Source organism: Triticum dicoccoides, chromosome 1A (assembly GCF_002162155.2).
Source record: "Triticum dicoccoides isolate Atlit2015 ecotype Zavitan chromosome 1A, WEW_v2.0, whole genome shotgun sequence".
NCBI classification, from domain to species: domain Eukaryota; kingdom Viridiplantae; phylum Streptophyta; class Magnoliopsida; order Poales; family Poaceae; genus Triticum; species Triticum dicoccoides.
The window spans coordinates 259,153,744-259,225,832 of NC_041380.1; the positions used below are offsets into that span (position 1 = coordinate 259,153,744).

A 72,089-nucleotide genomic window follows, 5' to 3' on the forward strand; every position below is an offset into this window, starting at 1 on the left:
AGCTAGTTCTGTGTCACCCTATGTTATAACTATTGCATGAGGAATCGCATCCGACATAATTTTCCATCACTGATCCATTGCCTACAATCTTTTCATATATTGTTCTTCGCTCATTTACTTTTCCGTTGCTACTGTTACCATCACTATAAAACCAAAAATATTACTTTTGCCACCGTTACCACTATTATCATATTACTTTGCTACTAAATACTTTGCTGCAGATATTAAGTTTCTGACTATATTCGGAATACATGCCTACATTTACATTGATGAACTGGAGCTAGTTCTGTGTCACCCTATGTTATAACTATTGCATGAGGAATCGCATCCGACATAATTTTCCATCACTGATCCATTGCCTACAATCTTTTCATATATTGTTCTTCGCTCATTTACTTTTCCGTTGCTACTGTTACCATCACTATAAAACCAAAAATATTACTATTGCCACCGTTACCACTATTATCATATTACTTTGCTACTAAATACTTTGCTGCAGATATTAAGTTTCTAGGTGTGGTTGAATTGACAACTCAGCTGCTAATACTTGAGAATATTCTTTGGCTCCCCTTGTGTTGAATCAATAAATTTGGGTTCAATACTCTACCCTCGAAAACTGTTGCAATCCCCTATACTTGTGGGTTATCAAAACTATTTTCTGGCGCCGTTGCCGAGGAGCATAGCTCTATTCTTTGAGTCACTTGGGATTTAAATCTGCTGGTCACTATGAAGAACTTGAAAGATCAAAGAACCAAGATTTTTCCCTCAACTACGAGGGGAGGTAAGGAACTGCCATCTAGCTCTACACTTGATTCACCTTCTATTTTGAGTAAACTTGCGACACCTACACCTGTTATTCATTCTTTTATGTCGCATGTTATTGATGATGCCAGTTCTGCTTTGCATGATACTTATGATGAAACTACTTCTATGCTTGATAATATTGTGCCACTAGGTGAATTTCTTGATGAACAACTGGCTAGGGTTAGAGAGAATGAAATTATTGAAACTGATAATATTGATGAAAGTGATGATGAAGATTCTCCCCCTAGATATGAATTGCCTGTTGTGCCTGAGGGTTATGTTATGGATTAAGAAACTGCTAGAGACTTTCTTGCTTGCAATGATAGATCTGATCTTAAGAAATTATTAGCTAAGCTTAAAGAAAAGTCTTTGAATGCTTGAATGAAATATGACCCTGCTTTTGCTACTTCACCTATCTTTATTACTGATAAGGATTATGATTTCTTTGTCAATCCTGAGTTAATTACTTTGGTTGAATCTGATCCTTTTTATGGCTATGAATCTGAAATTGTTGTGGCACATCTTACTAAATTAAATGATATAGCCACCCTGTTTACTCATGATGAGAAAACTCGCTATTAGTTTATCCTTAAGTTGTTTACGTTCTCATTAAAGGGTGATGCTAAAACATGGTTTAATTCTCTTGATCATGGTTGTGTGCATAGTCCCCAAGATATGATTTATTACTTCTCTGCTAAATATTTCCTCGCTCACAAGAAACAAGCTGCCTTAAGGGAAATATATAATTTTATGCAAATTGAAGAAGAGAGTGTCCCACAAGCTTGGGGGAGGCTTCTCCAATTACTTAATGCTTTGCCAAATCATCCTCTCAAGAAAAATGGAATACTTGATATCTTTTATAATGGACTAACTAATGCTTCCACAGACTACCTGGATAGTTGTGTTGGTTGTGTTTTCAGGGAAAGAACTATTGATCAAGCTGAATTGCTATTGAATAATATGTTGAGTAATGAAAATGTTTGGACACATCCTGAACCAACTCCTAAGCCTACTCCGAAGAAAAGGGGTATTCTATTTCTCAGTCCTGAAGATATGCAAGAGGCAAAGAAATCTATGAAAGAAAAAAGTATTAAAGATGAAGATGTTAAGAATTACCACCTATTGAAGAAATACATGGTCTTGATAACCCGACACAGGTAGTAAAGGTAAATTCTCTCTATAGATTTGATGAAGGTGATATTCCTTGTTATAAGTCTGCTAGCCAATGCTTAGATGAGTTTGATAATTTTATTGTTAAACAAGAAAACTTCAATGCTTATGTTGGTAGACATTGAAACGCAATGCTGATATGCTTGAACACTTGAGTGATTATATGTCTAGGGTTAAAGGTGAACTTAAACTTATTAGTAAACATGCTTCTATGGTTACCACTCAAGTAGAACAAGTACTTAAGGCTCAGAATGATTTTCTCAATGAATTAAATAATAAGAAAAATGATAATGTGGTTAGAGTTATGACTAGAGGGGGTAAAATGACTTAGGAACCTTTGTATCCTGAGGGCCACCCTAAGAGAATTGAGCAAGATTCTCAAAGAACTACTGTTGATGCACCCAGTTCTTCTAAGAAGAAGAAGAAGAATGATAGGACTTTGCATGCTTCTAGTGAACCTGTTGTTGACACACCTGAGAATCCCAATGATATTTCTATTTCTGATGCTGAAACACAATCTGGTAATGAACATGAACCTAGTGATAATGTTAATGATGATGTTCATGTTGATCCTCAACCTAGCAATGACAATGATGTAGAGATTGAACCTGATGTTGATCTTGATAATCCACAATCAAAGAATCAACGTTATGATAAGAGAGACTTTGTTGCTAGGAAGCACGGTAAGGAAAGAGAACCATGGGTTCAGAAACCCATGCATTTTCCTCCTAAACCACCAAGAAAAAGGATGATGAGGATTTTGAGCGCTTTGCTGAAATGATTAGACCTATCTTTTTGCGTATGCGTTTGACTGATATGCTTAAAATGAATCTTTATGCTAGATACATGAAGGATATTGTTACTAATAAAAGAGAGATACCAGAAGCTGAAATTTCCACCATGCTTGCTAATTACACTTTTAAGGGTGGAATACCAAAGAAACTTGGAGATCTAGGAGTACCAATTATACCATGCTCCATTAAAAGAAACTATGTTAAAACTGCTTTATGTGATCTTGGAGCCGGTGTTAGTGTTATGCCTCTCTCTTTATATCGTAGACTTGATTTGAATAAGTTGAGACCTACTGAAATATCTTTGCAAATGGCTGATAAATTAACTGCTATACCTGTTGGTATTTGTGAGGATGTGCCTGTTGTGGTTGCAAACATTAATATTTTAACAGACTTTGCTATTCTTGATATTCCCGAGGACGATAGTATGTCGATTATCCTTGGTAGACCCTTTTTGAATACTGCAGGGGATGTTATTGATTGCAACAAAGGCAATGACACTTTTCATGTTAATGTTAGTGAGCATACGGTACACTTTCCGAGGAAACAACCTCAAGTCCACAGTATCAATTCTATTGGAAAATTTTCAACAATCACTATTGGAGGTTTTGAATTTCCTCTTCCTACTGTCAAGAAGAAATATGATATTCTTATTATTGGGGATGTGCATATCCCAATTGAGGTAACCTAGTGTTATTCGAAATTTCTCCGGTTTCATGCAATTCGGAATGAGTTTGTTAACAAGACTTGATCATCCTTGTTAGTGGATTCCTTTTGATGAGCATGAGATGGATGAAGTTAGAAAGCACAACCTTCTGTACCATCCTTTTACTTTCTGTTATTTATATTAAATAAAGAAAAAAAATAGTATTTTCTGTCTGTTTTCTAAATTATCCTTGCAATAAAAAATACCCCAAAAATAAAAGTTCTCCAAATGCCCTGAAAATGAAATATGATTTTTTTTCCAGAATATTTAAGAATTATTGATACTTAGAACACATCAGGGGGACCCACCATGTGCCCATGAGGGTGAAGGACGCGCCCACCCCTCGGGCGTGCCCCCTGCCTCGTGGACCCCACGTGGGTCCCCTCCACTTATTCTTGCACCCACACACTTCGTCTTCCTCCAGAAAAATCATCCACTAGCTCAAACCCGAGTTCTTGCTGATCTTGTTGCCATTTTCGATCTCCTTGCTCAAAGCTCCATTCACAAAACTGCTTTGGGGGATTGTTCTTCGGTATGTGATTCCTCCTATGGTCCAATTAGTTTTTGTTCTAGTGCTTTATTTATTGCAAATTTTTTCTGCTTAGGTGACCCTGTTCTTGAGCTTGCATGTCAAATTTATGTGGTCAAGAGTAGTTCTAATGCATGATATAGCCTCTAGGCACTTGTAGGAGTAGTTGCTATCAATTTTGTTTAGTTTGGTTCACTTTTATTTTGAGTCACTAAAAATTCAGAAATTTTTCAGAGGAAGAAATATGTTTAGGAAAATGTACCAAGGTGGTTCCTTAAGGAAGCAAGGTCCAAGGCCCGCAATATGCGAGCCGGAAAATGAATTACCAAGGGAGGCTCAAGTGCGGCCTTGTGAATGGCCGTCAACGGATTTCATGGTTCGGGCAGGCATCAAGGAAGAATTTGACGCATATGTGTGTAATGCTGATCTAGAGAGCTTCAAGGCAGATAAGTGCCGGCAATACCTCTACTTAACTGATTCATTTGTGATAAGGTTTAAATTTACATCCTCGCGCAATTCTCACACTGTCCTATTTGATCTTTATGATAAATATTATACTATGGACTTAGAAGATTTTAATACTGCTTGTAAACTCCCGCAGTGGGGTAGTGCTAGTGAACCTTGCAAATCTGAATTTAAAGAATTTCTTACTAGTATCACTGTGGGGGAATCTAGAGAAATAACACAAGCTACCATAGGGAGCATTCATTTTCTTGCCATACATTATTTTGCTCTCTTTATAGGTAGATGCATTAATGGTAAGGATGAGGCTTGTCACATGTGCGTTCCAGATCTTATTGTCCTCAAGAGTGTTATATTAGGTGATAAACAATATAACTTGGGGGATATTGTTGCACGTAGGTTATATCTTAATGGTTTAACTGGAGATTTGTTTGGTGGAATTTATGCAACTCGTGTAGCTAACTTTCTTGGTATACCCATACGTGGGGATGATATTGAGTTGCCTCCTGCTTATCTTGATTATAATGCTATGGTTCATCATCAGTTTGTTGAGAGGAACGATTAGTTCCTCCAGTACCGACTAATCTTTGACAGACAGCGCACCTTCCACGTTGCTCTCCCTGCTCCTGCTTTCTTTGACTTTCGGACAAAAGGGAGATATGTTATAACCAGGGAAGAGGCGAGCGAGTACGAGAGGAGGACGGAGGCAACTCACCTCCAAGCTGCAGCTCATGAGGCAATTGCCGCTGCCTCTTAGTATGACCCCAACTACAACTTTGATCCTTGGGCATAGACCAACTTAGGCCAAAAGCCTAAGCTTGGGGGGTATTTATTTCTCACCGACATTACATTTATGTTCAGACACTCATGCCAGTTGTCGGTGCTCATACTTTCTCATTGTATCATCCATGCTAGTTTATTTTCTTTTTAAGCTTTCTTCTTGTGTGTTTGAAAAAACCTTAAGAAAAACAAAAAAATTAGTTGTAGCTTTTAGCTAGTTTACTTTTCATGCCTGTAGTAGTAGTAATTAAAAATAAAACCCAAAAAGATTTCTCGTTCTTCTTCTGCTTTTTGGGAGCTTTCCCGTGTAAATAGTTTTGTTCCTTTCTTTTCTTTGGGGGTCGAGAGAAGAAGACCTTAATGAAAATGTTGAGTGGCTCTCATATGCATTATTGTTGATCTAACAAAGAGCCCATATTCCTTTGTCTTCTCACTGAGTTGAATGCTTGCAGATTCCAGCTTAGTCCAATGCACGTGCACTATTATTATTATCCACACTATTCGGTCGTGCAAGTGAAAGGCAATGATGACGATATATGATGAACTGATTTAGATGAGAAAAGCTTATGAACTCGACCTCTCTTGTTTTTGTAAATATGATTAGTTCATTGTTCCTGATTCAGCCTATTATGAATGAAACCTGTTTGCAATGACAATTAGAGATTATAGTTGCTCATGCCATGCTTAATTTGCTAGGAGTTTATAATGGTTTACCTTGCGTGCCAACATGCTATTAAAATGGTTGTGATGTGGTATGATAGGGTGGTATCCTCCTTTGAACAATTCAAGTGGCTTGACTTGGCACATGTTCATGCATGTAGTTGAAACAAATTCAACATAGCCTCCACGATATTTATGTTCATGGTGAATTATATCCTACTCATGCTTGCATTCAGTGTTGATTAATTTTAATGCATGTTCATGACTATTGTCGCTCTCTAGCTGGTCGCTTCTCAGTCTCTTTCTAGCCTTCACTTGTACTAAGCGGGAATACTGCTTGTGCATCCAACTCCATAAACCCCAAAGTTATTCCATATGAGTCCATCATACCTTCCTATATATGGTATCTACCTGCCGTTCCAAGTAAATTTGTATGTGCCAAACTCTAAAACTTCAAATAAACATTATGTTTTGTATGCTCGAGTAGCTCATGTATCAACTAGGGTTGTTTGTATCTTCCATGCTAGGCGGGTTATTCTCAAGAGGAGTGGACTTCGCTCCTCACTCACGAGAAAATGGATGGTCACCGGGATGCCCAGTCCCATGCTCAAATCAAATCAAAATAATTGCAAACAAAAATCCCCCGGGATTGTTGTTAGTTGGAGGCACCCGTTGTTTCGGGCAAGCCATGGATTGATGCTAGTTGGTGGTGGGGGAGTATAAACTTTACCATTCTGCTTGGGAACCGCCTATAATGTGTGTAGCATCGAAGATATCGAGATCTCTTGGTTGTTATGTTGACAATGAAAGTATACCGCTCAAAATATTATTCATCTCTATTTCAAAATCGAGCTCTTGCACCTCTACAAATCCCTGCTTCCCTCTGCAAAGGGCCTATCCATTTACTTTTATGTTGAGTCATCATCCTCTTATTAAAAAGCACCAGTTGGAGAGCACCGCTGTCATTTGCATGTATTACTATTAGTTTACACTGAGTATGACTTGATTGGATCTCTTTTACCATGAATTACAATGTCTAGTCAGTCCTTGATCTTTAAAGGTGCTCTGCATTTATGTTTTATGGTCTCAGAAAGGGCTAGCGAGATACCATCTTGTTATATCATATTATGATTGTCTTGAGAAAGTGTTGTCATCCGAGATTTATTATTATTGCTCGCTAGTTGATTATGCCGTTGATATGAGTAAACATGAGACCTAAATGTTATTATAAATATGGTTAGTTCATAATCTTTGCTGAAAACTTGAATGCTGGCTTTACATATTTACAACAACAAGAGCAAACAGAGTTTGTAAAAGTTTTTCTTTATCACTTTCAGTTTATCAACTAAATTGCTTGAAGACAAGCAAAGGTTTAAGCTTGGGGGAGTTGATACGTCTCGAACGTGTCTACTTTTCCAAACACTTTTGCCCTTGCTTTGGACTCTAACTTGCATGATTTGAATGGAACTAACCCGGACTGACGCAGTTTTCAGCAGAATTGCCATGGTGTTATTTTTGTGCAGAAATAGAAGTTCTCAGAATGACCTGAAAATGAACGGAGAATATTTTTGGAATATATAAAAAATACTGACGAAAGAATCCACGTCAGGGGGCCCACACCCTGTCCACGAGGGTGCGGGTGTGCCTACCCCCCTGGGCGTGCCCCCTGCCTCGTAGGCCCCCTGAGGCTCCACCGACCTCAACTCCAACTCCATATATTCACTTTCGGGGAGAAAAAATCAGAGAGAAGGATTCATCGCGTTTTACGATACGGAGCCGCCACCAAGTCATAAACTCTCTCGGGAGGGCTGATCTGGAGTCCGTTCGGGGCTCCGGAGAGGGGAATCTATCGCCATCGTCATCATCAACCTTCCTCCATCACCAATTTCATGATGCTCACTGCCGTGCGTGAGTAATTCCATTGTAGGCTTGCTGCACGGTGATGGGTTGGATGAGGTTTATCATGTAATCGAGTTAATTTTGTTAGGGTTTGATCCCTAGTATCCACTATGTTCTGAGATTGATGTTGCTATGACTTTGCTATGCTTAATGCTTGTCACTAGGGCCCGAGTGCCATGATTTCAGATCTGAACCTATTATGTTTTCATGAATATATGTGAGTTCTTGATCCTATCTTGCAAGTCTATAGTCACCTATTATGTGTTATGATCCGTCAACCCCGAAGTGACAATAATCAGGATACTTACCGATGATGACCGTAGTTTGAGGAGTTCATGTATTCACTATGTGTTAATGCTTTGGTCTGGTACTCTATTAAAAGGAGGCCTTAATATCCCTTAGTTTCCAATAGGACCCCGCTGCCATGGGAGGGTAGGACAAAAGATGTCATGCAAGTTCTTTTCCATAAGCACGTATGACTATATTCGGAATACATGCCTACATTACATTGATGAACTGGAGCTAGTTCTGTGTCTCCTTATGTTGTAACTATTGAATGAGGAATCGCATCCAAAATAATTATCCATCACTAATCCATTGCCTATGAGCTTTTCATATATTGTTCTTCGCTCATTTACTTTTCCGTTGCTACTATTACAATCACTATAAAACCAAAAGTATTACTTTTGCCACCATTACCACTATTATCATATTACTTTGCTACTAAATACTTTGCTGCAGATGTTAAGTTTCCAGGTGTGGTTGAGTTGACAACTCAGCTGCTAATACTTGAGAATATTCTTTGGCTCCCCTTGTGTCCAATCAATAAATTTGGGTTGAATACTCTACCCTCGAAAACTGTTGCGATCCCCTATACTTATGGGTTATCACTTTGCTACTAAATACTTTGCTACAAATATTAAATCTTTCAGGTGCGGTTGAATTGACAATTCAACTGTTAATACTTGAGAATATTCTTTGGCTCCCCTTGTGTCGAATCAATAAATTTGGATTGAATACTCTACCCTAAAAAACTGTTGCGATCTCCTATACTTGTGGGTTATCACCTCCTCCTTGGCTTGGGCAAGGGCGCTCTTGAGGGTCTCGACCTCGGCCGCGCCAACTGCACTCATAATCACAGCAGTACATGAATTCAACTCTGAGTTAGCATATTACTACAGATATATGATCAAAACTCTTTAAAAGTACGTGCATACCTTGCGTCTCATCGAACCGCTTATTAATGCGGTCGATTTCATCATCGACCAACTTCAGTTTCCGATTAAGCTCGGAAACCTCCGCGGCCTGGGCGGTCGCCGCCAACAGGGAAGCCTGTCATAAATAAAGAAGTATGTCACCTCTTCCGAATATTATGTGATCCTTTTTCCCGCTTTTTCAGCACCAGACAGAGTCTCAGGGGCTACTATCTATATACAGGTATATTTCCTTCATATGAAAAAGCATCTAAGAGCATTACGTCGCATACCTCGAAGCTTGTTAACAAGCTAGTGAAGGCCTCATTTAGCCTGCTCTTGGCAGACTGAACCTTCTCTACCACCGCACCCATCAAGGTGCGGTGCTCCTCCATGATGGAAGCACGTCGCATTGCTTCCAGCAGAGTATTCAGCGCCTCCGGATTAGTGTAGGCTGTCGCTGGAGCCGATGCTCCCCTCTCCTCCAAAGGGGGTTGCTCGCCCGATTCCGGAGCCACGTTGGTCTCCGGAATAATGTCTGGCTGGGGGCCGGCCTGGTCAGGGCCCCCGCCGTCGGTCGCCATGGGGGTCGCACCCCCCATGTCTTCGGCAGCCAAGGTATTACCCTCGGGCGCCATCTCGCCAGCCTCGCCCACCTCTCTGCGGCTTGGGGAGGTCCTTCGGGACAACACCTCGGTGTCATCCGCGATGATTGGTGAAGGGGCTCGCGGGGGCGTCTCGCTCTCTGCCATCTCTGGTGGTAGAGAACTCCCCTCGGATAGTGAAGGGTTGGGGAGGTCGCGTGCAGGGCTGAAAGATACACAGTATAATATGTTATATTATAAGAACATAGTGGACCAAAGACATATAATAGATCTTTGGGTACTTACGATTCGGCCAGGGGCTTCACCCTGGGAAGCCTCTTGGGGATGGGTTTGGCCTCCGAATCCGAACCATCCGAGAGGGACATCTTCCCCCTCTTGGGCGCCTCCTCCTCCGGGTCTGTGGAGGCTGCCCTCTTCTTCTTATTCCCCTTAAGAGGGGAGTCACTTTCCGCCTCCTCCTCCTCTTCATCTTCATCTCCCTCGTGGGAGGAGGGGATTTCAGTCTCTCCTGACACTGCATCCGAAGGACCCTTGTGGCGGAGGCCGCCCTTGGCCTCTTTGCCATTCTTCTTCTTGGCCTTCTTCTCCGGCGCCTGATAGGGCGCCGGGACCAGCATCTTTGTCAGCTGGGGTTCGGCCGGGTCTTCAAACAGCGGGGCCAGACACTTAATCCACTCTGCCTTTGCTATCCATCCCTGTACAAGAGACAGAAACTCATTATGTTTGAGGAAACTTATGACCGAATATATATTTGGGAAAATCATACTCACCGGTGTGGCCGGATTCTCGCTGTCGAGACCGATGTCTTCGGTCTCCTTCGACCACGCTTTTTGGGCCTTGAACAATAGCTTCCAGATGTCTTCGTGCGTTGTGCCAAAGAAGTGCTTCAAGGTCTGAGGATCTTCCGGATTGAACTCCCACATGTGAGAGGGCCGGAGTTGACAGGGAAGAATCCGGCGGAAGAGCATCACCTAAATCACGTTAGTGAGACTGGTGTTCTTGCTTATCATGTTTGTGATGCGCTTTTGCAGCATCAACACTTTTGTTGTCGATCCCCAGTCCAGACCCTTAGCGGTCCATGAGGTGAGCCGCATAGGGGGGCCGGATCTGAACTCAGGAGCGGCCGCCCACTTGGCGTCACGGGGTTCGGTGATGTAGAACCACTCCTGCTGCCACACCTTGACAGTCTCCACGGAGGCCCCCTTAGGCCAAACAGTGTTGGGGAGATTGCTCACCATGGCGCCGCCGCAGTCCGCATGCTGCCCATCGACCACCTTCGGCTTCACATTGAAAACCTTGAGCCATAGGCCGAAGTGTGTGGGGGGGTGCGGAGTAGTGCCTCACACACGACGATGAATGCCGAGATGTGAAGGAAGGAATTTGGGGCTAGATCATGGAAATCTAGTTCGTAGTAGAATATGAGGCCCCGGACGAAGGGGTGGAGAGGAAACCCTAAGCCACGGAGGAAGTGGGGGATGAATACAACCCTTTCGCTGGGCTCCGGGGTGGGGATGACTTGGTTCTTGGCAGGGAGCCTGTGCGATATCCGCAGACAAATACCCTGCCTCCCGGAGCTCCTTGACGTCCTTCTCGGTGACGGAGGAGGCCTCCCACTTGCCCTTTGAACCAGATCCAGACATGGCTGGAGAAGCTGGCGGCGGTGGGAAAGATTGAAGTTTGGGCGCTGGAGCTCGAAGATGGGAAAACAGGAGAAGGAAGAAGGCGTGGGGGAAATAAATAAATCTTTATCCTCTTATATAGGCTGTGAATATCAAACGCCCTCCGTCAAAGCCTTAAAACTTGCCTGTTCCCAAGGGGTCGTGCGAATGGCACGGTTGGATTACACAAAACTGTATTGATGAGGATCCCGTAATGGGCGGGCACGATCTCTGTTTTGACAATACATGCCAATAGAGGATGTGCCTCAAAATGCGAAGTGGGAGATGTAAAAACGGTTCGAAATATTAAGAGGCCGGACGTGACGTTTCGCCGAAAATGGTGTCAGTGGGAAGACACTGTTTTGTTTGGTATCTTACCGTTGTGGCTAATGGTTGCAACAATTATACAGAGTCGGATTTAATTCTTTTGTTCAGAAGATTGCTTTCTACTCAGGAGGAGGAACCCGCCTTGCAATGCCGAAGACAACCCGCGTGTCGAACATATCGTCATTGAAGACTGGTTCAGGGGCTACTGAGGGAGTCCTGGATTAGTGGGTCCTCGGGTGTCCGGGCTATGTGACATGGGTCGGACTGGTGGGTCGTGAAGATATAAGGCAAAAGGCCTTCCCGCGTGTCCGGATAGGACTCTCCTGTGCGTGGATTGCAAGACTGGTGTCCGGATATGTAATATCCTTCCTCTGTAAACCGACTTTGTACAACCCTAGGCCCCTCCAGTGTGTATATAAACCGGAGGGTTTAGTCCATTGAGGCTATCAGAATTCATAGAGGCTAGACAGCTAGGATTTAGCCATTACGATCTCGAGGTAGATCAATTCTTGTAACCCCTATACTTATCAAATACAATCAAACAGGACGTGGAATTTTACCTCCATTAAGAGGGCCTGAACCTGGGTAAACATCGTGTTCCCCTGTCCCTTGTTACCTTCGATCCTCAGACGCATAGTTTGATACCCCTACCTGAGATCAGCCGATTTTGACACCAACACCGACGGCCGTCGCTCTGCGTCTCCATGGCCGCGGCCTCCCACCTTGCCTGATCTGACAGCCCGCGACCATGGTCCATGTTGGTGGAGACCTGGTCGCCCTCCTCGATGTCGCGCGTCCACACCATGTTGCGATCGCCTCCACCACCGCCGCGTCCGGCGCCCCAGCCGAAGCGACCGGCACCACGACCGGCCCGGCCCATCCCGAAGCCGTCCATGCGGTGGCCGTGGTTCTCCGCTCCTCGATCTGCCATAGCTATTGCGGGGTGAACTCGTGCTTGGTGGAGATGCAGCGACCTGAGCGAAGGATCTGTGGTCTCCCCCACTTTCCCCTCCCACCAGCCGAACGAGGGAGAAACCCTAGGCGGTGCCTCCCATAAGTGGAGAAGAAGGAGGTCGAGATCTGGAATGGAGGGAGGGGGTGAGGGAGGATTTATCCCCTCCGTAACTCTAGCTGCATGCCATGTAGCAGGCGGCCCCACCTGGACCGGGCTCGCCCCACCTCTTGGTCCCGCCATGGCGTGTGTCGCGAGTGTAGGCCCGAGTACCCCCAGGGTCAAAAGTCCGTTGCGAGTATATGGGGCGAGCTGAGCGGTACACGAATGCGCCCCACGGCCACCGTCTCCGACGCATCGGCGTCAGCTCATGTTGACGGTGGCGGAGATCGGCGGCCATGGTCGGCGTGAGGGGAGGGAGAGGAGAGGGATGTCGGGAAAGCCATCCTTTCCTATTAAAAAATATTGATTTCATAGATCTCACCACACAAGTCATATCACCGCCCGGGACAGTGCACATAGGGGTTGTTTGGTTTGTGACTAACTTAGTCAAAGATTGCCACAACTAAGGTTAGGCAAGTTTGACCAACTTAGGTGAGTGTTTGGTTCAAGTCACACCTTAGGCAAGCCACATTTGGACCCCACATGGCATACACACAAAAAGCGTGACAAGATTCTCTTAAGCTTGTCAACTTATGGCTCTCATTTTGATGAACTAACCTTAGGCAAGTTTAACAAAAATGTGTGACAAAATGTGACAATGCTAGTCCTAGAACCAAACAGCCCCGTAATCTACTCAATCCACCCCGCTCCGAATCCGTGCAACGGCACCGGTGGCACACACGGCAAAGCTTCCCGGCCCTCGTCGACGGACTGGGATCAGATGACATGCGCTACGGTGACATGCACGGTGACATGCGGCCCAAATTCAAATTTAAACATTGTGATTTTTTTTGAAAAAAAGCATGCATGTTCACAGCACATATTAAGATAACCCCTAAAAATTTCAGATCAAAATTCGAAACATACATCGAGAAATGAAAAAGAGAAACTCAGATGTGAATAGTCTACAGAGAACCATTCGGAAACTATTCATGACAGATTTCTCTTTTTCGTTTCTCGATGTATGTTTCGAATTTTGATCTGAAATTTTTAGGGGTTATCTTAGTATGTGTTGTGAACATGCATGATTTTTTTCAGATTTTTTCGTAATGTTTAAATTTGAATTTGAGCCGCATGTCACCGATGCATGTCACCTGAACCCAGTCCCTCCTCGAATACGCGGGCGGCACGAAGCGTGGGCATCATGGCAGCGTCCGTATAGCACGCGCGCGTCCCAGCTGCAGGTAGCACATGTACTACGAGTAGTAGGCGGCAAAAGTCAGAGCGCGCGGGGCGAGTGCGATGCACGCATGGAGGACCTCCATTATTTTTGTTGCTTTCGCCCCACACCCGGCCGTAAGCAGACCCATGTACCGGTCGATCAGCTAGTGCTGTTTCTAGGCATTGTACCTGTCGAACCATCGGGTGCGTGGCAGCTCGGCCCGGGGCTGTAATGTGCTGTATGCGTGACTACGTATACGTGCTTATCTTGTACTGTAGCACGGCCGTGACAGTCGACCAAGCCGGCCGGTCCAGGCTATAGTAATTGGGTTTGGAGCGCCGTCCATGCCAAGACATCTCAGCCTTATCGTCCTCCAGCCTGCACGACAGATATATCATCAACGTCGGTTTCGTGAGCCGCTCGACGTCGGTTCGTCATCGGTCTAACATACTGTACACGCTAAGAATTCGGACAAAAAACAGTCAGCTATTGTGGACCATCGTGAATGAATGATTTGGCTAGTGTAGCAAGTACCGCTGCCCATTTCACCAGCAGCAACTCTCCCTTTTTTTAGTCCCGCTGCCCATACACATGATTTTTTTTTTTTTGCGGGGTGCCCATACACATGAATTAATAGGCTAAAGAGTAGTGGTAGAGTGTATGCAAACATTTTTTTTATCTGCACTCCCTCCGTCCGATTTTATTAGGCCTCTTTATTTTGAGCCGAACTTTAAGCATAAATTTAACTAATAATTATATAAACTACATGTCACAAAAACTATACTTTATACAGAGTATATTTCTAGTTAAATATATGGTCAAATTTGGACCAAAATACAAGAGGGCCTAATAAACCCGGACGGAGATAGTACTACTACCCCATTTCCGGTTTATAAGGCTTAGTTGGTGTTTGGTTATCTAGTCCTAGGACTTTTTCTAGTTCCTAGGACTTTTTAAAAAAGACTCTCAAGGAGGTGCTTCTAAGGACTTTTAGCAAAAAATCGCAAAAAAGTCCCATCCTATTTGGTTTGCTAAGGACTTTTTCTAGTCCCAACACAAAAAAGTCCCTAGAACCAAACACCCCCTTAGTATCTCAAAACTCTCGTTTTCTCATTTTATAAGTCATATTTCTATTGCTGCACATCACACACTCAGATATCGAGGTGCATTAAATCACTGCATGCAAGAATTAAAAAAAAACTCACTAAGGCCTCCTTTGGTTTAGAGAAATTTCATAAGAATTCTAGAGGATAGGATTCTTATATGATTTTTTCCTTTAGAACCCTTTGGTTCATAGGAATGGATTCATATTCCTACATAGGATTGGTTCATATCCTCCACATTTCATAGAAAAATAAAAAAAAGCCTAGACTCAATGGAAAAATTCTTTTGGTGTCAACCAAATGACATCTTGTTTCCTATTCCTACTTATAGGATTTGAGATACATGTCATCCCATTTCCTACAAGATTCCTATTCCTATGATAATCCTATCCTATGAACCAAAAGAGGCCATACATGTAGTAAAAGTTTTAGTCATTTATTGGTCATGCATGCATGCATTGCAATTAATGCATTGGTTCACACAATTGTTTGATGAAAACGAGCGCATTAATTAAGTACTTTTGCAAAATATCAAAATTATTTCATCATTCATTATCTATCTTTCTTGGTGAGATGTTTGAGTTGAGCCCTATAAACCAGAAAGGATGGAGTATGTATGTAGACACATTTGTTCATCTTTCTTCTTTTAAAAATAAAAATAAAAAAATAAATGCTTGTGGCAATGTTTGACTAGAAGATAGATAGCACGTTCATCGAAATAAGATAGAGTACACGTCCACCAAACCACTAGCTCAACTGACAAGTGGGTCCCACAGGACAGGCAGCCTCCCATTCCATCGCCACATCGACCCCGCTTGTCACTAGCCGAGCAGAGCAGCGGCAGGACTGACCGGTAGTTGCGCAGCGCCTGCGTCGCGGAGCGCCTACTTGTACTACATAAAAACCCCTCTCTGCCTCCGAGTCTTCATTTGCAATAGTACAATACTCCGTCCCCAGACACGCAAGACCGTTCGGGGTTTCGCACGGTCAAACAAGAAGGCGCCGCCCCCGGAAAATCTCCCACCACTCCCCGGCTGAGCGAGCGAGCGACCGGCGGCGGAGCATGGAGGCCAGGTACGCGGAGCTGCGACGCGCGGTGGAGGAGACGCCGGCGGTGGACGCGCACGCGCACAACCTCGTCGACACGGCCTCCTCCCTCCCCTTCCTCCGCTGCTTCTCCGAGGCCGACGGCGACGCGCTCGCCTTCGCTCCCCACTCCCTCTCCTTCAAGGTAACTGTACTACGGTAACCGACTGACTGACCACACGCACGCTTGCTTCGCTTCACGCCGCCGCTGTGCTTATCCACTCCCCGGCTGGCCATCCTCCACCGCGCCGTCTTGCTTGCATCCTGCTCGAGATCGCAACATTTTCTTTTTCCAAAGTCAGTGAAGTGTGTGCTAGATTGTGTCGGCCATAGAGTTAGTTAGGTGTACTTTGGCCTGTCTTATCAGGGTCCTATACGTGTTGACGGGTTGATTTACAAATAGGCCACGTGCTCTAAAATTTTGTCGCTCTTTCAAGATGGGCCCAAATCGACATGAGCCCTTACATTCACATGATCCCATGGCTAATAGTATTACTTTTACCTCTTGTGGGGGTAAGATGTTGTCAATGATTATGTAGGGCTAGTATGGACTTTCCATTTGGCAAATAAGGAAGTAAATTATAGTGCCATTAAAACATGGAGGAAAATAAGGAAATGTATCATTCTAGTCAATGTTATCATGGATCCCATTGCTTTCAAATCTTGGTTTGGTCATTCCACTAGATCATGCACTTTTTTTTAACACGGATCATGCACTGTTTACATATACGATGTGGCATATATGTAGAAAATGCGCATGAATATACCATGCACGTGTTTAGAGAAACTATACATAAATATGTTGATTATATATTAATCACGTAAATAATATAGAGAAACTATATTTTTGACATTCGAAACATGTACGCATATAAACCATCATTAGACATACTTAAGTACAAACAGTATACTAAAATTTAAATATTTAAGTGGCGTATCACATGATTTTTATTCTAAATAAGACCGCAGGATGTTGTAAGATTAAGAAAATGCATACTTCAAGCATAGCTGGTGGTTTTGGAGGGCACGGATGATAATGAGTCCATATTTAGTTATTTAATGTCTATAATGACACCATGTTCGATCCGTTAGTTACTACTGACTGGGCAGAATATGCGGATGAATGAGTTCGTCTTTTTTCCTTTAACTGGTGGCACGGCAGAGATCGCCAGCTTTATGCCTGCTTTGGCCAATCGCCATTGTATGGTGGGGTGCAGTGCGGTGGGGTGCAGTAGACCTTTTGCTCCGTCTCTTTGCCCTGCTGTGAGGTCCATTCCATGGATGGGCGTGTGTGCTTTTAATGGCATGCTGCTGGACCCATGGGAGGTGCTGGGGTTATTTGGCATGCTTCTTGCTTCTGAGCTTAAGATGTTCACGCCGTCATGTGATGTGGGCCATCTGTTCAGTGCTCTGTCCATCTCTTACGTGCCAGTAACTTTTCTGTGGTTCCAATTTCCAAATGCTGCTCTTCTGTCTAGAAATAGGAATACTGTTCCATGTTGCTTATTCCACAATTATTGCATGGTATCTAAGGATAGATTTTCAGCAAGTCATGACATCCTTGCAATATCATTGAATGCAGAGAAGCATCAAGGACATCGCCGCATTGTACGGCTGTGAAGCCTCGCTTGACAAGGTGGAAGAGTTCAGAAAGGCCCAAGGGTTGTCGTCTATCAGCTCAAAATGCTTCCAAGCTGCCAATATATCCGCGATCCTTGTGGACGATGGCCTAGCATTTGATAAAATGCTTGAGCTGGAAGCCCACAAGGAATTTGTTCCCACAGTCGGCAGAGTTCTGAGAATCGAATGGCTGGCGGAGACGATTATTAACGACGTGAGTCTCCCTCTCTCGAGTCAATGATAAAGGGTTTTTGGGCCACCCTTGCAATAACTAGATTATGATTCAGTTCTATGTTGACGTATTTCCTTTGCAGTTGTTAACTTATTCTAATATACTGTATCAAGGTAAAGATTATGATTAGCTAGTGATGAAATTAGTTACTTCTTTCAGGATTCATTCAGTGGATCAAGCTGGACGTTGGACTCATTCACTGAAACTTTTGTGGCTAAGCTCAAATCATATCCTCCAGAATTTTTTATTTGGGACAAACTGGTTTTTTTTTCTGTTTGTTCTTTCAACTACATGGACATCCTTGACTAATTTCTCACAGTTGCCAGCAAAATTGTTGGGTTGAAAAGCATTGCTGCATACAGAAGTGGCTTAGAGATTGATCCATGTGTTAGCAAGACAGATGCAGAGGATGGTCTTCGTAAGGAGCTAACAGGTGAACATATTTTCTCTACTGGGAGGGAGAAATGTGTAAACAGATAAAACATGTAACCTATGATTGTAAGATCTATTTTCTGCTTATACTCCATACTTTTCAGGGCAAAGACCTCTTCGGATTACAAATAAGAGCCTCATCGACTATCTATTTACTCGTAGTCTCGATATTGCTGTGCAGTGTCACTTACCAATGCAGATTCACACAGGGTAATGACTGGCATTTTAGATTTTATCAAAGCACTTTCCTGTCTGGTCATGTCAAGATCTCAAGTATATACATGTTCTACACAATTTCAGCTTTGGAGATAAAGACCTGGACTTGCGGAAGTGCAATCCTCTACATCTCCGTGCTGTTCTTGAGGATGAAAGATTCACCAAGTGTCAGTTAGTCCTTTTACATGCTTCTTATCCATATTCTAAGGAAGCATCCTATCTTGCATCTGTTTACTCCCAGGTTGGAGCCTCGTCTTTGTGCATTTGTTCACCTATTCAGTTTTGATTTATGTTAATCATCATACACAACCCGCAAACAGGTCTATCTTGATTTTGGTTTGGCAATTCCAAAACTAAGTGTTCAAGGAATGGTCTCATCACTTAAAGAGCTTCTGGAGCTAGCTCCCATAAACAAGGTACCATATCCGTCATATGGATAATTATTTATATAGAATCTGAAGAAGTTATTAATATGAAAACAGATTTTGCTTTTCCATGGTGCAGAAAAACTGAACTAATTAATATTCTCCACAACTCAATAACGTATTATCCTCCACTGTGCCACCACATCTACGTTTTTGCCATAGTACTCCTTCCAGTGACAAAGATTGCTATTGTGGACACTGACGTGATCTCCATAACTCTACATTGATAATGCAGTTTACTGATACGATTTAGTAAAAGGACAGACCCAGTGCATAGAAGCTCCCACACAAGGTGGGGTCTGGGGAGGGATTATAGGAACCTAGTCTTACCCCTGCAAAGTGCAATGCAGAGAGGCTGGTTCGAACCCAGGACCTCTTGGCACAAGTGGGGAGGACTTCACCACTGATACGATTTAGTAACATTATAATATTACAAAAATACTTCTTCAGATGAATATACTCATATATTTGTTTTCATATGTTCATTTGGAGATCCTCAATAGTCATAGAGATATCAATAGCCAAAGTCAAGAAAGTTTGACTGCACGTATCCCAAAATGTCACTTTCTTTACTGGAAGGAGACCATTAGACACAGAGATTACTACACACGTACGTCCATGTTCTTGAACGAAAAATTACAGCACACATGGTCCCATATTCCAGGTCCGAGCAGTATTCGTTGCTTAATATAGATTACTGTTGACTTTATTTTAGGTTTGAGAATCTCTCTCTTATTTTTGCTCTTCCAATGCATCTGATTTACTATCTTGTCTGAAATAGTTACTCTTCAGTTTCCTCTCTAATAGCACTCTTGATGTATGTCTCATTGTCAGTCACATATGTTCATTCTCAGTTTCTTTTGCTTCTGGAGATACTATCCACATGATATTTTTATTTGTTAATTGTTAACCATTGGCAGGTCATGTTTAGTTCAGATGGATATGCTTTTCCGGAGACATACTATCTAGGTACAATAATCAGTTTTAACCCTTTCATACGATGATGAGAGATCATTGTACGTCAGTACAAACGTTAGCTATATTATCATAAATGAAGTAGTTTAAATAGTATCCTCTCATAGTAGGAAAACAAACTTTTGGACCAATATAAAAATACAAAAGAACAGACAGATTTGGCACAAGATCTAGACCTTCAGATATACCACCTCTGTTCCAAAACATGATTTCCTAAAAATTGTACAGTCAACCCTTTCTATCTTTGACAACTAATTAACAAAAGGTTGTTTAGTTCATGAAAAAACAATTTCAATTTTTTTACTAACATATGTCATATGAAAAATAGCGTCGAAGTTACATCTTGAAGACTGTGGCATGTATTTTGTAGTGGAGGGAGTATATAAATAAGTAGTGCACGTAAGGAAAGTTATCTGAAAACCACACAAGCGTGTCCATTTAGTTTTTGATTTTAAGTGATAATATATAGTTTGTACTGATTTGCAGGATCCAGGAGGGCACGTGATGTTGTTTACCGTGTCCTATCAGCTGCATCTGAAGATGGTGATCTTAGCATTCAGGAAGCTATAGATGCAGTTGAGGACATCTTTAGAAGAAATGCATCGGACCTGTACAAGTTGAACGTTGCCAATGGGTCAATTCACCAGAAAACGATAGCTGACAATAGGATAGCATCATCTTGTGTTGAGCAAGATGTGCTTTTTGTTCGCATCGTCTGGAATGATGCTTCAGGCCAACATAGATGCCGCGTAAGCACATGCTGCATTGTTTACATTATGGATGTAGTTTTCTCACAATCTCACTGATCATTTCTCTCTTTTTCATGGACCAAAAATTCTCTTTTAGAAAATTGTCTTAAATAAACTACCAAGTAGACACAATAGTTAGCATGAACTTTGTTTGAAGATTGCATACAAGTTGTTCCGTTTCAGTAGATGGTCAACTTGGCATGTATAAAACTACTGATAATTGCATGGTGTTGACTGTGTTGACGGTCAGTTCACCCACCTGAACAACGGCATTGTTTTTAGAATTGCTAATACCAAATCCAATTTTGAGAAAATAGAACTTCACTTTCAGGTTGTCCCAGCCGGAAGGTTTTATGAGATTGCAAGGAATAAGGGTGTCGGCCTGACTTTTGCATCAATGGGAATGACTTCCTTCTGTGACGGCCCAGCTGATGGAACAAACCTTACTGGTGTAGGCGAGATCAGGCTTATGCCAGATATGTCAACACTTTTGAGACTCCCATGGTAAAGTTAATTCATTTAACGCTTGCTCTGTACTTTGTATCGGACCATCCCTTAGAATCCCATAACTTAGTATTGTACGTATATGAATAGTTTCTTGTTTGTTAACAGTAGGTCAATTCTCTGAACTTATTAAGGCATCATTGAACTAATGATAGTGTACTCACATTGCAAGGTCAACACGTGAGGAAATGGTGATAGCTGACATGCAAATTAGGCCTGGAGAAGCCTGGGAATACTGTCCTAGATATGCCTTAAGGAAAGTCACAAAAGTTCTGCTGGATGAATTCAATGTGGTAAGAATAAACCCAGAATTTTGCCTACATAACTTTGTGAAGATCATTTTTGTCTCATGAGTTCTGTATGTGGACTAGTTTTTGTATTTATGCTTAGTTGTTTGTTTTTTGTAGACAATGAAGGCAGGTTTTGAGAATGAATTTTATCTCCGCAGAAAATTAGTAAGGTAGCTTTTCCTGACTCTGCAAAATAAATTATGCTAAAGGCCATGTTTTTCTCTATGTGACCCAAATCTAAAAACTCTACAGTGAGGGACATGAGCGTTGGGTTCCATATGATAATAGCAGTTACTGCTCAACCTCATCATTTGATGGTGCCTCATCTATACTACAAGAAGTGTATTCTTCTCTTAAAGTGGCAAATATTGTTGTTGAGCAGGTAAGACGTTATTTTACCACCAAAAAGATGTCAAAACTCGTGATGTTACATATCAAACTGTTTACCTTTTTGATTATATGTCATGACTTACTGATCGATCGTTTTTTCCATGTTTACATCCACTTTCTTGCTCAAAAAATATAAAAGCTGCATGCCGAAGCTGGAAAAGGGCAGTTCGAGGTTGCCTTGAAGTATGTCCTGTGCACTCTTGCTGCTGACAATTTGATATATGCTCGTGAGATTATTAAATCTGTTGCTCGAAAGCATGGGTTGATAGCAACGTTTCTTCCAAAGTAAGTCAATGGATCTACACTCTGTTTTTACATTAGCATGCTTTATAGTTGGAAGTTTATTGCGTACACTGTTTTGTGTTAACAGCAAATCATACATGAACACCAGACAGTGTATCCAGACAACATTACTGGCTTGTGAAAGAATTGAATTTTTACTTGGAAGATTAGAAGAAAACTGAAATGAGCTACAGTTGATCAAATAAAACTTCCATTTGCTGATATTCCTATGTTATACTCTGATGCATTATGTAAATATTAGGTTTTAGCAGTACCAGATCACCAAACATGTGTGATTTGAAAGAAAAAAAATTGTCAATCAAGTTAAACTTGCCTTTCTGGTAGCTGATGATTTGTTCTGCTGGACACAGACCTGACCTGAATGATATTGGATCGGGCTCCCATGTGCATCTGAGTTTATGGAAGAATGATCAGAATGTTTTTATGGGATCAAATGAGTACAGCCACTATGGAATGTCAAACGTTGGAGAACAGTTCCTTGCTGGAGTATACCATCATCTTCCATCAATCTTGGCATTTACTGCTCCTCACCCTAACAGGTAACATCTTCCAGAAAAGCTTCCAAGAATACACCTTAATTCGATAATAACTTTGATAACTCGTTTTGGTACTTGTTTTCTTGCATAAACTCTCTGGTACTTAGAGGATATCAACGTATTTTTATTATCTTGAATCTGGATAACACAGTTTGCTACTTGTTGGAGAAATGCCAGAACATCAAAGTAGCCATTTTAACGATCGTCATTATTGGCTTCTCTATATGTAGCTACGATCGAATTCAGCCAAATACATGGAGTGGAGCTTACCTATGCTGGGGGAAAGAAAACCGGGAGGCTCCATTGAGAACCGCATGCCCACCTGGTGTGCCTCTCGACATGGTCAGCAACTTCGAAATTAAATCATTTGATGGGTGCGCAAATCCACACTTGGGGCTTGCTGCTATTGTCGCTGCTGGGATTGATGGACTTAGGAAAGGCCTTAAGTTGCCTGAACCAATTGGTACGAAAAGAATTTCATTGCTTGACCTTTTTACCTTACTCTCATGCATTACTGATATTTGTCGTCCTACCATGTCTGAAAATGCCCTAGGAACATATTGAGCATGTGCGGTGATCCTTGCAGGAACATGTACAACATGATAGAAAGTTGTCGAAAAACACATCTAAAGGTCCTGAAAATTCTGGGAAAAACCATCATGACATAGACACAATGCACATGTATTATGCCCACATAATATCAAATCAAAATGAAATTCCTAGCTTGATAAAAGGAAAGCCACATCAGGCTAGTACTATTCAGTCAGATTTGTCATCTTTGTTTGTTGAGCTGCGAGTCAACTGGGTGAGATTTTGAGACATGGTAGATGTTGTGTCAATGTAGTGAGAAAAAGTCGGAGTTCTTCATTATCGTTAAAACTGCTAATCAATAATCTAACACATTACTATACCTTATGTGCCTAATGGATCCGGTATGCCCCTAAAAATGTTATGTTATATGTCTGGAATTAGATTATTTTATTGTAACTTTTTTTCTGGCGACTAGCTTTTGGTTTCCTCAGAGACTGTCTGCAAATGTCACATGTGTCTTGTGTCTCTTCCAGAATCAAATCCTGCAGATTATGCTACCAAACTTAAAAGGCTACCACAGGACCTTCTGGAATCTGTAGAATCACTTGCTGCAGACAAAACTTTGCATGAGCTAATCGGCGATAAGCTTATTACAGCCATTATCGCTGTGCGCAAGGTTAGTACTCGTAAGTTACTCCCTCCGACCTATAGTAAGTGTCGTGGTTTAGTTCAAATTTGTGAACTAAAACCACGACACTTATTATGGATTGGAGGGAGTATTATTTTTCTTCACATGATATAACTCGACAGAATTTTCAGAAATATAATGAAAGCACGAACGTGGCTAACATCTTTGGTTCTATCTTTTTGCAGGCTGAGATTGATCACTACTCGAAGAACCCTGGGGCATTTGGCGATCTCATTCACCGTTACTAAGACAGAATACTTGTCTCAAGACCACTTTCTCGTTAAGCCGACAAATAATGTTGCCCATGAATTACTGATTCTCATCACTGGATTTGCAGTCGTTGGTGTTTTTTTAATTAATAATAAAGTGCTTTTAGAATATGAAATCTGTCATTGGACATTCTTTTTTTCTGACAAAAAATCCAACGGAAAAGGTAGCACTTGATGCCTTTGGCACTTGAACCAAAAAATCACATATGTTACAACCGCTTAAATATAGGCTGTGCCTCCACAGCAGCATAAGTGGAACAAAGATGCCGAGCAAAAATCCAACATCAATTTGCGGTTAGGGTTCAGTTTAGTCAAGTAATGCTTCCAATTTCTTTCACTGTCAAGTGAACTCCTGGCTCGAAAACATTGATCTATAACCCCTGGGCTCTTCGGCACCTGTGGCTGAATCCTGAAAAACTAACGCTCCATGGACATATCTTTGTTTGCTGGGAAATCTGGAAAATGCACGAAGGAAACGATGGCCTCTTTACTTCCCCTGGCCCTTCGGCTTGCATCATCCAGGAGTGTCCTGTTCATCAAGGGCCTACCCTCCAGGGTAATCTTTTGTTTGCTGGAATTATCAAAAGAGCAGAATGCGCACATCTTGACAATAAACCTTCAGTGCCGTCCATGCAACAGTCGCTAACATCAAGAATCAAGAAAGTAGGGAAGGTCTGTCTCATCCCCAGGACAAAGCAATTTGCGCAAATTATGCCTTATTAGACATGAAGAATAGACATTGTGTTCCCTTTGTACAAACCAATTTTAACCACTCTCCATAACCTTACAAACTAACCCCTCCGTCCCATAATATAATAGCGTTTCCGACACTAGGTCCCATAATATAAAAGCGTTTTCGACACTAGTGTAGTGTCGAAAACGCTATTATATTATGGGACGGAGGGAGTACTGTACTTACTTTCCCCAATTTCCCCACCTTTTCTACTCACAGGTTGTTTAGACACAACTCATGTACAACGAGAACCTACAGTTTGGGTATCACGAACTTGCCTGCGATACGATGACCATAGATAGCGAGCTCAATCATACGTCACAGATCTATTGACAGCATCTACCACCATACTTTGCATGACTTTCCTGTTGCTTTTTCAGAATGTTCCTCTTGACAACCGATGACGAGCCTTCCTCCAGGAGACTTGGAACCTCAAGGATCTGCACGACGGCAAAACTGAGTCTGTTTGTGATTCATGTAGCTAGGGGCTTGCCTAAAAAAAAAAAAGGGCAACCTGGTGCATGTAGCTCCCGCTTGCGCAGGGTCCAGGGAAGGGTCCGACCACTTTGGGTCTATAGTACACAGCCTTTCCCTACATTTCTGTAAGAGGCTGTTTCCAGGACTTGAACCCATGACCTCATGGTCACAAGGCAGCAGCTAGGGGCTTGCCTACTTGAAGAAAAAGCAACCACGAAACTGAAAATGCAACTAAGTTCTTCAGTTGTGTCCCCATGTGTTTGCATCTTAATTGTATAAAAGACTCTAGAATCTAAGGTTGTGGGGCACAGTATCTCTGGAGTCTTTACCTTTAGCACAAGTTCTTCAAAACAATTCTTGACGTTTTCTCGTGTTTTTGCACTGCTCTCAAGAAACAGACATCCAGATTCTTGTGCGAAGGCAAGACCTTCTTCTCTTGTGACTGTTCTCTCATCATCCTGCAAAGATGGGACCATCAAAATTAAAGCTAACAACTGAATCTATGTCTACTTGACCCATGAGTGATTTCCTGAGTTGATATAAAGTTGTGTAGAAAAAGCAATTTAGGTTTGGAAAGAAATAACAAGTTTGGAACAAAATATTCAGGAAAAATAACAATTTCTATTTGGAAAAAAAATGGTACCTTATCAACTTTGTTTCCAACAAGCATTTTTATGCAGTCTTTGTTTGATGAGTTTGAGTCTATCTCCTTAGTCCATACATCACCCAAATTTGTGAAGCTCTCTCTCTTCGCGACGTCATATACTATGAGTAAAATACTATAAGATATTAGACCTTAATCCACTTTATAGCATGAAAAACATAATACACAAAGGACCATAATTAAAAAAGGGCAACCTGGTGCATGTAGCTCCCGCTTGCGCAGGGTCCAGGGAAGGGTCCGACCACTTTGGGTCTATAGTACGCAGTCTTTCCCTACATTTCTGTAAGAGGCTGTTTCCAGGACTTGAACCCATGACCTCATGGTCACAAGGCAGCAGCTTTACCACTGCGCCAAGGCTCCCCTTCACACAAAGGACCATAATTCTCAAGATAATTTAGCACTACACAAGCTAATCAATATTTGCCATCGTTAACCTATGCACATGCTTTCATATTCGCCATGACCAAGTGATTAGTAGCAACTAAATTATTGTGAAGTATGATCAAAGGTTCCACGTTTCGCTAGATATATAATTTACACTGATCAAAACATCAGCAATAAAAAAAAAATCTTGACCAGCATGCACTAGCACCTGTGGCATTTTTTTTATTTAGAAGAACAACAATGAGGCACCGCCGAGAGGCCAAGCCTCAAACCCAGGTGGGCTGAGCGAGCACAGAAGCCGCTAGCCTACCGGCGCTCAAACATGAGTAAATAAGATACTCTTAACTAATAAGATTGTTCATGCATACACATAGAAAGAAGTATCCACAAAATAATGAAAAATATTTCTCGTTTGATGGAAGGGTGCATCCTTGTGGTCACCAACTTCTCATAATTCCATGCATTGCAAGTAAAAGAGTTGATTTGGGTTCATCATGTTAGGAAATATGCAACTTGTATTCCCATGAGGCCATAGGCCGATATATATACATGTACAGATGTGAAACATATGCAGGAAACCCCTTATATAACGGGATTAATACAAAGGGGTACATGACTTATAATATAACTCTTAACACCCCCCCTCAAACTCATGGTGGATGAACAACACTGAGTTTGGAGAGATAAAAGCCATGTTGTGCTCTAGTCTAGGCCTTCGTCAGGAAATACGCCAACTGTAACTCGGAAGGCACATACTGAAGAGCAATAACCTGATCCTGCACACCAGCGCGTACATAGAAAGCATCAACACCAATATGCTTGGTGAGCTCATGCTTCACAGGATCACGCGCAATGCTAATAGCACCTGTATTGTCAGATAAGAGCGGAGTCGGTGTAGTGACAGAAACACCAAAATCCTGAAGTAACCACCGTAACCAAGTCACCTCTGCCGTCAAAAGAGCCATTGCTCGCAACTCAGCCTCGGCACTCGAACGAGAAACTGCAATCTGTTTCTTCGTCTTCCAGGCAATGAGAGAACCACCAAGAAAAACACAGTAAGCAGAAAGTGAACGACGATCTGAAGGATCACTAGCCCACGTAGCATCCGAATAAGCCTGAAGCTGTAAAGAACTGGAGCGAGGAAAGAATAGACGGTGAGAGATTGTGCCCCGAAGATATCGGAGAACACGAAGGAGATGACTATAGTGGACCGATGTGGGAGCGGAGACGAACTGACTCAGAATATGAACCGGATAAGAGATATCCGGACGAGTGACAGCTAGATAGACAAGACTGCCAACAAGATGACGATAACGCGTCGGGTCAGGGAGGGGATCACCATCAGTAGCACGGAGGTGAACATTGAGCTCCATAGGAGTCTCAACAATGCGTTCGTCAGTAAGAGCAGCACGAGCAAGAAGATCCTGGATATACTTTTCCTGGGATATAAAAAAGCCATCAGAGGTAGAAGAGACTTCAATCCCAAGAAAGTAGCGAAGAGGGCCAAGATCAGACATAAGAAACTGCTCACTAAGATGGGCCTTTACAAAGGCAATATACTCGGGGTCATCCCCAGTGATGACCATGTCATCAACATAGAGAAGAAGAAGAGTCCGACCACGAGGAGAAAGGTGAATAAACAATGCTAGATCATGAGCACTTGCTGAAAAACCAGCAGCAGTGACCACAGAGGCAAAACGCTCAAACCAGGCACGGGGGGCTTGCTTAAGGCCATAGAGAGAGCGACGAAGACGACGGACCATGCCATCAGGAATAGAATACCCAGGTGGTGGCTGCATGTACACCTCCTCACGCAGCTCACCATTAAGAAAAGCATTCTTAACATCAAGCTGAGATATAGACCAATGGCGTGCAGAGGCAACGGCAAGAAGTGTACGAACAGTGGTCATATGTGCCACAGGAGCAAAAGTCTCGTCATAATCACGACCATGCTCCTGCTGAAAACCACGAGCCACAAGACGAGCTTTGTGACGCTCAAGAGAACCATCGGAGCGAGTCTTAACCTTGTAGACCCACTTACAAGTGATGGGACGGACTCCGGGAGGAAGGGAAACAAGATCCCAGGTACCAGTGCGTTCAAGAGCAGCAATCTCCTCTGCCATCGCAAACTGCCATTCAGGATGAACAACAGCCTGACGATAAGAAGTCGGCTCAAGAACAGCAGCACCAGCGGTGGGAAATCCAAAGCGATCAACAGGCGGACGAAGACGAGAACGCAAGCCATAAGTAGGCTGAGAGGAAGATGACGACACATCCACGGAGGCATCCACAGGACGTGAACGATGAGTGTAATACTGAGGAAGAGATGGAACAATAGAAGGAGGAATCGCCAAGGTAGAATCGAGGGGTGGCGACGAAGAAGTCACCGGAGATGAAGGTGTAGAATCCGGTGACATGCTAGACAAGGAGACCGTGGAAGATGGTGGCATCAAATCGACTAGAGGTGGAGAAGCAGAGGGAGCGGAACGAATAGGCACAGGCTCGACGGGGGTGATAGGTGAGTCAGGAAAAGTGAGGAAAGAGATATCCTCCACTGAAAAGATCGAGGAAGATGGGCGTGGGTAGAAGGAACGAGACTCATCAAAAGTCACGTCTCGGGAGATACGCATCCGACGACCGATAGGATCCCAACAACGATAGCCCTTATGCTCATCACTGTAGCCTAAAAAGACACACTCAACAGACTGAGCGGTTAGTTTGGTGCGTTCGCGAGGGGCAAGAAGAACATAGCAAACACAACCAAACAAGCGAAGCATCGAATAATCGGGAGAACGATCAAAAAGACGCTCGAAAGGAACACCACCCTGTAGAGCAGCGGAAGGCTGGAGATTGATAAGATAGGTGGAGGTGGAGATGGCCTCAGCCCAAAAATGAGGCGGGAGAGAGGCAGTAATCAGCAATGCACGAGCCGTCTCAAGAAGATGACGATGCTTTCGCTCAGCCACACCATTCTGAGCATGAGCACCAGGACAAGAGAATTGAGAGTGGGTGCCTTCCTCAGCAAGAAGAACACCACGCAACATCTTAGAGATATACTCGCCAGCAGAGTCAGCACGAAGAACACGAATGGGTGAAGAGAACTGAGTATGAACCATGGCAGCAAAACGCTTATAAATAGACAACACCTCACTACGAGAAGTCATGAAATAAAGCCATGTGTAACGAGAGAAGTCATCTATGAAAATAATATAGTATTTATGACCACCTTTGGAAGCGAAAGGAGCCGGACCCCATACATCAGAATGGACTAAATCAAAAGGACGCTTAGACACTGACTCACTATGTAAATATGGTAACTGAATCTGTTTGCCAAGACGACAACCCTGACACTCTAAAGAGACATCTCCTGAGACAGACCCCAGAAGGCCTCGACGAACTAAAGACGATAACCGAGAACCACACAGATGACCAAGTCGATGATGCCACTGCTTGAAGGAACCAGTAACAGAGGCGACTGAAGCGGAGGAACTGGCGATAGTGGTGGCAGCAGAAGGAACATGAAGCCAGTCCAACTCCCAAAGACCCTGAGAATCACGGCGGCGAGGGCCAGCCCCAACCAGAGTGTGCGTGTGACGGTCCTGGACAGAACAAGAGTCAACGTCAAGGATGAGGCGACAACCAGAATCAGTAAGTTGACCGGCAGAAAACAGATTCATGGTGAGTCGAGGAACATGAGCAACATCAGGAACAGAGTAAGAAGGAGTGATAAGAGTGCCTCTACTAACGACAGAAAGTGGAGTACCATCAGCAGTGAGGACATGAACAGGAGAATCCAGCGAGCGAAGAGAGGACAAAATGGAAGAATGAGAAGACATATGAAAAGAAGCTCCAGAGTCCAGAACCCATGGGGATGTACCTGACTGTGTAGAGGGTGATTGCTCAGTGCGGGAAGCATCAGTCACAGAACCAGCAGTACCCGTCAAGGAAGAACCTGAAGCCGCGAGCAGACGCTTAAGTCTCAGAATATCCTGCTCAGTCAAAGTAATGGCTGAAGTTGTCGAGGTAGATGACGAAGTCCCTGAAGATGATGATCGCGCCTTGCGCAGGTGTTTCTTCTTCGTGTAGCACTGAGACTCAAGATGACCATCATTGTTGCAGTAGTCGCAATGTGAACGGGGGCGACCTGAGCCTCCAGAAGGAGTGGGCAAAAGCGGCGGAGCACTCGAGCGAGAAGGGGTCAGTGCAGCAGGTGGCATAGGAGCACGAGTAGCGAGCACAGAGGGAACCTCCAGCAAACCAGCACCACGTAAGCGAGTCTCCTCAGCACGAATCTCAGAAAGCGCCTCCATGAGAGAAATACGGCCACGAGCAAACAACTGAGCACGCCGGGGCTCAAACTCTTACGGAGCCGAGACAGGAACTCATAGACGCGATGAAACTCCAAATTGGCCTGGACAGCCTGGCAACAGGGGCAGGTACGACAACCAGCACTGCAGAGAGAATCAAGCTGGCGCCAGATAGCAGAACTCTGTGCATAGAAGTCATCAACAGTAGAGTCACCCTGCTGAAGAGCATGCTCCTGACGGACCACAGAAAGGTATAAGACATCACCAGAGGGCTGATAGCGCTGACGAAGACGGGTCCACATCTCAAAGACAGTAGGAAGACCCAGAAACTCAGAAGCAAACTGAGGCAGAACACTAGCAGTGAGAACAGCAGCAGCACGAGCATCATCATCAAGCCACTGGGTGTAAGCAGACAGAGCACCATGATAAATCTGAAGAGCCTCCTCATAAGCCAAAACCTTCTCATCATAAGCACGATCAGCAGCCTCATCAGCAAGCTTAGCCGCATCCTTGGCGGCCTGATTAGCATCCGGAGCAAGAACCAGTGGAGTCGGAGGAGTAGGGGCCACCGGAGGAACTGGACGTGGCGGACAGCAGACCTCGCCAGAAAGAACACCCCAGAGACGGATGCCACGCATGTGAATGCGCATGAAGCCAGTGAACTCGGTGTAGTTAGTACCATCAAAGATCACCGGACAGCGAGGGGCAGCAACATAGCCGGAAGATGCGGACATCGTGCCTGTTTTTTTTATTTACAGGCAGCAGCAGTCACGCGGGAGTAACAGAGGCTTCCGACGGGCAGCAGACGGCAACCGCCGGACGAGGAGCAGTCTGGCGGAGAGATCCGGCGAGAAGAGCAGCTGGCGGCGAGAACGGCAAGGAGCTGCAGAGAGCGGAAACGGGCAGCTGGCAGGGAGATCCAACGAGGGGCGGCGGCCGGTGTCTAGTTGTTGGAAGAGCAGCAGCCCGACGGAGATCCGATCCAAAGAGGCGACCAGCTTGCTCGATCCAAAGGATGCGGCGTGAGCGTTAGGAAGGAGCCGGCCTTGGGTGGACCAATCAGAGAGGAGCGGACGTGAGAACCGGCGCTACGACAGAGAAAAGCCACGGCGGCGGCCACGGAGGATCAACAGCACGAGTTGCGGCGTGCGAAAAAATTGACCTAGCTCTAATACCATGTTAGGAAATATGCAACTTGTATTCCCATGAGGCCATAGGCCGATATATATACATGTACAGATGTGAAACATATGCAGGAAACCCCTTATATAACGGGATTAATACAAAGGGGTACATGACTTATAATATAACTCTAACACATCAATGGAGAAATCATGAATACAAAGGGAAATGCAAGAAAACTGTGCTACAGAAAAAAAATGATCTACATAATGTAGCACTAAGTAGCTGACCTACTGGTGAGTATATTAACGGAACGATTCAATAGACCAACCTAAAAAGTTCTATGGCATATCCCGAATATCTAATCTCCGAGTGAGAAAATTTGACATCATCTTAGAACAACAGTATATGTAAGAACTCAAAAACAACTAAGAACATTTTTTTTACCTAGAATAATTCCTTGAGCACCTCTATAGTAAGAACTAGTGATTGTCCTAAACCTCTCCTGGCCAGCTGCAAAACAACAGAAAATGACTTGTAGAACATTTAAAATATCGTAGACACCATGTCATAATTTACTCTGTTTACAGATTACTAAGACACCTTCCAGTAGTACTACTGTCGTGAAGAGTAGGTAATATGGTGCAGCTCTAAATTATTCTTTAGGACAGCACTGAGTGGGGTTATAAACTCATAAGGATGGAACCTCTGGTCGAGATGATGTCAGGAGAAAGGGAGTAACATGATGGGTGCACCCAAATAATAAAGTATCTTATAAATGCTTGAAGTAATGATGGCAGAGAAGGATGGGAGGGCAAGATGACTAGCAAGCTAAATCTAGGAATTTTCCATGCTTATTGTCTATCTTTTTTCTGAGATGATCTTTATTGCTATTTTTTGCTCTAGTTGGTGCTTGTAGCAACTCCTGGTAGTTTTTGGCACATTAAAACATTGTTGCGTCTCTATGAGCAAATTCCAACCACTTGTTCTTGGAACATAAAAGTCTTGCATACACGACCGCTTACTTGAAGTTAGGACTTATTTGTGCCAGTTCCTACTGCGAAAGACCATACTTGAACAGTCGGAGAATGAGAGGAAATTGTGAACTCACCAGTATCCCATATAGTCAGCTTCAGTTTCTTTCCACCAACAGTAAGAAACTTGATTTTGAAATCAACTCCTGGCAATCAATGTGAAACAAAATTATAAGACACGTGAAGTATATAATCCAAAAGAGCGTGCAATTTATAGAATAAAAATTGTGATGGTGTGAAAATCATACTCCCTCCGTCCCATAATATAAGAACGTTTTTGACACTAGTATAGTGTTAAAAACATTCTTATATTTTGGGACAGAGGGAGTAGTACTGTAGTATATAGAGCTGCATGCACAAGCATAACAGCACTGCTGTCTCGGGCCTAAGGGTTAGACTAGAGTTGGCTATAATTATTTTTCTTCGAATTGTACGAGCCAGGTCTTGACCCAGTCAGGACATACTGTCTCTCACACAATCTTGAGTTGCATAACACAAAGAGTTCACCCATAGGCCATAAGACTAAACTGGCGAGAAAACATAGTGGCGGGAAGGAAATACATAAGGGCACCGAGTTGGGACCATTCCCATAGATTACGTGCAAGGTAAAATTGTCCAAATGACTTTTCTGAGAGGGTTGCTTGAGTAGGAGTACTAATTTTTCTTTAGTGCGCAATCAGGTTTTGTTGCACAAGCATGGATCGCTTTCCCTATCTTCCCAAATACTAGCTTCAGCATTTAAGCATTTGGGTTGATGGGGACCAACCTATTAGTGGCATATAAGACCAACTGTAAAGGACATATGGTACTACTACTTAGCATTGGAGACTAACTCCCAGCCCTGGCCAACGCCAACAAACAAGAAGAAAGTGGAGACAATTCAGCAGAATCAAAAGCAGAGAACAGCTCGGGCATTAATTAAAACTTAAAAGGAAAAGGTCTCGTTCACCGAAATGGGCGGAATCGCTGGTGCCCTTAATCCGCTACCTACTGCCACCACACTATATACTCCGAAGCAATACGACGAGCGTACACTGAACCTCGTACTAGTCTGGTAGTACCAAGCAGAGCAAGAGAGCGATCGGACTGGACGTGGCGTGGCGTGGTGTGGTGGTGGGGTGAGAGTGAGACTAAGAAGACGTACCGATGGTGGGCGCGATGTCGTCGTCGAGGTTGGCTGCGGCGACGAAGCTGACGAGGAGGCTGCTCTTGCCGACGCCCGAGTCCCCGATGAGGAGGATCTTGAAGGAGCACTCGTAGCCGCCGCTGCCCCCCGGCGACACCGGCGACACACCCATCACCCCGCGCCGTCCCGGATTCGGCGCCGGTCGAGTCGATGGTCAGGCGGGGCGGGGCGGAGGATTTAGAGGCGGAGGGGAAGGCGGCAGCGGCAGAGGAGACAGCCCGCCAGCCAGGCTGAGGCTGGTGCTCTCTGGCTTTGACTGGGCGAGAGGAGAGGTGAGGTGGGGCGCGACGGCTGGTTTATGGCAACGAGCCGCGCGGGGCCGAGAGCCTCCGTCCGGTCCAAGTGGCGCGGTGGCACAGCCGGCCGCGCGCCGGGTGGAAAATGGTGATGCGCGCCAGTCTGCGGGGGTCTGGAATGGTATGGGTCGGGTGGTGTTCGCCTTTGTCCCTGCCTGCCTGCTGGATCGGGTCGGGTCGGGGTGGGCGTTTCTGGCTCGTTGCGGTGAACGCGACGGGTTCCCGACCCGATCGGCGCGGTGCGGTGCGGTGGGGTTGGTTTCTTGACTTGGAGTGATGAATGATGATTTTTAATACAAATCGGGATGTATGATTGGTGGGGCGAATAATGTTGTTGCTGCGGCAGAGAACCAGACCAGGTATACGTACTGCGTCTTATACTAGCGTCATGCAACACCTGGCGACGCGTGTGTCGCTTCGGCCGGCACGTAGCTTTTGTCTGCGTGACTACGGCGTTAACGTGTCCGGCCGGCCTCTCCAGGCTCCAGGTGAGGTGATCGATCATGTCACGTGACTCGGCATGCGTCTGTGTCTAAAACCGTATCCTTGTAGGCATATGATACTACGGCTACGTACGTACTTGTATCTTTCGGTTGTTATCTCCGGTGCTTAAGGTGTGCTGGTTTGTTGCGAATCAACCTGTAGTTGAGTTCGTTAGGTGGACAGTGGTATCCCCAACCCACCAGGGTTCAAATCCTGGTACTCGCATTATTTTTGAATTTATTTCAGGATTTCCGGCGATGCGCTTTTAGTGGGAGGAGACGTTCCCGTCGACGACGAGGCGCCTACGGTGACTTCGTAAATCTCAAGATGATATGCCGGCTCAGTCTCTCGGAGGTGCTCATAGGGGTAGGGTGTGCGTGTATGCGTTCGTAGGGGTGAGGGTATGCGCGTGTATATGAGCGCTTGTGTCTGTACTGATGCTCAAAAAAAAGGTGTGCTGGCTGGAGGATGTAGCGGGTTTGGGCGTTTGGCTAGCAACCAAAACCCCTAGCCGTCGCCGCCAAGAGAGCCAACTTTCTGACGCCGTTTTTCGACGGCTCTCCTTCACGGACGATCTCTTGGTCGTCGGTCATGAGAGGTGTCATCGGATTCCGCGTGTGCGGATTGTTTTTCTTTAGATTTAGAGGCCTAATAGCTTAGGTTTTCGGATCATTCGACGCCTTGGCTTCGGCGATGGCGATGGCGATGCTGAATAAAGAAGCTTTAGATTCTTCTCCGGCGAGGCGATCGTCTCTATGGTCGGTGATAGATTTGGGAACCAGTCTGCTCAAGCAGGGATATCGTGGCGGCGACGGCATCCTTGTGGTGGACTTGTGTCCTCGGGCTCCGCCATTGCGACGGCGTCTGCTCCAGCGTCAGCGCGGAGCTTGGGAGGTAGTTCGGAAGCGGATCCAGATTGTGGTCTGCATCGACGACATCTGAAAGACGGAACGTGTGCTGGGTTCATGGTTGATGGATGGCAGGTATGGTTTCCTACTTCGGCGTCTTAGTCGTGGTGGGGTGTCAGATCTGGAGTTTGATGGCGTGTCCGGGGTGTTGCCCCAGTCTGATTCGTTCAACGGCAATGACTTCATCTTTGGTGAGCCACCTTGGAGGTCCGCAAAGCTGCATATCAGCGATGGAGCCGCGTCGAGCTCAGGTGAGAAGGTGATCCATCATTTTTTTCTTTAGTGGCTGCTGTGGTGGTGCCGGAGACAGCTGACAGATGTTGGTGTCAAACTTAGCGATGTTCTGCTATCTTTTTAGTTTTATCATGTCGATCTTTACGTGACTTGTAATTTGATTTTTATGATATAAATGAAACACGTATTACCATGAAAAAAACTTTTGTATAACTGTGTGCACGCAATGGCACTCGCTGGGAGACTTTGTTTGTCTCGTGGCCCGTTTTTGTTCACGCTAAGAATGGGATTATACTTTACTTTAAGGCATCTTTAATGGTAATTCATAAATTTTCTGCCGCACCTGTCCATAGGCAAAGGGATCAATCCACGAACATGGATGAAGAAGGACGACATCCAATGCTAATCTATATATATCCGCAAGTAAATTCAAATCACATCAGCCCCGGATCGTAAGCCCGATCACAACAAAGAAGCAAATATGCTTAGTTCTTACCTACCCAAATCCAAAAGAACATTACTTCAGCGGTCCGTGCATTTTTGCCATGTCGGCCCGACAATCCTAGCTGTCTGTTGGTCGATCAAGGTGGTGACGTCACTGCTGCGTTGGCAACTTCTGCCTCCGCGTTCGTGTCCTCATAGTCCATCGTCACCAACTCATTTTTCTGCCGCTGCAACATCTGGTAGCGGATGGATTGCACGATGATTCTTGTGTCGGCATCCAAAGAGTACATATTCAAGGTCAATATCTTGGCGTCTTCCGCATTGGTGACTGATGACCCACAAATATAGGGGATCAATTATAGCTTTTTTCGATAAGTAAGAGCGTTGAACCCAACGAGGAGCGGAAGGAAATGACAAGTGGTTTCCAGCAAAGTAATGTCTGCAAGTGCTGAAATTATAAGTAGTAGAGTAGTTTGATAACAAGGTAGTTTGTAACGAGCAAGTAACAATAGTAGTAACAAAAGTGCAGCAAGGTAGTCCAATCCTTTTGAGACAAAGGATATGCCAAAACGGTTTTTTATGATAAGCAAAGTGTTTTTAGGGTACATGGGAATTTCATCTAGTCACTTTCACCATTTTGATTCGATTTGTGTTCTCTTCTTTGATAATTTGATATGTGGGTGGACCGGTGCTTAGGTGTTGTTCTTACTTGAACAAACCTCCTACTTATGATAAACCCTCTCGCAAGCATCCGCAACTACGAGAAAAGTATTAAGAATAAATTCTAACCATAGCATTAAACTTTTGGATCCAATCGGTCCCTTACGAAAACAGCGCATAAACTGGGGTTTAAGCTTCTGTCACTCTCGCAGTCCATTATCTAATTGCTACTCCATACTGCATTCCCTTAGACCCAAATATGGTGAAGTGTCATGTAGTCGACGTTCACATGACACCACTAAGAGAATCACAACATACATACTATCAAAATATCAAACACATATAAGTTCACATGATTACTTGCAACATGGTTTCTCCCGTGACCTCAAGAACAAAAGTAACTACTCTTAAATGATAATCATGCTCAAGATCAAAGGGGTATTAAATAGCATATTGGATCTGAACATATAATCTTCCACCAAATAAACCATATAGTAATCAACTACAAGATGTAATCAACACTACTAGTCACCCACAAGCACCAATCTATAGTTCCGGTAACAAGATTGAACACAAGAGATGAACTAGGGTTTGAGATGAGATGATGATGTTGAAGATGTTGATGGAGATTGCCCTTCCCAAGATGGGAGAGTTGTTGGTGATGATGATGACGATGATTTCCCCCTCCGGGAGTTCCCCCGACAGAATTGCTCCACCGGAGGGCAAAAGTGCTCCTGCCCAAGTTCCGCCTCGAGCGGCGGCGCTCCATCCCAAAAGTCCTCTTCTTATTTTTTCTAGGTCAAAATGACATATACCAGAAGATGGGCACCGGAGGTGGTCCTGGGTGAGCACAACCCACCATGGCGCACCTGGGCTCCCTGGTGTGCCCAGGGGGGTTGTGCCCACCTGGTGGGCCCCCTCTGGTAGTTATTTGCTCCAATATTCATCATATATTTAATAAAAAATCTCCGTGAAGTTTCAGCTTGTTTGAAGTTGTGCAGAATAGGTGGCCTGACGTAGCTTTTCCAGGGCTAGATTTCCAGCTGCCGGAATTTTCCCTCTTTATGTGTACCTTGTAAATTATGAGAGAAAAGTCATTAGAATTACTCCAAAAAGCATTATTATGGATAAAAACATCATAAATAATAATAAGAAAACATGATACAAAATGGACGTATCAGTGGAGATCTTCACCCTTTTTTCCTCGAGCGTGACCTTCCTCTCTTCGATCATGATCCTCCTTTCTTCGAGCTTGATCTTCTTGTCCGTTGCCTACATCAACAATTTGAATCTCTTCGCCTTCCTCTCCTCCTTGATTTCCGAGCGCTTCACGCATGCCTCCTCCTTCTTCATCAAGATGTCCCCGAACCCCTCTGACAGCTTGGCCGCCACACCTTCTTTATTCGTCCTCTCCTCCTCCCACTTCTTCCCTCGTAAATTTCTTCTAACCTTCTTTGGCGGTTCTTGGATTGGGTCGGTATGGTCACCGTTTTCTTTCTCGTTTGCTTGGGCAGCGGTCTTGGCAATGAAAAGGCTCCACTTCGGTTGCTCATTCAACTTCAACCAACAATGCATGACGGTGAAGGACTTCTTCTTCAACTTCTTGTACACCACACAAGCACGAGTAGGCTACAAAGTGAAACATTGCCGACAATGCATATCCGTCTAGCGAGCAACAAAACAATACATACGTGTTTGGTTGCCTGCATTAGCACCAATCAAGCCCGCGCGGGGAAAACATCTGTTTGGTTGCGTGGGCTGCATCTACATCTCGGGCTGCATGGAACTTAAAGCAGTCCTAGACTAGCCCTGCGAGCGACAGCCGAGTTGGCAATTTCTCCACCACTATTAGTGAAATGAGCCACTAACCGATGGGCCCCACTGGTCAGGTTTGACCCTGGACGACATAGTCGACCTGCTACGTCATGCTGATATCATAATTATTTTCTGGCGTTTTTATATATCACAAATGATTTATAGAAAATTGACTAACCTTAGAAAAATCACAGAAAAACAACCGTAGCTTGTGTTTAAATAATTTATATATGAAAAATGGTCAGAAAAATCCAAATGATCCATCTGTAATAATTTCATGCCTATTTAAGTAATTTTTATTTACTATATAAGTGAAAACAACTAAATGGCATTTTAAAATGCTTAAATTGGAGTTGTATTTGAACCTTTCATTCAAATGGACTTCATCCAAATTGTTTCTAGATGCATTAGCACCATTCATAGCATTTTGACATGTCATGATCATGCATCATATTGTTGCATTTGATGTATATTGATTGCCTCTCTGGTACCGTTCTTCTCAATAGGTTCTGCCCCTGCGAGTGGCACCGACTACCTATCTGAGGAACAATGCTCCCATGCTGATCTTCTAGGCAAGCAAACCCCCTTGATCATTCCGATGCAATCCCACTCTCTCGCTCTTGATCTCTATTTATTGCATTAGGACAAAAACGATTCAATTGTTACATGTTGCAGTAGTTGAACCCATTCCTTTGCATGACTTATCTAAATAGCCAAACCTTTCTAGCATGATTAGGAGTTGTTTGAGCCATGTGGTGAATTCATCCATGCCACACTTGCTATTGCTTAGAGTTGTGTCATATCTGATTCATCCAGGATCAATTAGAATGGTTGTGATCATGTCCTACTATTGAGAGTTAAGTGTGTGAACACATTTTGGTAAAGGTGGCGATGAGAGGCCATGTAGGAGTACATTTTGGTCGAGCGAACATATCCCTTTGAAGGGAGTTCGTACTCCTGCAGCCGCTTCCAGGAGTCCGGAGGCGCCGGATACATTAATGGGCATGTTGCAGGATGCGTCCATCTCAGAGGAACATCGTACCTTAATGGTTATGGTAATTGAGAGGATTCTGTCCGCGAGAAGCGGATTGAATGAAGCCTTCACGGGCCTACTAAGAGGCTTTGAGGTATGCAATGTAATATCTTAACCGCTGTTTACATACAGAATGTGCCTGTGTATAGATAGTAGCCCCTGAGACTCTGGTCGGCTTCCACAGGGAGGCGATCAGAGGATCCAAAAGATATGCTCAGGAAATGACATGATTAATTTGAAAACAGACTAGTATGTCAATGGTGACTGCCCATGCTGCGGAAGTTGCTGATTTAAGGCGGAAACTTGAGTCAGCGGATGAGGACATTACTCTTATTAACAGGCGGCTTGAGGAGACACAAGGTATGTTTTGGGGCAGTCAGCTTATGCATGTATACTAATATGAGCACGAAGCTGAAAATTATATATTGGGACATGCATAATTGTAGATGGTGCTGCTGCAGTTGAGACCCTTCGGGCTGAACTTGCCCGGGCCAAGGAGCAAGCCAGAGTGAGCAATGCGGCTGTCAATAAGGCAGCTGCTGAGTTAAAGGCCGAACAAGCCGCTCGGCGCTAGTGCGAGGAGAGAATATCTATCATGGCACGAGAGCTGAAGGATGCCACTAGCCAATGCGAATCACTCGATAAGGATAACAAAGCCAAGGTAGACGAACTCAACAAGGCTTTACAAGAGGCACGAGAGGCACGGTCCGAGTCTAGAGCGGCTCGGGAGGAGATCTGGCAAGCTGGGGAGATAGCGGCTGGTAAGCCCTTTCTACTACAAACTAAATTCGGCGACCCGAAGTATGCCCTGCTTAATCAATTGTGGAGTTCTCCAGACTCATTCTTGGACCCGCCGAAGAGTGCCGCTGATGCGGTGCAGTTTTATCAAGCGCAAGACGAACGTGCAGTGGAGAAGCTTTTCTGGTCACAGTTCAACGTGCCAAAGCATCCATCATTGCTGAACGAACAAATGGCCTAGTGGGCCAAGCTCCATAAGGTGTCTGGAGCTGCCATGAAGGAAGTCGTGGTCCGGCTGTGGCCAACTGAGCCAATTCTGAATAGTTATTTCAGTTTGGTGCAGCGACTTGTTAATGCGGTACCGTGTATCGACGCCGTTAAACGGTCAGCGTGCATTGAAGGTGCACGGATGGCCTTTGCCCGCGTCAAGATGTACTGGGCAAAAATGAAGGCCGCAAATGTTGCAGCAAATAGTCCGCCCGAGGGCAAGGACCATCGCACACCGGAGCATTATTTTGAAGATGTCCTAGAGGGCGCCCGCTTGATAGAGGGTCAGTGCTTGAAGAATATTATGTTCCAGTGAATGTATCGAAATTGTGATAACAAATATTATGATATATTAAGGCCGTGTTATATTTATGCCTTTTGCCTGAAAGGCATTTCCTCCCGTGCTGCCGTTTTTTTTATAATCTGAAGGTTTGTCAGTCGTCGGCTTCAGCCCCCTCGCATATAATGCGGGGGTGTTCGGAATAGAAACTGACTACACTTGACCCAATGTCTTGGTCCGTGAAGGAGGTGTCAGTGCAGCGAACTAGGCAATCGGACTATAGGGCTTTAACACCTTCACTTAGCCATAGGAGTTTGATGGTGGGTCTACGATATAGCCCCTTGTATGTACGTGGTTATGCGAATACGGCTGCGCTACATAGGTGACCGAAAAACGGTCCTTCATGTTATACGGAAGAAATCAAAAAAGATTTTATTAAGTCGCCGAGTGGTTGACCAGCTCTCGCCGTATCATGACAGTCAGTTTTTGGCTTTCTCTACTGAGGTGCTTAACCAGGTGAACCGGAAACACAATCGCAGTAGTTCTCCCTTTACTACCCTAGCCGGTAGAGCGGAACGTAAGGTAGTAAGCATAGGAGCCAGGCAACCCAACTATTGACCAAAGACATGATTCGGAGCTGATGCATATAATGCCAAAACTCATGATGCCGAAGTATGCTATAGAGCTGTTCGGACTTGTTGGCAATTTAATATGTTGCCGTATCGAGCCCCTGGCGATTAGTGCCGAGGTGTATATGTGAAACCATCGAAAAGGTAAAATACAGTTTCTATGAGGAAAAAATAAGTACTGAAGATGGATTATGTCCACTGGAATCTGATTGATACGTCGAGTGCAATCTTACAGATTATAAAACCTCTACCCGGGTCATTTTACATGCCAGGGGTCGAAGGCTAAGGAAAAAGGCTATATCCAGGTTTTAAATAGAGTGTTTGGTCTACAAAAAATCTTTTGAACCTCTTGTCGCACGTCTGCTGCCTTTGCCTTAGTGAAGAGGATTCCTTAAAAGGAGCAATCTTTGGTTTCCTGGACGAAATTGAGCTCCTAAAGAGTCCTTGCATGTCCATAGGACGAGCAAGTTTTGATTCATGTGTCACAAAAGATAAGAAATAGTTTGAAAAGAAGGGAGAAAAGTTGTAGGAGGACGAACCATGCTGTAGGCCGATCCGCATTGTGCCTCTGCCGACGACCAAGGCATTTTAAGTGCATAATTATGCATGCGGCGATGCGAACTTCGCGGGCATATGCGGCGAACGACAAAGGCAGAACTACTAATTCAACTTGAAAATTGATCGGTCTTGTGTAGTAGAGGACGGTGGCTTAATGGCCGATAATTATGCGGTTTAACGAGTCCGCTTTGTACTTCGGCTGTGATGGTCGTGGTATACTCCTCAGAACGAAGGGGTGTACCGTGTTTCCATTGATCGTTATGACGCCGCATGGACCGGGCATCTTAAGCTTTAGATAGGCGTAGTGTAGGATCGGATTGAAACGAGCGAACGCGGTCCGCCCAAGCAGTGCATGGTATCCACTGCAGAACGGAACAATATCGAAGATCAAGGCTTTGCTTCGGAAGTTGTCCGGTGAACCAAAGACGACTTCCAGTGTGATTGAGCCCGTACATTGAGCTTCTTCGCCAGGTATTACACCTTTGAAGGCAGTTGTGGTGGGCTTGATCCTTGAGGGATCAATGCCCATTTTGCAAACAGTGTCTTGATAGAGCAAATTAAGGCTACTGCAGCCGTCCAGAAGGACTCGTGTGAGATGGAATCCATCGATGATTGGGTCAACGACCAAAGCTGCCGAACCTTTGTGATGGATACCTGTTGGGTGGTCATTGCAATCACAAGTGATCAAACAGGCTGCCCATGGGTTAAATTTTGGTACGACCGGCTTTATGGCATGGTCGTCTTGTGGTACGCGCTTGCGCTCCCTCGTAGGGATATGCGTCACAGATATCATGTTTACTGTTTTTAATTTGGGGGGAAATTGCTTTTGTCCCCCGGTGTTTGGCTGGCGAGTCTCCTCGTCTTCGCTGTCACTAGGCAGCCCCCTCCCTTTGTGTTCGGCGTTGAGCTTGCCTGCTTGTTTGAAAACCCAACAATTTCTGTTGGTATGGTTGGCGGGTTTGTCAGGGCTGCCATGAATTTGACAGGGCCGATCCAATATCCTGTCCAAACTGGATGGGCCATCTTTTTTTTGCCTTGAATGGCTTCTTCCGTTGACCGAATTTGGAACCACTGAATCCGGCATTGACCGACGTGTCTTGGGTTCCTACATTATTGTTTCGACACTTGTTTTTATTGCGTCGAGGCTTGCCATTGCCGTCCCTGACCTCAAAGGTGCCAGGATTGCTGGTGATGTTGTTTCGGCGAGCCAGCCAGCTGTCTTCTCCCGCACAGAAGTGGGTCATCAGTGCGGTAAGAGCTGCCATAGACTTTGGTTTTTCTTAGCCGAGGTGACGGGCCAGCCATTCATCTCGGACTCTATGATTAAAAGCCGCTATGGCTTCGGCATCCGGGCAGTCGATGATTTGGTTCTTTTTAATTAAGAACCTAGTCCAGAGCTTCCTGGCGGACTCTTTGGGCTGCTGGATGATGTGACTGAGGTCATCAGCATCCGGAGGCCGGACATATGTACCTTGGAAGTTGTCGAGAAAGGTGTCTTCCAGGTCTTCCCAGTTGCCAATAGAGTTTTTTGGGAGGCTGTTTAGCCAGTGCCGGGTTGGTCCCTTTAATTTTAGTGGGAGGTATTTGATGGCATGAAGATCATCACTGCAGGCCATATGAATATGGAGAAGAAAATCCTCAATCCATACCGCGGGATCTGTTGTTCCATCATACGATTTGATATTCATAGGTTTGAACCCTTCTGGGAATTCATGCTCCATTACTTCATCAGTGAAGCAGAGGGGGTGTGCGGCGCCTCTATATCGGGCCAAGTCGCGACGCAGCTCGGATGGAGTCCGTCTGCGGTTTTCAGCCCGGGCGTGATTATGCTTGTCATGTCCGGCTAGATAGTCGCCGTCGCGCGTCGGTGCACGCCCCGCGATCCGTAGATCGATTTGGTCTGACCTGCTCTATTGTCCAGGTCTTGCTGCAGGTCATGTGTATATCCCCGAGCCGTTATGTCTCTACCTTTACGGTGAGGTAGTATGGGCTAGTGTTCGGCTTTAGTTGCCGTTTTGTCCTGGCCACGAGGTGGTCAGTCAGCCGCATTACGCACTGACGGCGCGGGCTCGAGGGCCTCATCGTCAAATTGGGGTAGCAGTTTACACTTCGGGTAACTTTTGATTGGGCGCTCGAGGCCGTATTCCTCGGCTGCTAGGACATTAGTCCACCTATCGTTGACCAGATCTTGATCAGCTTGAAGCTGTTGCTGCTTCTTTCTTAGGCTCCTTGCAGTGGCAATTAGCCGATGCTGAAACGGCTCCTACTCGAGAGGTTCCTCAGGTATGATAAAGTCTTTGTCACCGAGGCTCACCTCGTCCCCGAAGAGTGGGAGACAATTACTGTCCTCCGAGTCTTCGTTTACGGCCTGTTCATTAGGGCTAACTTGCCCATCTTCCCGATCGTCCTGTTCGAAAGTTAGCTCGACGGGGTCTTCTTTGTCTTCGGCATTGCTCGGAGTGTTGTTGTCTGATACGTCTCCAACGTATCTATAATTTTTGATTGCTCCATGCTATATTATCTACTGTTTTGGATGTTTATGGACTTTATTATACACTTTTATATCATTTTTGGGACTAACCTATTAACCCAGAGCCCAGTGCCAGTTTCTGTTTTTACATTGTTTTAGGGTTTCGAAGCAAAGGAAAATCAAACGGAGTCCAATTGACCTGAAACTTCATGGAACTCATTTTTGGAAGGAAAGAAGCCCAGAAGACTTGAAGTGCACGTAAGGGAAGCCTCGAGGAGGCCACGAGGTAGGGGGGCGCGCCCACCCCCCTGGGTGCGCCCTCCACCCTTGTGGGCCCCTCGTGGCCCCCCTGACGTACTTCTTCCGCCTATATATCTCCATATACCCTAAAAACATCCGAGAGCACAATAGATCGGGAGTTCCGCCTCCAGAAGCCTCCGTAGCCACCGAAAGCCAATCTAGACCCGTTCCGGCACCCTGCCGGAGGGGGGAATCCCTCTCCGGTGGCCATCTTCATCATCCCGGTGCTCTCCATGACGAGGAGGGAGTAGTTCTCCCTCGGGGCTGAGGGTATGTACCAGTAGCTATGTGTTTGATCTCTCTCTCTCTCTCTCTCGTGTTCTTGAGGTGATACGATCTTGATGTATCGCGAGCTTTGCTATTATATTTGGATCCTATGATGTTTCTTCCCCCTCTACTCTCTTGTAATGGATTGAGTTTCCCCTTTGAAGTTATCTTATCGGATTGAGTCTATAAAGATTTGAGAACACTTGATGTATGTCTTGCCGTGCATATCTGTGGTTACAATGGGATATCACGTGATTCACTTGATGTATGTTTTGGTGACCAACTTGCGGGTTCGCCCATGAACCTATGCATAGGGGTTGGCACACGTTTTCGTTGTGATTCTCCGGTAGAAACTTTGGGGCACTCTTTGAGGTTCTATGTGTTGGTTGAATAGAGGAATCTGAGATTGTGTGGTGCATATCGTATAATCATACCCACGGATACTTGAGGTGACATTGGAGTATCTAGGTGACATTAGGGTTTTGGTTGATTTGTGTCTTAAGGAGTTATTCTAGTATGAACTCTAGGGCTGTTTGTGACACTTATAGGAATAGCCCAACCGATTGATTGGAAAGAATAACTTTGACGTGGTTTCGTACCCTACCATAATCTCTTCGTTTGTTCTCCGCTATTAGTGACTTTGGAGTGACTCTTTGTTGCATGTTGAGGGATAGTTATGTGATGCAATTATGTTATTATTGTTGAGAGGACTTGCACTAGTGAAAGTATGAACCCTAGGCCTTGTTTACTAGCATTGCAATACTGTTTATGCTCACTTTTATCCTTAGTTACCTTGCTGTTTTTATATTTTCAGATTACAAAAACTATTATTTACTATCCATATACCACTTGTTGTTGGGGAACGTAGTAATTTCAAAAAAATTCCTACGCACACGCAAGATCATGGTGATGCATAGCAACGAGAGGGGAGAGTGTTGTCTACGTACCCTCATAGACCAAAAGCGGAAGCGTTAGCACAACGCGGTTGATGTAGTCGTACGTCTTCAGGCCCGACCGATCAAGCATCGAAACTACAGCACCTCCGAGTTCTAGCACACGTTCAGCTCGATGACGATCCCCGGTCTCCGGTCCAGCAAAGTGTCGGGGAAGAGTTCCGTCGGCACGACGACGTGGTGACGATCTTGATGTTCTACCGTCACAGGGCTTCGCCTAAGCACCGCTACAATATTATCGAGGATTATGGTGGAGGGGGGCACCGCACACGGCTAAGAGAACGATCACGAAGATCAACTTGTCTGTCTTGAGGTGCCCCCCTGCCCCTGTATATAAAGGAGCAAGGGGGAGAGGCTGGTCGGCCCTTGGGGCGCGCCAAGGAGGGGGGAGTCCTCCTCCTAGTAGGAGTAGGACTCCCCTTTCCTAGTCCAACTAGGAAGAGAGAATGGGGACGGAAAGAGAGGGAGAGGGAGAGGGAAAGAGGGGTCGCACCCCCCTCCCCTAGTCCAGTTCAGACTCCCCATGGGAGGGGGCGCGCCACCTCCTGGGCTGCTTCCCTCTCTCTCCCCTCAGGCCCACTAAGGCCCAATACTTCCCCGGGGGGTTCCGGTAACCCTTCCGGCACTCCGGTTTTCTCCAAAATCACCCGAAACACTTCTGGTGTCCGAATATAGCCGTCCAATATATCGATCTTTATGTCTCGACCATTTCGAGACTCCTCGTCATGTCTGTGATCATATCCGGGACTCCGAACAACCTTCGGTACATCAAAATATATAAACTCATAATGAAACTGTCATCGTAACGTTAAGCGTGCGGACCCTACGGGTTCGAGAACAATGTAGACATGACCGAGACATGTCTCCGGTCAATAACCAATAGCGGAACCTGGATGCTCATATTGGCTCCTACATATTCTACGAAGATCTTTTATCGGTCAGACCGCATAACAACAATGTTGTTCCCTTTGTCATTGGTATGTTACTTGCCCGAGATTTGATCGTCGGTATCTCAATACCTAGTTCAATCTCGTTACCGGCAAGTCTCTTTGCTTGTTCCGTAATACATCATCCCGCAGCTAACTTATTAGTTGCAATGCTTGCAAGGCTTATGTGATGTGCATTACTGAGAGGGCCCAGAGATACCTCTCCGACAATCGGAGTGACAAATCCTAATCTCGAAATATGCCAACCCAACAAGTACCTTCGGAGACACCTGTAGAGCACCTTTATAATCACCCAGTTACGTTGTGACGTTTGGTAGCACACAAAGTGTTCCTCCGGTAAACGGGAGTTGCATAATCTCATAGTCATAGGAACATGTATAAGTCATGAAGAAAGCAATAGCAACAAACTAAACGATCAAGTGCTAAGCTAACGAAATGGGTCAAGTCAATCACATCATTCTCCTAATGATGTGATCCCGTTAATCAAATGACAACTCGTGTCTATGGTTAGGAAACTTAACCATCTTCGATCAACGAGCTAGTCAAGTAGAGGCATACTAGTGACACTATGTTTGTCTATGTATTCACACATGTATTATGTTTCCGGTTAATACAATTCTAGCATGAATAATAAACATTTATCATGATATAAGGAAATAAGTAATAACTATATTATTGCCTCTAGGGCATATTTCCTTCAGTCTCCCACTTGCACTAGAGTTAATAATCTAGATTACACAATAATGATTCTAACACCCATGGAGCCTTGGTGTTGATCATGTTTTGCTCGTGGAAGAGGCTTAGTCAGCGGGTCTGCAACATTCAGATCCGTATGTATCTTGCAAATTTCTATGTCTCCCACTTGGACTAAATCCAGAATGGAATTGAAGCGTCTCTTGATGTGCTTGGTTCTCTTGTGAAATCTGGATTCCTTTGCCATGGCAATTGCACCAGTATTGTCACAAAAGATTTTCATTGGACCCGATGCACTAGGTATGACACCTAGATCGGATATGAACTCCTTCATCCAGACTCCTTCATTTGTTGCTTCCGAAGCAGCTATGTATTCTGCTTCACATGTAGATCCCGCCACGACGCTTTGTTTTGAACTGCACCAACTGACAGCTCCTCCGTTTAGTAAAAATACGTATCCGGTTTGTGATTTAGAATTGTCTGGATCAGTGTCAAAGCTTGCATCAACGTAACCATTTACGATGAGCTCTTTGGCACCTCCATATACGAGAAACATATCCTTAGTCCTTTTCAGGTATTTCAGGATGTTCTTGACCGCTGTCCAGTGATCCACTCCTGGATTACTTTGGTACCTCCCTGCTAGACTTATAGCAAGGCACACATCAGGTCTGGTACACAGCATTGCATACATGATAGAGCCTATGGCTGAAGCATAGGGAACATCTTTCATTTTCTCTCTATCTTCTGCGGTGGTCGGACGTTGAGTCTTACTCAACTTCACACCTTGTAACACAGGAAAGAACCCTTTCTTTGCTTGATCCATTTTGAACTTCTTCAAAACTTTGTCAAGGTATGTGCTTTGTGAAAGTCCAATTAAGCGTCTTGATCTATCTCTATAGATCTTAATGCCCAATATGTAAGCAGCTTCACCGAGGTCTTTCATTGAAAAACTCTTATTCAAGTATCCCTTTATGCTATCCAGAAATTCTATATTATTTCCAATCAATAATATGTCATCCACATATAATATCAGAAAATGCTACAGAGCTCCCACTCACTTTCTTGTAAATACAGGCTTCTCCAAAAGTCTGTACAAAACCAAATGCTTTGATCACACTATCAAAGCGTTTATTCCTACTCCGAGAGGCTTGCACCAGTCCATAAATGGATCTCTGGAGCTTGCACACTTTGTTAGCTCCCTTTGGATCGACAAAACCTTTTGGTTGCATCATATACAACTCTTCTTCCAGAAATCCATTCAGGAATGCAGTTTTGACATCCATTTGCCAAATTTTATAATCATAAAATGCGGCAATTTCTAACATGATTCGGACAGACTTAAGCATCGCTACGGGTGAGAAGGTCTCATCGTAGTCAATCCCTTGAACTTGTTGAAAACCTTTTGCAACAAGTCGAGCTTTATAGACAGTAACATTACCGTCAGCGTCGGTCTTCTTCTTGAAGATCCATTTATTCTCAATTGCTTGTCGATCAACGGGCAAGTCAACCAAAGTCCACACTTTGTTCTCATACATGGATCCCATCTCAGATTTCATGGCTTCTAGCCATTTTGCGGAATCTGGGCTCACCATCGCTTCTTCATAGTTCGTAGGTTCATCATGATCTAGTAGCATGACTTCCAGAACAGGATTACCATACCACTCTGGTGCGGATCTTACTCCGGTTGATCTACAAGGTTCTGTAGTAACTTGATATGAAGTTTCATGATCATTATCATTAGCTTCCTCACTAATTGGTGTAGGTGTCACAGAAACCGGTTTCTGTGATGTACTACTTTCCAATAAGGGAGCAGGTATAGTTACCTCATCAAGTTCTACTTTTCTCCCACTCACTTCTTTCGAGAGAAACTCCTTCTCTAGAAAAACTCCGAATTTAGCAACAAAAGTCTTGCCTTCGGATCTGTGATAGAAGGTGTACCCAACAGTCTCCTTTGGGTATCCTATGAAGACACATTTCTCCGATTTGGGTTCGAGCTTATCAGGTTGAAGCTTTTTCACATAAGCATCGCAGCCCCAAACTTTCAGAAACGACAACTTTGGTTTCTTGCCAAACCATAGTTCATAAGGCGTCGTCTCAACGGATTTCGATGGTGTCCTATTTAACGTGAATGCAGCCGTCTCTAAAGCATAACCCCAAAACGATAACGGTAAATCAGTAAGAGACATCATAGATCGCACCATATCTAATAAAGTACGATTACGACATTCGGACACACCATTACGTTGTGGTGTTCCGGGTGGCGTGAGTTTGCGAAACTATTCCGCATTGTTTCAAATGTAGACCAAACTCGTAACTCAAATATTCTCCTCCACGACCAGATTGTAGAAACTTTATTTTCTTGTTACGATGATTTTCAACTTCACTCTGAAATTCTTTAAACTTTTCAAATGTTTCAGACTTATGTTTCATTAAGTAGATATACCCATATCTGCTTAAATCATCTGTGAAGGTGAGAAAATAACGATATCCGCCACGAGCCTCAACATTCATTGGACCACATACATCTATATGTATGATTTCCAACAAATCCATTGCTCTCTCCATAGTACCGGAGAATGGCGTTTTAGTCATCTTACCCATGAGGCACGGTTCGCAAGTACCAACTGATTCATAATCAAGTGGTTCCAAAAGTCCATCAGTATGGAGTTTCCTCATGCGCTTTACACCGATATGACCTAAATGGCAGTGCCACAAATAAGTTGCACTATCATTATCAACTCTGCATCTTCTGATTTCAACACTATGAATATGTGTATCACTACTATCGAGATTCATCAAAAATAGACCACTCTTCAAGGGTGCATGACCATAAAAGATATTACTCATATAAATAGAACAACCATTATTCTCTGATTTAAATGAATAACCGTCTCGCATCAAACAAGATCCAGATATAATGTTCATGCTCAACGCTGGCACCAAATAACAATTATTTAGGTCTAATACTAATCCCGAAGGTAGATGTAGAGGTAGCGTGCCGACCGCGATTACATCGACTTTGGAACCATTTCCCACGTGCATCGTCACCTCGTCCTTAGCCAATCTTCGCTTGATCCGTAGCCCCTGTTTCGAGTTGCAAATGTTAGCAACAGAACCAGTATCAAATACCCAGGTGCTACTGCGAGCATTAGTAAGGTACACATCAATAACATGTATATCACATATACCTTTGTTCACTTTGCCATCCTTCTTATCCGTCAAATACTTGGGACAGTTCCGCTTCCAGTGACCAGTCTGCTTGCAGTAGAAGCACTTAGTCTCAGGCTTAGGTCCAGACTTAGGTTTCTTCTCCTGAGCAGCAACTTGTTTGCTGTTCTTCTTGAAGTTCCCTTTCTTCTTCCCTTTGCCCTTTTTCTTGAAACTGGTGGTCTTATTGACCATCAACACTTGATGCTCCTTCTTGATTTCTACCTCCGCGGCTTTTAGCATTGTGAAGAGCTCGGGAATAGTCTTATTCATCCCTTGCATATTATAGTTCATCACGAAGCTTCTGTAGCTTGGTGGCAGTGATTGAAGAACTCTGTCAATGACACTATCAACAGGAAGATTAACCCCCAGTTGAGTCAAGTGATTATGATACCTAGACATTTTGAGTATATGTTCACTGACAGAACTATTCTCCTCCATCTTGCAGCTATAGAACTTATTGGAGACTTCATATCTCTCAATCCGGGCATTTGCTTGAAATATTAACTTCAACTCCTGGAACATCTCATATGCTCCATGACGTTCAAAACGTCGTTGAAGACCCGGTTCTAAGCCATAAAGCATGGCACACTGAACTATCGAGTAGTCATCAGCTTTGCTCTGCCAGACGTTCATAACATCTGGTGTTGCTCCTGCAGCAGGCTTGGCACTTAGCAGTGCTTCCATGATGTAATTCTTCTGTGCAGCAATGAGGATAATCCTCAAGTTACGGACCCAGTCCGTGTAATTGCTACCATCATCTTTCAACTTTGCTTTCTCTAGGAACGCATTAAAACTCAATGGAACAACAGCACGAGCCATCTATCTACAATCAAACATAGACAAACAAGATACTATCAGGTACTAAGTTCATGATAAATTTAAGTTCAATTAATCATATTACTTAAGAACTCCCACTTAGAAAGATGTCCCTCTAATCCTCTAAGTGATCACGTGATCCAAATCTACTAAACCTTGTCCGATCATCACGTGAGATGGAGTAGTATCAATGGTGAACATCAATATGTTGATCATATCTACTATATGATTCACGCTCGACCTTTCGGTCTCCGTGTTCCCAGGCCATATCTGTTATATGCTAGGCTCGTCAAGTTAAACCTGAGTATTCCATGTGTGCAACTGTTTTGCACCCGTTGTATTTGAACGTAGAGCCTATCACACCCAATCATCACGTGGTGTCTCAGCACGAAGAACTTTCGCAACGGTGCATACTCAGGGAGAACACTTATACTTTGATAATTTAGTGAGGGATCATCTTATAATTCTACCATCAATCAAAGCAAGATAAGATGCATAAAAGATAAACATCACATACAATCAATATAAGTGATATGATATGGCCATCATCATCTTGTGCTTGTGATCTCCATCTTCGAAGCACCGTCATGGTCACCATTGTCACCGGCGCAACACCTTGATCACCATCGTAGCATCATTGTCGTCTCGCCAATCTTATGCTTCCACGACTATCGCTACCGCTTAGTGATAAAGTAAAGCATTACAGCGCAATTGCATTGCATACAATAAAGCGACAACCATATGGCTCCTGCCAGTTGCCGATAACTCGGTTACAAAACATGATCATCTCATACAATAAAATTTAGCATCATGTCTTGACCATATCACATCACAACATGCCCTGCAAAAACAAGTTAGACGTCCTCTACTTTGTTGTTGCAAGTTTTACGTGGCTGCTACGGGCTTAGCAAGAACCGTTCTTACCTACACATCAAAACCACAACGATAGTTTGTCAAGTTGGTGTTGTTTTAACCTTCGCAAGGACCAGGCGTAGCCACACTCAGTTCAACTAAAGTTGGAGAAACTGACACCCGCCAGCCACCTGTGTGCAAAGCACGTCGGTAGAACCAGTCTCGCGTAAGCGTACGCGTAATGTCGGGCCGGGCCGCTTCATCCAACAATACCGCCGAACCAAAGTATGACATGCTGGTAAGCAGTATGACTTATATCGCCCACAACTCACTTGTGTTCTACTCGTGCATAACATCAATGCATAAAACCTAGGCTCTGATGCCACTATTGGGGAATGTAGTAATTTCAAAAAAATTCCTACGCACACGCAAGATCATGGTGATGCATAGCAACGAGAGGGGAGAGTGTTGTCTACGTACCCTCGTAGACCGGAAGCGGAAGCGTTAGCACAACGCGGTTGATGTAGTCGTACGTCTTCACGGCCCGACCGATCAAGCACTGAAACTACGGCACCTCCGAGTTCTAGCACACGTTCAGCTCGATGACGATCCCCGGACTCCGATCCAGCAAAGTGTCGGGGAAGAGTTCCGTCAGCACGATGGCGTGGTGACAATCTTGATGTTCTACCATCGCAGGGCTTCGCCTAAGCACCGCTACAATATTATCAAGGATTATGGTGGAGGGGGGCACCGCACACGGCTAAGAGAACGATCACGAAGATCAACTTGTCTGTCTAGAGGTGCCCCCCTGCCCCTGTATATAAAGGAGCAAGGGGGAGAGGCTGGCCGGCCCTTGGGGCGCGCCAAGGAGGGGGGAGTCCTCCTCCTAGTAGGAGTAGGACTCCCCTTTCCTAGTCCAACTAGGAAGAGAGAAGGGGGAAGGAAAGAGAGGGAGAGGCAGAGGGAAAGAGGGGTCGCACCCCCTCCCCTAGTCCAATTCGGACTCCCCATGGGAGGGGGCGCGCCACCTCCTGGGCTGCTTCCCTCTCTCTCCCCTCAGGCCCACTAAGGCCCAATACTTCCCCGGGGGGTTCCGGTAACCCTTCCGGCACTCCGGTTTTCTCCAAAATCACCCGAAACACTTCTGGTGTCCGAATATAGCCGTCCAATATATCGATCTTTATGTCTCGACCATTTCGAGACTCCTCGTCATGTCCGTGATCATATCCGGGACTCCGAACAACCTTCGGTACATCAAAATATATAAACTCGTAATGAAACTGTCATCGTAATGTTAAGCGTGCGGACCCTACGGGTTCGAGAACAATGTAGACATGACCGAGACACGTCTCCGGTCAATAACCAATAGCGGAACCTGGATGCTCATATTGGCTCCTACATATTCTACGAAGATCTTTTATCGGTCAGACCGCATAACAACAATGTTGTTCCCTTTGTCATCGGTATGTTACTTGCCCGAGATTTGATTGTCGGTATCTCAATACCTAGTTCAATCTCGTTACCGGCAAGTCTCTTTACTCGTTCTGTAATACATCATCCCGCAGCTAACTTATTAGTTGCAATGCTTGCAAGGCTTATGTGATGTGCATTACTGAGAGGGCCCAGAGATACCTCTCCGACAATCGGAGTGACAAATCCTAATCTCGAAATATGCCAACCCAACAAGTACCTTCGGAGACACCTGTAGAGCACCTTTATAATCACCCAGTTACGTTGTGACGTTTGGTAGCACACAAAGTGTTCCTCCGGTAAACGGGAGTTGCATAATCTCATAGTCATAGGAACATGTATAAGTCATGAAGAAAGCAATAGCAACAAACTAAACAATCAAGTGCTAAGCTAACGAAATGGGTCAAGTCAATCACATCATTCTCCTAATGATGTGATCCCGTTAATCAAATGACAACTCATGTCTATGGTTAGGAAACTTAACCATCTTCGATCAACGAGCTAGTCAAGTAGAGGCATACTAGTGACACTATGTTTGTCTATGTATTCACACATGTATTATGTTTCCGGTTAATACAATTCTAGCATGAATAATAAACATTTATCATGATATAAGGAAATAAGTACTAACTATATTATTGCCTCTAGGGAATATTTCCTTCAGTCTCCCACTTGCACTAGAGTTAATAATCTAGATTACACAGTAATGATTCTAACACCCATGGAGCCTTGGTGCTGATCATGTTTTGCTCGTGGAAGAGGCTTAGCCAGCGGGTCTGCAACATTCAGATCCGTATGTATCTTGCAAATTTCTATGTCTCCCACTTGGACTAAATCCAGAATGGAATTGAAGCGTCTCTTGATGTGCTTGGTTCTCTTCTGAAATCTGGATTCCTTTGCCAAGGCAATTGCACCAGTATTGTCACAAAAGATTTTCATTGGACCCGATGCACTAGGTATGACACCTAGATCGGATATGAACTCCTTCATCCAGACTCCTTCATTTGTTGCTTCCGAAGCAGCTGTGTATTCTGCTTCACTACTATTAATGAGAAGAATCTTGTTTGTGTGGAGAGTAATAAAATTTCTATGCTTATAGATCATGAAAAGAATGCTTTAGGTGCTGGTTATATTGTTGAATTCATTCATGATGCTACTGAAAATTATTATGAGGGAGGAATATATGCTTGTAGGAATTGCAATAATACCAAGTTTCCTATCTATGTGCTTAAAGTTTTGAAGTTATGCTTGTTTTACCTTCCTATACTAGTTGATTATTGTTCCCACAAGTTGTTTTCTCACAAAATCCCTATGCATATAAAGAGGGTTAGACTTAAATGTGCTAGTCATATTCTTCATGATGCTCTCTTTATGTTACAATTCTTATCCTTCATGTGAGCATCATTGAAATCATCATGCCTAGCTAGGGGCGTTAAACGATAGCGCTTGTTGGGAGGCAACCCAGTATTATTTTTGTTCCTTGATTTTTTCTACTGTTTAGTAATAAATAATTCATCTAGCCTCTGTTTAGATGTGGTTTTATGCTTTTAATTAGTGTTTGTGCCAAGTAGAACCGTTGGGAAGACTTGGGGAAAGTCTTGTTGATCATGCTGTAAAAAACAGAAACTTTAGCGCTCACGAGAATTGCTGCCATTTTTATTTTGAGAGTGATATTTAGTTAATTTTTTTGAAGATGATTAATATATAAATTCCTCAGTTCCAGAAGTTTATTTGAGAATTTTATGAGTTCCATAAGTATACGTTTGATCCAGATTACTACAGACTGTTCTGTTTTTGACAGATTCTGTTTTTCATGTGTTGTTTACTTATTTTGATGAATCTATGGCTAGTAAAAGAGTTTATAAACCATAGAGAAGTTGGAATACAGTAGATTTAACACCAATATAAATAAATAATGAGTTCATTACAGTACCTTGAAGTGATGATTTATTTTCTTATACTAACGGAGCTTACGAGTTTTCTGTTAAGTTTTGTGTTGTGAAGTTTTCAAGTTTTGGGTAAGGATTCGATGGACTATGGAATAAGGAGTGGCAAGAGACTAAGCTTGGGGATGCCCAAGGCACACCAAGGTAATATTCAAGGATAGCCAAGAGCCAAAGCTTGGGGATGCCCCAGAAGGCATCCCCTCTTTCGTCTTCGTTCATCGGTAACTTTACTTGGAGCTATATTTTTATTCACCACATGATATGTGTTTTGCTTGGAGCGTCAATTTATTTTGTTAGGATTTGCTTTCTGTTATTTAGAACAATGTTTTGCATCTTTTATTTTAATAAAAGTGGCATTGATAGCCTTTACTATGCCTATTTTAGAAGTCCACATGTTGCTGTTTGAAAACAGAAAGTTTACCGCTGTTGCAATAATTCCCTAGACAATTCAGAATGTGATAAAATGTTGAAACCTTTTGCATATTAAGGTCTGATAAATTTACTACAATTGGAATTTTTTTTCATAATTTTTGGAGCTAGGGAAGTATGGACGTTGCTGCATTCTTTAGAGACTATCCTGTTTAGGCAGATTGCTGTTATGTTTGCATTGTTTGCATATGTTTGCTTCTTTAATGATTCTATTTGAGGATAGGACTATTAAATATACAGAGGCATTTAGTATGCAATGTTGAATAATAATTTTAGTGATTTTCTACAGTAGAGTATGATAAGGTTTTGGCAATGGTTTATACTAACTTATCTCACGAGTCCTTGTTGAGTTTTGTGTGGATGAAGCTTTTGAGATTTAGGGAGACCGTGATATGAGAGGAATTAAGGAGACACAAAAGCTCAAGCTTGGGGATGCCCAAGGCACCCCAAGATAATATTTAAATAAGTCTCAAGCGTTTAAGCTTGGGGATGCCCCGGTTGGCATCCCACCTTTCTTCTTCAACAACTATCGGTTAGTATCGGTTGATCCTAAGTTTTTGCTTCTTCACATGATGTTTGCTATTCTTAGATGTCATTTTATTTTGCTTTGCTTTCTGTTTGAATAAAATACCAAGATCTGAAATTCTTAAATGTTAGAGAGTCTTCACATAGTTGCATAATTATTCAACTACTCATTGATCTTCACTTATATTTTTCGGAGTAGTTTGTCATTTGCTCTAGTGCTTCACTTATATCTTTTTAGAGCACGGTGGCGGTTTTATTTTGAAGAAATAATTGATCTCTCATGCTTCACTTATATTATTTTGAGAGTCTTTAGAATAGCATGGTAATTTGCTTAAAATCCTAATATGCTAGGTATTCAAGATTAGTAAAATTTTCTTCTGAGTGTTTTGAATACTAAGAGAAGTTTGATGCTTGATGATTGTTTTGAGATATGGAGGTAATAATATCAAAGTCGTGCTAGTTGAGTAGTTGTGAATTTGAGAAATGCTTTTGTTGGAGTTTGCAAGTCACGTAGCATGCACATATGGTAAACGTTGTGTAACAAATTTGAAACATGAGGTGTTATTTGATTATCCTCCTTATGAGTGGCGGTCGGGGACGAGCGATGGTCTTTTCCTACCAATCTATCCCCCTAGGAGCATGCGCGTAGTGCCGAGGTTTTTGATGACTTGTAGACTTTTGAATTAAGTATGTGAGTTCTTTATGACTAATGTTGAGTACATGGATTATACGCACTCTCACCCTTCCATCCTTGCTAGCCTCTTCGGTACCGTGCATTGCCCTTTCTCACATTGAGAGTTGGTGCAAACTTCGCCGGTGCATCCAAACCCCGTGATATGATACTCTCTGTCACACATAAACCTCCTTAAATCTTCCTCAAAACAGCCACCATACCTACCTATTATGGCATTTCCATAGCCATTCCGAGATATATTGCCATGCAACTTTCCACCATTCCGTTCATCATGACACATTCATCATCGTCATATTGCTTAGCATGATCATGTAGTTGACATAGTATTTGTGGCAAAGCCACCATTCATAATTATTTCATAGATGTCACTCTTGGTCCATTGCATATCCCGATACACCGCCGGAGGCATTCATATAGAGTCATACTTTGTTCTAGTATCAAGTTGCAATCATTGAGTTGTAAATAAATAAAAGTGTGATGATCATCATTTTCTAGAGCATTGTCCCAAGTGAGGAATAAAAAGAAGAAGAGAAAGGCCATAAAAAAGAGAAGGCCCAAAAAAAGAGAAAGGCCATAAAAAAGGAAAAAGCCCAAAAAAATGAAAAAATGAGAGAAAAAGAGAGAAGGGACAATGCTACTATCCTTTACCACACTTGTGCTTCAAAGTAGCACCATGATCTTCATGATAGAGAGTCTCTTGTTTTGTCACTTTCATATACTAGTGGGAAATTTTTATTATAGAACTTGGCTTGTATATTCCAACAATGGGCCTCCTCAAGTGCCCTAGGTCTTCGTGAGCAAGCAAGTTGGATGCACACCCACTAGTTTATTTTGTTGAGCTTTCATACATTTATAGCTCTAGTGCATCCGTTGCATGGCAATCCCTACTCCTTGCATTAACATCAATCGATGGGCATCTCCATAGCTCATTTATTAGCCTCGTTGATGTGAGACTTTCTCCTTTTTGTCTTCTCCACATAACCCCCTCAATATTCTATTCCACCCATAGTGCTATATCCATGGCTCGCGCTCATGTATTGCATGAAGGTTTATGAGTTTGAGATTACTAAAGTATGAAACAATTGCTTGGCTTGTCATCGGGGTTGTGCATGATGAGAGCATTCTTGTGTGACGAAAATGGAGCATGACTAAACTATATGATTTTGTAGGGATGAACTTTCTTTGGCCATGTTATTTTGAGAAGACATAATTGCTTAGTTAGTATGCTTGAAGTATTATTATTTTTATGTTAATATGAACCTTTGTCTTGAATCTTATGGATCTGAATATTCATGCCACAATTAAGAAGAATTACATTGAAATTATGCCAAGTAGCACTCCACATCAAAAATTCTGTTTTTATCATTTACCTACTCGAGGACGAGCAAGAATTAAGCTTGGGGATGCTGATACGTCTCCAACGTATCTATAATTTTTGATTGCTCCATGCTATATTATCTACTGTTTTGGATGTTTATGGGCTTTATTCTACACTTTTATATTATTTTTGGGACTAACCTATTAACCCAAAGCCCAGTGCCAGTTTCTGTTTTTACCTTGTTTTAGGGTTTCGAAGAAAATGAAAATCAAACGAAGTCCAATTGACCTGAAACTTCACGGAACTCATTTTTGGAAGGAAAGAAGCCCAGAAGACTTGAAGTGCACGTAAGGGAAGCCTCGAGGAGGCCACGAGGTAGGGGGGCGCGCCCACCCCCCTGGGCATGCCTTCCACCCTCGTGGGCCCCTCGTGCCCCCCTGATGAACTTCTTCTGCCTATATATCTCCATATACCCTAAAAACATTCGAGAGCACAATAGATCGGGAGTTCCGCCTCCAGAAGCCTCCGTAGCCACCGAAAGCCAATCTAGACCCGTTCCGGCACCCTGCCGGAGGGGGGAATCCCTCTCTGATGGCCATCTTCATCATCCCGATGCTCTCCATGACGAGGAGGGAGTAGTTCTCCCTCGGGACTGAGGGTATGTACCAGTAGCTATGTGTTTGATCTCTCTCTCTCTCTCGTGTTCTTGAGGTGATACGATCTTGATGTATCGCGAGCTTTGCTATTATATTTGGATCCTATGATGTTTCTTCCCCCCTCTACTCTCTTGTAATGGATTGAGTTTCCCCTTTGAAGTTATCTTATTGGATTGAGCCTTTAAAGATTTGAGAACACTTGATGTATGTCTTGCCATGCATATCTATGGTGACAATGGGATATCATGTGATTCACTTGATGTATGTTTTGGTGACCAACTTGCGGGTTCCGCCCATGAACCTATGCATAGGGGTTGGCACACGTTTTCGTCGTGATTCTCCGATAGAAACTTTGGGGCACTCTTTGAGGTTCTATGTGTTGGTTGAATAGAGGAATCTGAGATTGTGTGATGCATATCGTATAATCATACCCACGGATAATCGAGGTGACATTGGAGTATCTAGGTGACATTAGGGTTTTGGTTGATTTGTATCTTAAGGTGTTATTCTAGTATGAACTCTAGGGCTGTTTGTGACACTTATAGGAATAGCCCGACAGATTGATTGGAAAGAATAACTTTGAGGTGGTTTCGTACCCTACCATAATCTCTTCGTTTGTTCTCCGCTATTAGTGACTTTGGAGTGACTCTTTGTTGCATGTTGAGGGATAGTTATGTGATCCAATTATGTTATTATTGTTGAGAGGACTTGCACTAGTGAAAGTATGAACCATAGGCCTTGTTTCCTAGGATTGCAATACCGTTTACGCTCACTTTTATCCTTAGTTACCTTGCTGTTTTTATATTTTCAAATTACAAAAACTATTATCTACTATCCATATACCACTTGTATCACCATCTCTTCGCCGAACTAGTGCACCTATACAATTTACCATTGTATTGGGTGTGTTGGGGACACAAGAGACTCTTTGTTATTTGGTTGCAGGGTTGCTTGAGAGAGACCATCTTCATCCTACGCCTCCTACGGATTGATAAACCTTAGGTCATCCACTTGAGGGAAATTTGCTACTGTCCTACAAACCTCCGCACTTGGAGGCCCAACAACGTCTACAAGAAGAAGGTTGTGTAGTAGACATCATTGTCTCCTGTGCAGGTATTGCTGTCTTTTCCATGACGTGATTTAGAGCGGCACCGCTGACGTCGGCACTTTGGTTGTATCTCAGGAGGCTTATCCTCGACTGGATCTTCTTTATCATCGCCATTACCCTCCTTGGGTGTGTCCACCATGTACACGTCATACGAAGAGGTGGCCATCCAGCGTCCGGTAAACAGCGGGTTTTTGGCCTGCTCCTCTCTGGCATCATCGTCCATACCATCGATGTCTTCTGAGCCATAGTCAAGCATGCCAGTTAAGTCCTCGACAGTGGCTATGAAGTGGGTGGTGGGTGGGACGTAAAGTTCTCCACCCTCAACCCCTAGTCCGGGCTGGGCGTAGTTTGGAAATTACCCCTCTGTAATGATGAGGGATCGCATTAAATTCAGAGCCTCACTTAAAGGCGAGGTTTGATTAGGGAGAAGAAAATGCATGGAGTACGACAAGAAGGAAACTCCTTGGCCGAGCTCACACGATGCTGACTCCGAGGGTTCGGAGCCAGTGTCCAGAGAAGAGTCCGGCTTCATGATGGTTGCCAGCGACACTACTTCCTCCGGCTCTCTCGTACTGGGTTTAGTGGCCACTGATAGTCCGGCGGGCTCGGTAATCCCGTCTTCGGACCTGGTGATGCGCTCCAGATCTAAGGCCAGAGCGGAGGTAGGGGTCATTAACCCTCGGAAGATCAAGTCTCCTCGGATATCACCGACATAGTCCAGATTTCCAGAACTAATCTAGTGACCTGGGGCGTAGCTGTCGATCTGCTCTAGATGGCCAAGCGAGTTGGCCCGCAGTGCGAAGCGATCGAACACAAAGATCTGACCGGGGAGGAAAACCTCCCCTAGGGCAGCATTGTTGTAGATGATTGATGGAGCCAACGAACCTTCTAGTGACGATGCAGCGGAACTCTCAATGAAAGCACCAATGTCGGTGTCAAAACCGGTGGATCTCGGGTAGGGGGTCCCGAACTTTGCGTCTAGGATCGATGGTAACAGGAGACAGGGGACACGATGTTTACCCAGGTTCGGGCCCTCTTTATGGAGGTAATACCCAACTTCCTGCTTGATTGATCTTTATGAATATGAGGATGACAAGAGTTGATCTACCACAAGATCGTAATGGCCAAACCCTAGATGTCTAGCCTATATGATTGTGATTGCCTCTACGGACTAAACCCTCCGGTTTATATAGACACCGTAGGGGCCTAGGGTTGTACAGATTCAGTTTACAAAGGAAGGAATCTACATATCCGAATGCCAAGCTTTCCATCTGAGGGAGTCCTGGATTAGGGGGTCCTCGGACAGCCGGACTATGTACTTTGGCCGGACTGTTGGACTATGAAGATACAAGATTGAAGACTTCGTCCCGTATCCGGGTGGGACTATCCTTTGCGTGGAAGGCAAGCTTGGAAATTCGGATATGTAGATCTCCTCCCTTGTAACCGACTGTGTGTAACCCTAGACCCCTCCGGTGTCTATATAAACCGGAGGGTTTAATCTGTAGGACAACAACAATCATAATCATAGGCTAGCTTCTAGGGTTTAGCCTCTACGATCTCGTGGTAGATCAACTCTTGTAATACTCATATCATCAAGATCAATCAAGCAGGAAGTAGGGTATTACCTCCATCGAGAGGGCCCGAACCTGGGTAAACATTATGTCCCCTGCCTCCTGTTACCATCAGCCTTAGACGCACAGTCCGGGACCCCCTACCCGAGATCCGCCGGTTTTGACACCGACACCATCCACGCAAAGGAGAGTCCCGTCCAGACACGGAGAGAAGTCTTTTGTCTTGTATCTTCATAGCCCATTAGTCCGGCCCATGTTACATAGTCCGGACGCCCGTGGACCCCTTAATCCAGGACTCCCTCAACCATCCTTAAGAACTGAGTTCTGCGTGTTATCCAAGACTAGTTACTACCACATATTGGGATCCTTAATTGACTCTCTTGACTTATTAACTGCCCTGATCTCTGTCCAGGAGTTGCAAGTAGTTTCTGGTGTTTGTAGAATGTGCCTATTGGCCATACCAAGCGCACTACTACCCGATGGGATGGACTTGGGATGGCTAGGCACGTGGCACGGTGTACCAAGCATAGTACCATCCGTCGAGGTGGACTTGGGAACCCTGCTCACATCATTTGGGGTCATGATAGTGAAAGGATCGAGAAGAGGTGTCTAGAGGGGGGGTGAATAGACTCTTAAAAAAAGTAGCAGTTTTTAATTTCTTCAAGTTAAGGTGGAGTTTTAGCAGAAGTTTAAACATTCACAATACATTTCAAGCAAGCATGGCAAGAGTATATGAGCAGCGGAAAGTAAAGCATGCAAGTTGCAAGAAAATAAAGGGATGGGATTGGAGTGTGCAAACGCAATTTGAGACACGAAGATTTTTGGTGTGGTTCCGATAGGTGGTGCTATCGTACATACATGTTGATGGAGACTTCAACCCATGAAGGGTAACGGCTGCGCGAGTCCACGGAGGGATCCACCCATAAAGGGTCCACGAAGAAGCAACCTTGTCTATCCCACCATGGCCATCACCCACGAAGGACTTGCCTCACTTGGGTAGATCTTCACGAAGTAGGCGATCTCCTTTCCCTTACAAACTCCTTGTTCAACTCCACAATCTTGTCAGAGGCTCCCAAGTGACACATAACCAATCTAGGAGACACCACTCTCCAAAAGGTAATAGATGGTGTGTTGATGATGAACTCCTTGCTCTTGTGCTTCAAATGATAGTCTCCCCAACACTAAACTCTCTCTCTCTCTCTCTCTATCTCTCTCAAGGATTTGGATTTGGTGGAAAGATGATTTGAGTGGAAAGCAACTTGGGGAAGTCTAGAGATCAAGATTCTTATGGTTGGATCGGAATATCTTGGTCACAACACATGAGTAGGTGGTTCTCTCTCAGAAAATGAATGCTGGAAGTGTAGGCACATTCTGATGTCTCTCTCCACGAATGGAGGTTGGGTGGAGGGGTATATATAGCCTCCACACAAAATCTAGCCGTTACACACAATTCACCGAACTCGGTGGGACCGAATAGTTAAACTCGGTCAGACCGATTTGGTTCAAAATGTGAACGTTAGGCTTTTTGGTGGGACCTATATGATCAACTCGGTGGGACCGATGTGCTAGGGTTAGGGTAAAACCTCGTCTCGGTTTGACCGATTACACAAACTCGGTGGGACCGATTTTGGTAATAAGCTAACCAGAGAGTTGGTCAAGCAAACTCGGTGAGGCCGATTACATATCTCCGTGAGACCGAAATTATTGCAACAGGAACCAAAGAGTTTGCAAGCCCATTTCGGTGAGACCGGGATCCCATCGGTGAGACCAAATTGAATAGGGATTCTGGCAGTGGCTATGTCAAGTAAACTCGGTGGCGCCGGATAAATCAAATCGGTGGGGCCGAGTTTGACTTTTGGTTTGGGACATATGTGGATATGAGAAAGTGGTTGAGGGCTTTGGAGCATATCACTAAGCACTTTGAGCAAGCAAGCCATTAAGCGACACCTCATCCCCTTTTAATAGTATTGGCTTTTCCTATGGACTCAATGTGATCTTGGATCACTAAAAGGAAAACATAGAGTCTTGAGCTTGGGCCAATCCTTGTCCTTAGCATCTTGAAGGGGTTCCACATCCTCTTGTCCAAGCCACTCCACTGTTGAACTCATCTAAAATATACTAGGTGAAAATATCAGTCCAACAAGAGATATGTTGACATTAATTACCAAAATCACCCAAGGAGCACTTGTGCTTTCAATCTCCCCCTTTTTGGTAATTGATGACAACATACATCAAAGATTTAGATAAAGATATAAAGAATAGAAGGTAAAGCTTCGGAAGAACATGTAACATGCATAGGCTCCCCCTACATGCATGGATCCATGTAAATATGGAATATAAGAGCATGTGAATGCATAAGCATGATAGATCAAGCAATGAGTTACATGTATATTGGCTATATGCATCAGAGCAAATGGTGTAGATACTGGAAATATACCTTCATGTTCATGAGTCTTTCTTGCAAACAATATGTACATTAGAAAGAGATCATCATGCACATGAGTGTGATGCATATACTTACCTTGTGGTCTTGATCTGGCTTTGGAAGAGATGAACCTGAGTAAACAACGTTAGATAACACAGAAACATCTGCTAAATAGAGCAAGCAATAAACCACAAGAGTACCAAGATTGGGATGTCATGTAGAGAGTGAGTACTGGGTACTCCTATTAGATATAGACATGTCCCCAAAGGTAAAGATGTGCAATGAATTCAAAGATTTCTTTCCCTTAGAAGTCTTTATCCCCCTGAATCTAATGGGAGAATATAGGGAAAAGAAAATCAGAGCAAATAGAAACATAACAAAACTAACATGTCTTTCCCCTCTTAAAGACATGTGACTTCTCTCCTATTGAATACCAAGCATCTGGGGCTTTTTGATGTGACTGGGCACTCTCCCCCTTTGAAGTGTACCCCCCTTTTGAAGTGATTAAGCTTTGATGTGATCTCTCTCTCCCCCTTTGACATCAATTTCCAAGAAGGTTCTTCTGGAATATGAGTCGTATAGGTTTGGTCCTTGAGTCACATAGAAAAGAAGCTTAGAGAATGTGATGCAGGTAAAGGACAAGAATCATTGAGTGGAGCTGGAACAAATATGCAGGATGCAAATGGCAAAGTGTCTTCTCAGCATTGAGATCGATAGCACCGAGTTGTTTTCTTCGGTAGCACCGAGATGGTTCGGTTAGACCGAAAGAGGCAAGCCGGTGTGTCCGAGTTTAATACAGAGAGAACACTTGTCATCTGAGCTCACTAGGAAAATACGATCTCACAAATATTTGCAAGGAATTAACTGAAGGATTTGCAATGAATTGGTTGCAGGGAATGCAGAAACAAACAGAGAAATTAAAGAGCTCTAGATGAAGTTTTTTAATAAAGAAGGGGAACTAATATGCAAGAGATAAATGCAAGAACTTAGAGAAACACTAGAGAACTTCATCTAGAATTGGTCGGCGACAAAGTCACCTATGTTAGAGTGTATTGACTTAGGAGTCAAGTGAGAACACTTGATCGTAGGTCATACTCATTGTTTAAGCTCAAAATGGGGTTACCATTTTTTGTTTAAGCATCTTGATGTATTCACATCTTGTTGAGCTGCTTTGACCCATGACTTGGGGTAAAGCTTCTCTAAGATGGAATGACATAAATTGGGTGGTGGTGTTGATCTTGATTATGTAGTTGAACTTGTGTGGGATGCTCAAGGTTGATGTAGCTCATCAATGATTGGGAGCACCACTTGTAGTTTGAGTTCATCTACCTACATGGGTTAGTCTTGCAAGGAAAAGCACTTGTGTATCCAAAATGACAATCATGAAAATTGATACCAAATGAAATTTGATATATAGGATTTGTCAAAGGATATGTTTAAAGGGATTCATGCTTCCTTGTCTTCAACCACCATATTGTAGAGACTTGGTGATGTAGAGATTGCTCAAGATGTGAGTGATTTGCAATATCATATATTTAGATTCATCCAAGTACCTACAAGAGTTAGATAGCATGCAAGGGTACAAGTATATCCAAGACATATGATCCTCATCATAAGAGAAATATCAAGTATATCCAAGACATATGTATCCAAATGGAGTTTCTACTCCAAGTTTGAAGCATCAATGATGTTCAATTCACCTCTCAAATGACAAAATACTTTCTCATCAAGCGGTTTGGTGAATATATCCGCCAATTGCTTATCGGTACGAACATGCTTAAGATAAATGTCTCCTTTAGCAACATGATCTCGAATGAAATGATGACGAACTTCAATATGCTTAGTTCGAGAATGTTGCATGGGATTGTGAGCAATATTAATAGCACTTTCATTGTCACAAAGCAATGGAACATGTTTCACGTAGATCCCATAATCTTTAAGAGTTTGGGTCATCCAAAGTAATTGAGCACAACATGAACCGACGGCAATGTATTCTGCTTCAGTGGTGGATAAGGATACCGAGTTTTGTTTCTTGGAGGACCAAGACACAAGAGATCTACCAAGAAATTGACACGTATATGAAGTGGATTTTCTATCAACCTTTTGACCGGCATAGTCCGAATCGGAGTATCCAACAAGATCAAAAGAAGACCTCTTAGGATACCAAATGCCAAAATTTGGTGTATGAATTAAGTATCTCACTATCCTTTTCATAGCCTTAAGATGACATTCTTTGGGGGCTGCTTGATATCATGCACACATGCACACACTTAGCATAATATTGGGACGGGAGGCACATAGATATAACAATGAACCAATCATAGAGCGATAAACTTTTTGGTCAACCGGCTTTCCATCCTTGGTCAAGTCAAGATGTCCTCTAGTAGGCATGGGTGTATTCATACCTTTGCATTCTTGCATGTTGAACTTCTTGAATAAGTCCTTGGTATACTTTGTTTGGGAAAAAAGGTACCCTCCTTGGTTTGCTTGATTTGCAATCCAAGAAAGAACTTGAGTTCACTCATCATAGACATCTCAAAATTCTCCGACATTAGCTTTCCAAACTTTTCACTAAAATGAGGGTTAGTCGAACCAAATATGATATCATCAACATAAATTTGGCACACAAATAATTCACCATTAACCCTTTTAGTAAAAAGAGTAGAATCTATCTTTCCAATCTCAAAGCCTTTTTCAATAAGGAACTTGATCAAGCATTTATACCACGCTCTAGGAGCTTGTTTAAGACCATAAAGAGCTTTGTGAAGTTTGTAAACATGGTCGGGTTTCTTAGGATTAACAAAGCCGGGAGGTTGTTTAACATAAACTTCCTCCTCAATTTCACCATTTAGAAAAGCACTTTTAATGTCCATTTGGTACAAGGTAATATCATGGTAATTAGCATAGGCAAGTAAGATGCGGATGGACTCAAGTCTAGCAACGTGGGCATATGTCTCACCATAGTCCATACCTTCGACTTGAGTGTAGCCTTGGGCGACGAGACGTGCTTTGTTGTGAACGACTTGTCCATCTTCGTCTTGCTTGTTGCAAAACACCCATTTGGTACCAATGATGTTGTGGTTGTTGTCGGGCTTCTAAACCAATGTCCACACTTGGTTTCTCTCAAAGTTGTGCACATATCTTTGAGGGTACCAGACTTGGCCCACGTGGAAACCAAATGTGGAAACTACACGGGTGGTTGGTTGGAAATGAATATAGGTAGTAGAACTAGGGACTACTACCTTTGTCTGCGATGTGGAAACTACACAGGTGGTACCAAGAATTCATTTCCAACCTAGGCTCGCCCCTTTTGTTGCAAGCCGAGGAAATGCGTGGTTCCGATAGGTGGTGCTATCGTACATCCATGTTGATGGAGACTTTAACCCACGAAGGGTAACGGTTGCGCGAGTCCACAGAGGGCTCCACCCGCGAAGGGTCCACGAAGAAGCAACCTTGTCTATCCCACCATGGCCATTGCCCATGAAGGACTTGCCTCACTAGGGTAGACCTTCACGAAGTAGGCGATCTCCTTGCCCGTACAAACTCCTTGGTTCAACTCCACAATCTTGACGGAGGCTCCCAAGTGACACCTAACCAATCTAGGATACACCACTCTCCAAAAGGTAATAGATGATGTGTTGATGATGAACTCCTTGCTCCTGTGCTTCAAATGATTGTCTCCCCAACACTCAACTCTCTCTCATAGGATTGTATTTGGTAGAAAGATGATTTGAGTGGAAAGGAACTCGGGGAAGGCTAGAGATCAAGATTTATGTGGTTGGAATGGAATATCTTGACCTCAACACAAGTGTAGGTGGTTCTCTCTCAGAAAATGTATGTTGGAAGTGTAGGCATGTTCTGATGGCTCTCTCCACGAATGAAGAGTGGGTGGAGGGGTATATATAGCCTCCACACAAAATCTAACCGTTACACACAAATCACCAAACTCAGTGGGACCGAATTATAAAACTCGGTCAGACCGAATTAGTTCAAAATGTGAACGTTAGGATTTTCAGTGGGACCTACATGTCAACTCGGTGGGACCGATTCCATTAGGGTTAGGGCATAATGTAATCTTGGTGAGACCGATTACACAAAGTCGGTGGGACCGATTTTGGTAATAGACAAACATAGAGTTGGTTAGGCAAACTCGGTGGGACCGATTCGCTCATCTCGGTTAGACCGAAACATTACGACGGGGAAACAGAGAGTTTGCACTACAATCTCGATGGGACCAATCGCTCATCTCATCCAAAGGGGTGAGCCTAGGTTGGGAATGAATATAGGGTTTCCACAAGTTGGTACCGGACTTGATGAAGATCACCGTTGAACTTGGTACGTGGATGAGTTCTTGGCCCACGAGATGTTAGCCATGACAGGTTGAGGACAGTTGCTAGTTTTTTCCCTGTTAGCCATGGCCCACGAGATGAAGATATTGTTGCTGCTCACAATTTTGATTGTGGCGTGATTGAAAGCCTGAAGATTGTAGTGACGAATGTTCGGTCTTCGTATGCTCACTTGAGACATTCATAGGAGGAAAAATGCGGCATGTATGAGAAGGATGTTGGGCATATTTTGGATGAAATGAATCGTCAGGACGCCGGCGTTGGCGCTGATAATGTATGTTCTAGGTTTTTGTGGCTTTGAACCTCTTTTGTGTATTATGTGGACTGCTCCTCACTATTTTTTGTTTTTTTGTGATAGGCTGCAGTGGAATCTTTTGGTGTCCATGGATCTAGGGACGATGGAATTGGTCAGGTACAAGTACTTCTGCGATGTCTGTTCTGCGATGCGTCCCTCTTCTTTGAACTTGCATTTGCTTTCCATTTATTGTATTTTTTGTGTACTTCACTGTTGTAAAGTGTGTACTGCTTGTGGATAGTTGAAGTTTTTTCTTTTTTGGTCGTTACCATCTTATTTTCGTTTTTGGCTTGTTCTATGCCTGTAGACTGGTGTTGCTGCTTGTGATGTGCACAAAGAGTCCTACGATGGCTCTGGGAAGGATGAGGTCTTGGCTGATGCATCGTCCCCTCCGGATGTTGTAGTTGATAAGGTATAGTTGTATTACTTTTTCTGTTAGTGGGTTGTGATGTAATTTTTTGTTGTTGTTATAAACTTTGATGTAGGATGTGATGTTCACTCATGTATTTTCATTTACATATGTGAGCTGCAATAGTTTTACATGTGTGAGCTTCAGTCTTTGACAGAAGTGAACTGCAGTTCTTTTCGCATGCGTCGTCCATAGTCTTTTACATATGTAAGCTTCAGTATATAACATAACTGAACTGCAGCGTTTGACAAAGTGAACTGCAGTTCTTTTTTAAGTATATGTGGGTTGCAGTTGTAGTTGTTTTGACACATGTGGGTTGCAGTTGTTTTGCATATGTGGACTACAGTTGTTCCGCGTATGTTGTCAGCAGTCTTTGACATAAGTGTCTTGTGTGTTGTTGTGTTAATTATCCCCACGCTCATTTGTGTTATTGTGTGTTTTTTAAACTTTCCACAGCCTGGAGAAGAAAACGTAGAAGTTCATGTTGATCTGAATCAGGGGGGTTGTGCTGTTGATGGTGGTGGCAGTGTTGATGCTTCTGCATCGGTTGCCATTGACTGTGCAGACCCTTATGCAGCTCAATAATCCCATGATGTTGTTTCCCCTAGTCGGCATGAAGATTCTGATTTTGGCATTGAAGAGTCGCTAGAGAATGGCGTTCCTGCTGTTAGTGTCGCTGCTCCCCCTGTTTTTCTGGCGGCCAACGATGTTCCTGAAGTACCGAGAGTGGAGCCTCATGTAGCTGAAGTATCTAAGGACTTTGTGGTTGACCAGACTGTTGTAAATCCAAAGAATGTTGGTGTTGCTGTAGAAGGGCAGTCTAGTGAGGTTGTGGTGGATTCGTCGCAACCTAGCCAAGAAAATGTTTTGGTCAGCTCTGAAGAACAACAACATGAAGATTCTGACACTAAAGGCAAGAGTTTTGCTTCGAACAGTGCCGTTGAAGTTTTTCTCATTCATTTTGTTTAATTACTATGGTAGATGTATTAGATGTTTAATGATAAGTGAAACTTTTATCTTTTGTTGATGATTTTCAAAATAGCTAGCAGCATTTGCTTATCTTAATATTTGAACTTCATTCTTTGGATAAGTGAACTTCATATTTTTTATTACAGATGACGAACTTCCTGTTGTGACACCGTCGAGCATTGATCCAGCTCTTCTAAAAAGATACAATGAGTTGTATGCTGCTGTTAGGAGGGTTCGGAAGGACAAGATGAAGAAGTATGGTTTTTTAGAAATGGTTTTGTTCATTTGTATTTTCTAATTTTGGTATTTTACCTTTTTTTTCTTTGTTGTTATTTTTTTAGTATCTTATGTTTCATTTTTTCATAAAAAATTCAGAGACATGATTGCTTTTAAAACTGAGATGGCTGATGTTACCATTGGCGAAGTTGGTCAATCTTTTTGGGATAAAGGGATGCTCACTACATGCCTTGTAGATCTTGGGGTTTCTTTGCTGGTAGATAAGTTTAAGGGATCTCCGACAATGGTTGCCCCGTACCATATTTGTGTAAGAATGCAGAAATTTTTGTTTTATTTTTTGTTTTTCTTTTCTGATTTCGTGCGACGACTTGTTTTTGTTTGAGCACTATTTGATTTTTGGTTTTGTTTTGGCAGACAAATATTTGGAATGGTGGTACTGTAGGCAGGAGTGTTAAAATGATGTTCTCTTCAAAACCCGAGGAGCGTGTTGATAAAAAAGGATATGGTGAGTAACGTTTTTATGTGTCAAAAACTATATTTTGTGTGTTTGTTTTTATAGTCTTCTGTTTCTTATTCTTATAATAATTTTATTTATTTATCGTTCTTTGAACAGGTCCTTTTTGCAACCTTTGATCCGCCAGAGATGAGGGATGGCATTGGTCATTATTGTGTAGTTGCGTTAAATGTGAAAGAAAGACGGTTTGAATTTCTTGACTCGCTCA

At 43.7% G+C, this 72,089-nt stretch overlaps 2 protein-coding genes across 4 annotated transcripts; one reads left to right on the plus strand and one right to left on the minus strand.

The window, feature by feature from the left end:
* Positions 1 to 15,883: 15,883 nt before the first annotated feature.
* Positions 15,884 to 24,320, plus strand: LOC119267997 (protein fluG-like). 2 transcript variants are annotated; one of them, XM_037549475.1, is made up of 18 exons: positions 15,887 to 16,194; positions 17,632 to 17,883; positions 18,061 to 18,128; positions 18,219 to 18,334; positions 18,438 to 18,543; positions 18,634 to 18,790; positions 18,870 to 18,965; positions 19,895 to 19,943; positions 20,436 to 20,698; positions 21,030 to 21,202; positions 21,375 to 21,495; positions 21,610 to 21,662; positions 21,745 to 21,874; positions 22,022 to 22,167; positions 22,536 to 22,724; positions 22,952 to 23,184; positions 23,786 to 23,928; positions 24,126 to 24,320. In XM_037549475.1, the coding sequence occupies exons 1-18, from the start codon at positions 16,027 to 16,029 to the stop codon at positions 24,186 to 24,188; spliced, it is 2,526 nt and encodes an 841-aa protein (XP_037405372.1). In that variant the 5' UTR covers positions 15,887 to 16,026; the 3' UTR covers positions 24,189 to 24,320. The 2 variants fall into 2 exon arrangements, 1 of the variants encoding a protein (XP_037405372.1); XR_005132779.1 differs by lacking the exon at positions 22,952 to 23,184 and having other exon boundaries at positions 15,884 to 16,194.
* A 544-nt stretch (positions 24,321 to 24,864) lies between these two features.
* On the minus strand, positions 24,865 to 34,499 carry LOC119268005 (ras-related protein RABC2a-like). 2 transcript variants are annotated; one of them, XM_037549491.1, is made up of 6 exons: positions 34,075 to 34,491; positions 33,008 to 33,076; positions 32,344 to 32,409; positions 26,063 to 26,184; positions 25,749 to 25,877; positions 24,865 to 25,382 (listed from the first exon to the last, which is right to left on the minus strand). In XM_037549491.1, exons 1-6 carry the CDS (start codon positions 34,226 to 34,228, stop codon positions 25,269 to 25,271), a joined length of 654 nt encoding a protein of 217 aa, XP_037405388.1. In that variant the 5' UTR covers positions 34,229 to 34,491; the 3' UTR covers positions 24,865 to 25,268. The 2 variants fall into 2 exon arrangements, with proteins under 2 accessions (XP_037405388.1, XP_037405396.1); XM_037549499.1 differs by lacking the exon at positions 24,865 to 25,382 and adding an exon at positions 25,417 to 25,638 and having other exon boundaries at positions 34,075 to 34,499.
* Between the last annotated feature and the right edge of the window lie 37,590 nt (positions 34,500 to 72,089).

Excerpts from the sequence above, each read along its gene's own strand:
- LOC119267997 (XM_037549475.1), top strand. The coding sequence starts at position 16,027 with ATGGAGGCCAGGTACGCGGAGCTGCGACGCGCGGTGGAGGAGACGCCG. Across the intron at positions 18,791-18,869 it reads TTGCATCTGTTTACTCCCAG|GTCTATCTTGATTTTGGTTT; the intron begins GTTGGAGCCTCG and ends ACCCGCAAACAG. Across the intron at positions 19,944-20,435 it reads TCCGGAGACATACTATCTAG|GATCCAGGAGGGCACGTGAT; the intron begins GTACAATAATCA and ends ACTGATTTGCAG.
- LOC119268005 (XM_037549491.1), bottom strand. The coding sequence starts at position 34,228 with ATGGGTGTGTCGCCGGTGTCGCCGGGGGGCAGCGGCGGCTACGAGTGC. Across the intron at positions 32,410-33,007 it reads GCTGACTATATGGGATACTG|CTGGCCAGGAGAGGTTTAGG; the intron begins GTGAGTTCACAA and ends GTTGTTTTGCAG. Across the intron at positions 26,185-32,343 it reads TGCTCAAGGAATTATTCTAG|TATATGACGTCGCGAAGAGA; the intron begins GTAAAAAAAATG and ends TTTTACTCATAG.